The 69,820-nt window shown below is 45.6% G+C and overlaps 2 protein-coding genes and 1 pseudogene across 3 annotated transcripts; 2 read left to right on the forward strand and 1 right to left on the reverse strand.

The window, feature by feature from the left end:
• The first annotated feature begins 6,678 nt into the window (after positions 1-6,678).
• Positions 6,679-7,632, forward strand: LOC137537097 (oocyte zinc finger protein XlCOF19-like). Its single transcript, XM_068259237.1, has 2 exons — positions 6,679-6,826; positions 7,355-7,632. Exons 1-2 carry the CDS (start codon positions 6,679-6,681, stop codon positions 7,630-7,632), a joined length of 426 nt encoding a protein of 141 aa, XP_068115338.1.
• Positions 7,633-22,800: 15,168 nt separating this feature from the next.
• Positions 22,801-46,339, forward strand: LOC137535275 (zinc finger protein 665-like). Of its 2 annotated transcripts, none has more exons than XM_068257094.1 (8): positions 22,801-22,919; positions 23,370-23,555; positions 23,852-24,052; positions 24,179-24,313; positions 24,399-24,522; positions 24,884-24,981; positions 25,094-25,454; positions 43,578-46,339. In XM_068257094.1, exons 1-8 carry the CDS (start codon positions 22,824-22,826, stop codon positions 45,320-45,322), a joined length of 2,946 nt encoding a protein of 981 aa, XP_068113195.1. In that variant the 5' UTR covers positions 22,801-22,823; the 3' UTR covers positions 45,323-46,339. The 2 variants fall into 2 exon arrangements, with proteins under 2 accessions (XP_068113195.1, XP_068113196.1); XM_068257095.1 differs by having other exon boundaries at positions 23,418-23,555.
• On the reverse strand, positions 41,656-43,357 carry LOC137535831 (general transcription factor IIF subunit 2-like; annotated as a pseudogene).
• Positions 46,340-69,820: the final 23,481 nt, after the last annotated feature.

Consider the following 69,820-nt stretch of genomic DNA (forward strand, 5'->3'; position numbering starts at 1 on the left):
CCCAGCACACAGCAAGCACCGAGAATAAAGAAAACACTGAAAACATTGCGTCAAATGGCCAGCGCAAACTGCCACGCAAATGAAGAGCAGTGTGAACGAGGCATTAATGTGACTCTAACCTCAGTTCGTGTAGCCTGTGGGCTCTTTGCCCTCCCAGTTGGTTTTTAGGGAGTCCATAACAGCCCTGGAGCTGGACAAACTGAATGGATGGGTGTCTTTGGAACCAAGTCTTGTTCTGAATGATCTAGGTACCTGATGTGTATTTGGGTGCCCCACTGTATTATTCTTCCTATTACTTTTGGGGTCCCTATGTCCATTAAGTGTGTCTGTCTTTTTGTTTTTATTTTTGTTCTTATTGCTTTGTTTGTTCAGATGATTGGCATTTTTTTCTTGTATTCTCTTTTCCTGGAGCAACACGTTCTTTAGGAGAACGCTTTGAGGAACACAAGTGTAATGTTCTGGCAAAACGTGAAAATCACTGTGTATCCAGGCACTTCAAAGCCTATCATCATTCTCAAGTAGATTCCTTGCAGGTTATGGGGCTAGAAACCATATCGAGTGATTTCCCACCTGGTTTAGGATATAAAAAACATTGTGAACAGGAATCTGGCCCAGTGCACACCAAGGCGTTTTGTGAGCAGATTTCAGAGCGATTCTAGGCATGTTTAGAGAGATTTTCTAAACATGCCTAGCAGCATTTTTTGGAGTGTTTTTGTTTAGCAGATTACACATATTGTTACAGTAAAAGATGTTACTGAACAGCTTCTGTAACAAAATGCCTGGAAAACTGCTCTGATCTAGCGTTTTCCAGAGCGGTTTGAGCTTTTTCTATACTTTACATTGAGGCAGAAACGCTTCTGCAAACCGCAAAAGTGCTGCAGGACCAACGTTTGCGATTTGCTAAAGACCTCAAACCACCGTTGTGCAGCAGCCCATTAAAATGCATTAGCCAAGCGTTTTCCAAGGCAGATGCGGTTTGCGGATCGCTTCAAAAACCGCTCGGTGTACACTGGGCCCCTATTGGATTTTCAAGCTCAATTCTTTAACCCCTCAGGGCCTGAATGAGGAGTTGGAAGTCAGCACATACCTTTGAATTCCGCACCAACCATTCCACATTCCAACCTTACTCCTGTCTCCCCTCCCCCCCTTTTTGTATTATTATGTTGATTTGATGCAGTCATGCAGTCTGTTTTGATAGAGAATTGTACTGCCACACGCCCACCATCACTGATAGCGTTGTGTTGAGCAGCTGAAGTGTCACCACAGACAGCAGGAAATTAGCCTGGACAAACTCTAACACGGTAGTTATTAAAAGGTTGTTTGCCCAGTTATTGAAGGTATGGTAAGCTCTGGCTCAGACCCGCCCAAGTCTGCAGCATTCAAGCATGGATTAGCACCGGGTCATCCCCTCCTTACATGGGACATTATGCGATTGGGGACTTAAGATATACTATTGTTAGCCCAAGACTGGCATCATATGACAGGCCCTAACCATTTAATCTAGCAGTATGCGAATGGTAACTAGCATTTGCAATTGATCAACCTGGTGTAACTACCTTATGCACCATTACTGGGGTGAATATACATGCCAATAGAAATAAATTGCACATATGAGCATCTAGTGACTGGTTCCAGGCATTAAAGGGCAACTGAAGTAAGAGGAGGCTGCCATATTTATTTCCTTTTAAGCGATACCAGTTGCCTGGCTACCCTGCTAATCCTCTACCTCTAATACTTTCAGCCATAGACCCTGAACAAGCATGCTGCAGACCAGGTGTTTCTGACATTATTGTCAGATCTCAAAGATTAGCTGCATGCTTGTTTCTGGTGTTATCCAGACACTACTACATCCTAATAGACCAGCAGGGCTGCCAGGCAGTTGGTATTGTATAAAAGGAAATAAATATGGCAACCTCCATATATTTCTCACTTCAGTTGTCCTTTAAGTCCTGCAGTATCCGAGTGTCACTCGGCATTCGGAACCGATCTATCGGGCGCACCTATCTTATGTACTCCTGGGATGAATTTACATGTCAGCCTCCCAGTACTTCCAATGTGAGGAGATTTTCAAACACGTCAATGCTGAAATGCGAAATTATGAAATTTTAGATATGTTTTATTGCAAATGTTTTATCTATCTATCTATTTATATTTTATCTATTGGTTTTATGTGTGGCACAGGATTCAGCTGCAACTGTGGCTAGTGGTTGTAGAACAAAAGGACCTTGGGGCTGGTTCACACTGCGCGATTTTTCATCACTTTGCTGGTCGCTGGCAATCAGCGGGGCACTGCTGCTAATGTATCCCCAAGGATGCATTCGTGCTGCAGCATTTGCGATCAATCGCGGGTGCGATGCATGCAGCATTCTGGGGGCGATTGCGCTGTGATTCTTGTTATATTGGGTGGGAATCACAAGTGCAAGTCGCAGAGAATCGCAAGATTTTGCCAATGAATCGCAGACCCGGACGCAGTCGCGGGCAGGGCCGAGTGTGAATCAGCCCTGAGCCCTTGTTTATATTGCGTTCCGTTTGCGTGGCTGTCCATGTTGGGCATTTTTTGATGCGATTTTTCTTTCCATTTCCCAGCGATTACCCGCACCCTCTTTTTTTTTGTAAAAGCGATTCTCTAAGTGCTTTTGCAGAGCAATTGCGTTTTTTCACTTCCTGACGTCAGTCAAGAAGTGAACTCTTTGATCCAGAAAAGAATAAATACAATGGGCCTGATTCACAAAGCAGTGCTAACAGTTAGCACGCTGGTGAAAAGCCGTTTATCACGCCTAAACTCAGTTTAGGCATGATAAGTTTAGGTGTGATAAGTTTAGGTGTGATAAGTTTAGGCGTGATAAGTTTAAGCACCAACTGGGTTAGCAACGCAGTGCACAGCTGATCAAAAGTTTTGCGCTAGCAAAGTCTGGTGCACTTCACAAAGAGTTTAATGGCGCTGCTTTGCGTGCGGGACTTTGCATGCGATCTAAACTTATCTAAACTTATCATGCCTAAACTTATCATGCCTAAACTTAGCACACCTAAACTTATCACGCCTAAACTGTTTTTTCACCAGCGTGGTGCAATGGTTATCACGCCTAAAGTCTCTAACTGGGTTAGCACCGCTTTGTGAATCGAGCCCACTGTATTTATTCTTAAAAATGCGAACGCAATCGCTGCACAAAGCGATTTTGTGTGCGTTTGCGTTTTTCCTATACCTGCCATTGAGGCAAAATCGCCTCAAAAATGGCCCATGCAGCGCTTCTCTGAGTGGATCGGAAACCAACCGCTCAGATGTGAACTGTCTCATACAGATTCATGGTGTAATGCTGGGCATACACGGTGCAATTCTGCGCTGGAATCGAGCCGCTGGCTCGATGCCGGTGCTTCCCCGCTCATCCGCGAGGGCGCGGAATCGATCCGCCGCGGTGATCGGACAGGTTGAATATTATCAATCGAGCCATCAGCGGCTCGATTGATAACAACTATCGCGCCGTGTATGCCCAGCATTAGTGCTTTCAGGGCGATTTTGAAAAATTAGAAAAACGCCTCTAGTGTGAACGAGCCCTTATTATATAAAACCTTGAAGGCAGAGTATTCATCACCTATTGAGTTATAGCTCTGTAGGATTACCCAATTACTGCAGATAAGTGTTCAATTGTTTGTTTATTAATGAATGAGTGATTAGGGTGATGAGCATTATCTCACACTTCCTATTAGTGATCTTCTGATATGTACACAGCAATGATTGTTTGTAGTTTTGAATGTGATTTTAAATGCTAATTGGTTTCTGATGTAGAGAAATCACACATTATATATTGTTCTTTTGGACATGACTCTGGTCCCAGTTGGGTCTTATGCAAATTATAAACTTGCCAGAAATCACATGACCAGGCTAGTTCTGCCTGGACTCCAGACCTACCATGTACCCTTGTTGATGTCCCCCGCTGGCCATGGTCAACATCAGAGGAGTGGAACATTGAGCATGTGAGATATACTTGCAAATTTATGCGATCTTGTACGTGCATTTCTTTTGCAATTTGCAAACGGAATTAAAGGTATTGCACCATAGAGGCGCTCTCTTCTCTCTCCCTTTTTTTTCTAATGTCAGGGAGATGGAGATATTGTCAGATCTGACAAGATTAGTTGCATGCTAGTTTCTGATATTATTCAGACACTACTGCAGCCAAATATATTAGCAGGACAACTAGGCAACTGGTATTGTTTAATAGGAAACAAATATGACAGCCTCCATATTCTTCTCACTTCAGTTGTCCTTTAAAGCTGGGACTGAAAAGACCAGGTAATGTGAGAAGTAGGGGTGTGTTGTGGGTAATGTGCCTGCACAATGTGCCTGTAATAAGCTATAAACACACTATGTACACAGGGAATGTGAGAAGTAATAGGGGTGTGATGTGTGTAATGTGGCTGCACAGTGTGCCTGTAATGAGGTATAAACACACTATGTCCACAGGGAATGTGAGAAGTAATGGGGTGTGATGTGTGTAATGTGATTGCACAGTGTGCCTGTAATGAGTTATAAACACACTATGTACACAGGTAATATGAGAAGTAGGGGTGTGATGTGTAATGTGACTGCACAGTGTGCCTGTAATGTGGTATAAATACACTATGTACACAGGGAATGTGAGAAGTAATAGGGGTGTGATGTGTGTAATGTGACTGCACAGTGTGCCTGTAATGAGGTATAAACACACTATGTACACAGGGAATGTGAGAGGTAATAGGGATGTGATGTGTGTAATGTGGCTGCACAGTGTGCCTGTAATGAGGTATAAATACACTATGTACACAGGGAATGTGAGAAGTAATAGGGGTGTGATGTGTGTAATGTGACTGCACAGTGTGCCTGTAATGAGGTATAAACACACTATGTACACAGGGAATGTGAGAGGTAATAGGGATGTGATGTGTGTAATGTGGCTGCACAGTGTGCCTGTAATGAGGTATAAACACACTATGTACACAGGGAATGTGAGAAGTAATGGGGTGTGATGTGTGTAATGTGATTGCACAGTGTGCCTGTAATGAGTTATAAACACACTATGTACACAGGGAATGTGAGAAGTAATAGGGGTGTGATGTGTGTAATGTGACTGCACAGTGTTCCTGTAATGAGGTATAAATACACTGTACACAGGGAATGTGAGAAGTAATAGGGGTGTGGTGTGTAATGTGACTGCACAGGTGCCTGTAATGAGGTTTAAACACACTATAGGGAATGTGAGAAGTAATAGTGGTGTGATGTTTGTAATTTCATTGCATAGTGTGCCTGTAATGAGGTATAAATACACTATGTACACAGGGAATGTGAGAAGTAATAGGGGTGTGATGTGTGTAATGTGACTGCACACTGTGCCTGCAATGAGGTATACGCACACTATGTACACAGGGAATGTGAGAAGTAATAGGGGTGTGATGTGTAATGTGACTGCACAGTGTGCCTGTAATGAGGTATAAATACACTATGTACACAGGGAATGTGAGAAGTAATAGGGGTGTGATGTGTGTAATGTGACTGCACAGTGTGCCTGTAATGAGGTATAACCACACAATGCTCCTCCCCAAACACCACTCACCTCCCTACAGCTCCTCCCCAAACATCACTCATATACCTGCAGCTCCTCCCCAAACACCACTCACCTTCCTGCAGCTCCTCCCAAAACATCACTCACATTCCTGAAGCATCTCCCCAAACATCACTCACCTTCCTGCAGCTCCTCCCCAAACACCACTCACATTCCTGCAGCTCCTCCCCAAACACCACTCACATTCCTGCAGCTCCTCCCCAAACATCAGTCATATACCTGCAGCTCCTCCTTAAATACCACTTACCTTCCTGCAACTCCTCCCCAAACATCACTCATATTCCTGCAGCTCCTCCCCAAACATCACTCACATTCCTGCAGCTCCTCCCCAAACACCACTCCCCTTCCTGCAGCTCCTCCCCAAACATCACTCACCTTCCTGCAGCTCCTCCCAAAACATCATTCACATTCCTGCAGCTCCTCCCCAAGCATCACTCACATTCCTGCAGCTCCTATCCAAACATCACTCACATACCTGCAGCTCCTATCCAAATACCACTCACCTTCCTGCAGCTCCTCCCAAAACTTCACTCACCTTTCTGCAGCACCTCCCCAAACATCGCTCACATTCCTGCAGCTCCTCCCCAAACATCACTCACCTTTCTGCAGCTCCTATCCAAATACCACTCACCGTCCTGCAGCTCCTCCCCAAACATCACTTACATTTCTGTGGTCCTCTCCTTACTTATTGCTTCATACAACCTTTACTGTGCCTCATGGGCATATATTTGTTAGTGTCTATCATTAGAACTCACATGCTCAGCAAGGTGAATAGGATTCTGTGAGAGTCATGCGACTTTATTATGGTTCTCTCGCTAAACTTTTGTCAGACATGAGAGAACTCACACTGGTGAGAAGCCGTATTCATGTGCTGAGTGTGGGAAATGTTTTGCACAGAAATCAAACCTTGTCACACCTAAGAGATCACACACTGGTGAGAATCTAGATTCATGTTCTGAGTGTGGGAAATGTTTTACACAGAAATCACAACTTGCGTGTCTTAAGAGCTCTCACTGTGGTGAGATGCCCTATTCCTGTACTGAGTGTTGGAAAAGTTTTGTACATAGATCAACCCTTGTTGCACATGAGAGATCACACACAAAATGAGAAACCATATCCGTGTCCCCAGTGTGGGAAAGGATTTGGAAGTAAATGGCTGCTTGATATGCACAGCAGATCTCACACTGGTGAGAAGCCGTATTCATGTGCTGAGTGTGGGAAATGTTATGAGTGTATGGCAGGAGTTGGATAGTCTCCCTAGGTGCAGTGATCAGGCGTGATGTTATGCTGGGCAGCTCTGTATCCACTGTAGTACAAAGATAAGAAAAGAAAAAAGCGCTCTGTTATTATGTAAATATGACGTAGGGCCCTATCCAGGATAGGTCTCACCTCCTTAAATGTGGCTGTGCTTGGATAACAGCCTGTAGTAGCATTTGTCCCACTTGGTAGCCGGGGGCCAGGCTCTCAGGCTGCAGTGGTGGAGGGGGACATGCTTTCCTCTGGCAGCGGTGGTGATGATATGCCCAGCGTGTATTCCAGGCTTTCAGGGAGACCCCAGTGGGGAGCAGTACGCTCTACTCGCTAGCACAGACAGTGTGGACACTGTAAAACCTCAGGGAGCGATAGCTGCTGAATAAGAACGCTGCACTGCCGCTAGGTTGCTGGCAGCATATGCTATGGACAGCACAGAATCTTAGGTAAAGTAAATCACTTTTATTCACAGACAACGTTTCACAGAGGTCCTCCCTCCATTTCATCAGGTCTTCCGGATGAGAGCTCTCACTATTCCTGTACTGAGTGTGGGAAAAGTTTTGTACATAGATCAACCCTTGTTGCACATGAGAGATCACACACAAATGAGAAGCCATATCCGTGTCCCCAGTGTGGGAAAGGATTTGGGAGTAAATGGCTGCTTGATGTGCACAGCAGATCTCACACAGGTGAGAAACTCTATTCATGCTCTAATTGTGGGAAATGCTTTGGGAATAAATCAGTACTTGTCAGACATGAAAGATGTCATGTTTGTTGCAAGCTATAATGATGTTCTTAGTGTGGAAAATTATTAAAGTATAATCTCATTATAGTAATTTCTGATCTAGTAAACATTCGGCTATAGTAAACTAATGTCCAGGTCCCAGCCAAACCTCATAAGTATATGGAGGTAACGCCTTGTATAGTAAACTCTGATATAATAGAACTTCTGTTATAGTAAACCTGTTTTTTGGCCCCTGCGGTATTCTGTATCTGGCTATAGTGGAAAGTGGGCAGGATCATGCATTATATGTCAGTCAGAGACCCATGAGCTGTGGTCATGTGGCCAGGCTGACAGCAAATTGTAGCCTACTCGCTATCTGCACACTACTCTGGGCCTGCATGGATTACCTCATCCGGTGTGACCTATGCATCCTGTGTAAGCTGCTGCCTGATTACTGGGGGAGGTGCCTGTCATCTGTGACTTGCTTGTGCATGGCTACAATGCTACAGCACCATCCAGGCTGCACAGAAATGTGGACAGAGGAGCACACTATCAGTACTGTACCTGCATTAACTGGTGAGATCTATGCTTCCTGTGCAAGCTGTTGCATGATTATTGCATTAAAATCCCTGCATATTTAAACTGTGTCTTTTGATCTAGCTTAGACACTGTCTGAGCTCGCTTGCTGAAGCATTGAAAAGAAGAAATGATTCACAATTATTGACTGATTTAACCTACAGTACTACAGTATACTTTATGTACTTGAGTATTACCATTTCTAATATAGTAAACAATTTTTCCCTTTCCCTTGGAGTTTACTATAGAGGGATTCTACTGTATATAGGAAACACTCAGAACAACTGCTAGTTTCATATTTATCAGCAGAATGTGACATGCTCGGTTACAAAGACACATGGCGTACGGGGGGGGGGGGGGTGTCCGCCGAGCGCTAAGATGGCCGCATGATCTCGGAGGTTCCATGTCCCGATCTAGCAACTGGCGGCAAAAAAGCAATGTCCACCTCACCCCAACAAGCCTTCTACCTGCCGGAGGAGCCCATGGACCAGGAGGTCTCTAAAAAACGAAAGAAAGGGCACGGCCGTCTGCAGAAATTGACAGACTTTTTCCCCAACCACCGCCCGCAGCAGAACAAAGATGACGCCCAGCATCTCCACTCGAGCAACGCGGGCAGTGGACATTCTCCAGCGGCTCCCAACTCTAGCAGCGCTGACAGAATGGTCGCCCGCCAATCCTCCGAGGAGGATACAAACTCTTATCCCGGGACTCCATCAGCAAGAAGACCGGCTAAAACAAAACAGCGAACCTCTGCAGCTGAAAAGGTAGGAGCTGAGCTAACAGGCACTGACACACAAACCTCAGGGGATAACTTCACGGAGAGCTTCCCAGCCACTGACCAACAGACCTCCTAGATATACATAAGAGATCTCCTTCTCTCATTTAAAAAATCCCTACTTACTGAATTTCACAGCATAACTAACTGCCTACAATCCTCAATCAACACATTAAATGACAGAGTATCCTGTACAGAGGACAAGGTCGCAGACATTGTCACTCAGCACAACAACATGATTGATGCAGTTGATCAAAACACAGAAGATATTACTTGGATCAGAACCAAAGCTGCAGATATGGAGGATCGCAACAGGCATAATAATTTAAAATTTAGAGGGATTCCTGATACCATACCACAACAAGATCTTAGGAAATATGTCACAGATCTTCTGCAGCATGCTCTGCCACACCTATCAGCAATTGAACTTTGCATTGAAAGAATCCATAGATTACCTAAACCTGCTCATATCCCAGATCATCTCCCAAAGGATGTGATTGCAAACGGGCATAACAATAGACCCTGCAAGGGATGCCTCTGCAGGGGGGCCCAGAAGCCACAGGGGGCCCCGTGGGGGGAAAAGTTTGAGAGACTGACAACCAAGGGCATGGAAAAAAAACATATTCTGCTCTCGTACCATTGTTATATTGACTGCATGTGTCCACCACACAGATAAGGAATCATACACACTTTGGAATTTGTACACTGTCCCTGCTCCCTAGGGTTCGTAAAAAAACATCTGTCTCACACTGCAGCAACGTTCTGATGACTTCATGTACAACTTTACAAACAAAGGAGTCACAGGTTGAAAAAGAGTTGTAGACTGGTCCTTATTCAGCAATCCCTCGGAACAGATTCCTAGATTCTTATCACACACAGGCTAGTGACCTTATGGTGTCTGATTACGGACACAGTGGAGTGGGTAAGATTGATATCTGACTGTGTCTGCCTCACTGAGAGCTTGTTGTCTCATACTGAGTCCAAGATCCTATAATAACAGTATTAATCAGTGACATTCTGAATGTTTTGCCAAAGTTACAGTGAATACTATATCTTATGTTCAGCATGTCATTGTTGTCCCTCAACATGTGCTCTCATGTACTAAAATAATATGGCTGTGTGTGTATGTATGTACTGGGAGCAAAGCTGCGACGAGGGACTTGTCGGCTGCAAGGGGCTGGAGGAAGCCCCGGGTAAGTAGATCTGGGGGTCGCATAGATTGCCTGACATTTCCTTTAAAGAGACACTGAAGCGAAAAAAAAAATATGATATAGTGAATTGGTTGTGTACTATGAATAATTACTAGAAGATTAGCAGCAAAGAAAATATTCTCATACTTTTATTTTCAGGTATATAGTGTTTTTTCTAACATTGCATCATTCTATAATATGTGCAGATTACACAACACTCAGCATTCAAAATGAGTCTTTCAGAGCAGTCTGTGAAGTAATGACCTCTCCTCTAGCAGAGGAAAAGTAAATAGTCCAGGAACAGTTGAGATAATAAAAGTCAGATAACAGCCCTCTCCACGACTAACTTAGTCGGAGAGCTTAATGGCTTGTTTGCATGTAGATAACAACTGGAGTTTCTCAACTGTTCCTGTACTGGAAACAATTACACTGATGTATCTGATCTTAATGTTTTATTTCTTAGCTGTGCTACACATACAAATCATAATATCATCATTTTTTTTTCGCTTCAGTGTCTCTTTAAGTCTAAGTGTTTTTATCTGCATGGGGAAAACACATTGGTCCTCAGTTTTTCTGTGCAGAAAGTGAGAGAGGTGGGGTGGGGGGCCCCATCCAAAGTTTTGCAGGGGGGCCCATTGATGTCTAGTTACGTCCCTGATTGCAAACTTCCAGTTTTTCCACACCAAAGAGGAATTGCTGCAGTATGTGAAACAAAAAGGATCTTTGCCTGACCCCTACTCACACATAAAGCTTTTGCTGACTTATCCCAAGCTACTTTGCAACTCCGCAGATCCCTTACCCCAGTCACTAAAGCCCTCAGGGAAAACCATATCCCTTACAAATGGGGATTCACTACAAAACTGATCATTCATCATCTGGGGAAAACACATTTCATCAATACGGCTGGAGATGGCGTACTCTTGCTCAAAACCTGGCAGATAACTCCTACACCTCCTCTCCATCAGAGAGAGCCCCGTCGGAATGTAAACAAAATTACTCCGGATTGGCAAAAACAAGCCTAAGCAAGGGACATGGTCTCTTCTGACACTTTTTACATTTTTCTTTTCCTTTTGATTCCCTAGCGTTCTGGACAAACTTTTGAGGCCACCTTCTGCAGTGAAGCAGAAGAGCAGGGCCTGCTCCTTACATATTGCCTAATGGCATACCTGCTTATGATGTACCTTCTGCTTTTAGCAGCTTACTCTACCATCTTAGACATACTCCTTAGGCCGTCCTCCATAACACAGCGGAGGAAGAGGGCTGGTTCTTGTTATGATGTTCAGTGGCAAACCTGCCTATACTTTATATTTTGTTTTCTACTGATGTTCAATCTAATATCTATGTCCTCTGTCATAGAAATGTACTGTTATCCTACTTGCCTTGGTCTTATCGCTATTTGCAATTCTATGATAATTGCCTATTGTAATCGATATGCCTTCAGTGTTTTAAAGCTGCTTCTACACCACCTGTTATCTTATTTCAATGTCCCTTAAGCTAATGTCTATAAATGCACATGGTCTAAATATTCCCTACAAGAGACATGCCTTATGGAAAGAAGCCTTAACAGAGAGAGCTGATATCCTATTTGTAACAGGAGACACATTTCCAAGATGGCTGTTCTCTCCTGTGTCAACACAAATCCTACCCTCTTCAATTCTCTGGCACTTTCTCCAAGAAAAAAGGGGTGTGCTAATAGCCTTACACTCCTCACTAGCTGTTACCATCCATCACCAAGACATAGACAAACAAGGCCGTTATATTATCCTAATCTGTACAATCAACAACTTCAAGTGCACTTTAGTTAATTTATATGCCCCGAACCAAAACCAGAAAGCTTTCCTTCGTAAATTAATATCCAGGATCAACAAGGTTAAAACTGAAGCCCTAATATTAGGAGGTGATTTTAATTCCATAATCTCGCACTCTCTTGATACCTCACATAAAGTATATAGTAAAACATCTCCAATCTTTCCTATTATATTAGAAGAAGATCTACATGACCCTTGGAGATCATCTCATGGAGATGACCGTGACTTCACTTTTTTTTCACATGTTCACATGTCATACTCTCGTATCGATTTTTTTCTTAACTGATCGATACTCTCTCCAATGAGTTATTGAAACGACTATAAGATCTATATCTTGGTCTGACCATTCTCCTATATTTCTAATACTTAAAATTGATACTCCCCACCCTGATAGACCTCTATGGCATTTGAATAACTCCCTACTCAAATCCTCCAGAAACATAGAACACATTTCTGGGCACTTGACTGAATATTTCCTGTTTAACAGTCCAGACACGGGGGTAGCTGGAGAGGCTGCTATCTGAGCTGCCCACAAGGCAGTAATAAGGGGATCTTTTATTAAAATGGGAGCCCTTCACAAAAAGCAAAGAGAACATTAATTCAATATGCTCGTTAACCAGACTAAGAGCTTGGAAGCTCAAAATAAAGCCACTCAAACCCCACAAAATAAGAATGACCTTTTTAATCTTCGCCCACCAACTTAAAACCCTCTTGAGTACAGAATACGAATATAAACTCAAAAAACTTAAATTAACGCACTACCCACAAAGCAACAAAGCTAGCACCTTGCTAGCCAGAACTCTCAAACATAGACAAGCAAAGCAAAGAATAGTATCACTTATCCACCCCACTACCAAAAAACGTTATACCCAAAAGATATAGCCAATGCATTTAGCTCATACTACAGCTCACTATACAATTTGAACCAGGATCCAAACACAGACCAGCCTTCTAACCTCTTCATTAATCATTTCCTAGATAACTTGAACCTACCTAAACCCTTTCCTGAAGACTCCACTTACCTAAACAAACCCAAACAAATAGAGGAAGTTATCTCAGCTATTAAACAATCCAAATCCAATAAGTCCCCAGGCCCTATGGTTTCACCTGTAAGTATTTTAAATCCTTTTGCCAAATATTAGCGCCCAAGCTCACCTCCCTTTTCAACAAATTCATGGATACGGGAATCATGCCTGCTGAATACACTCAGGCAGTAATATCTGTCATCCCTAAACCTGGACAAGATATGAACAGCCCCTCCAGCTACCGCCCCATCTCGCTATTAAACAACAACACAAAATTATTTGCTTAAGTGCTAGCAAACCGCCTAATGCCTATCCTCCTTTCTCTGATTGCACCGGAACAAGTAGGATTTATTAAAGGGAGACAGGCATCCGCACCAGAAGAATGTTGAATGTTTTGAGATTTGCAGAATCTCGGTCGGGGGCCTTCTCTGTTTCTATCTTTGGATGCAGAGAAGGCCTTCGACAGAGTACAATGGGGATTTATGTCATCTGTCTTAACCAAGTTTGGCATAATAGGACCATTTAAAAAAGCTATATTGGCTCTTTATTCCTCTCCCTCGGCAACTGTAAACGTAGCAGGATTCTACTCTACCAAATTTAATATTAGCAACGGCACTCGCCAAGGCTGCCCCCTATCCCCTTTAGTCTTTTCCCTTACCAAAGAAACCCTAGCTGAGGCAATTAGGTCCAACTCACAAATTACAGGGATAAACATCAATGGGTTATCGCAAAAAATTGGACTATTTGCGGACGACATAATATTAACCTTAACCAACCCCATCCTCTCCCTTCATGCCTCATGGAAAACTATCCAAGACTTCTCCAAAATATTGTATTATAAGCTCAATGAAAGTAAATCCTTACTCCTAGGCCTCCATATAAACGAAAATAAGAAAACAGAGATTGCCCAACTTTTCCCCTTTCAATGGGCCACCAATTCTATTCCCTATCTAGGAATCAATCTTCCTGCCAAATCTGAGGAAATCTTCTCTCTAAATTATATCCCGCTCCTTAAACAAATCACTCTAGATTTTCAAAATATAGCTAAATTCGAGTTGTCTTGGATGGGAAGAATTTCGGCCTACAAAATGCAAGTATTACCAAAAATCCTATATATGTTTCGAACAATAAACATTCCACTACCTAAATCCTATTTCTCCAAACTACAGGCAATTGTCTCAGCTTTATCTGGAATAATAAGAAACACAGGATTTCCCATGACATATTAACCAATCCTACCTACCAAGGAGGCATAGGACTGCCTTGTGTGCAATCCTATTACTGGGCTTCTATTTTAGATCTATCAACAGCATGGTGGTCCTGTACACATAATAAATTATGGCTACAATTAGAAAACAGCTTACTAAAGCAAAATACCAGAGACATCATATTTCAGGCCTTACTAAAACTTCCAATGCCCCAATCAGATTACCCCACAATACAAGCGTCCATACTAGCCTGGACACACCTGCTATCTTCATCCCTACAACACAGCGATACCACAATCTTAACCACCCCCCTAAAAGCTCTCCTATCCATAATACCGGATATAAACATCAGTATCTGGCACACCTTAGGGATTTACAACCTCAACGACATATTAAATCAGGGGAAACTCTACTCTTTTCAAACGCTTCAGAAGAATTATAATCTCCCCCAAGACTAATTATTCTCCTACCACAGAATTTGTCATGCAATCAATCACCGAAAGATCTCCCTACCCCAACTACCTCAATCAATAGTTAGACCCATAAACTCTTCCTCCTCCCAATCTGGAGGTATCCGTATCTGGTACAAAACCCTATCTTGTCAGCTCAGTAAACAACTGAATACATACTGCCTGACTTGGTTGAATGACCTTTCTACACAAATACAACTACACCATTTAATAAAGGCATCTGACATCCGCAAATACTCCAAATGCATGGCACATTGGGAAAACTATCAAAAAATGTTACTTAAATGGCACTATACTTCCAGAAGGCTGGCTCTTTTCTCACCCTCCAACTCGGAACTCTGCTGGAGAAATTGCTCACATAAAGGCACTGTAACCCATATATTCTGGGACTGTCCAAAGATCCAGTCCTTCTGGGAATACATTACTAAAACAATTTAGTTAACATCCAAAACCCCTATTAAAATATCACTTAAATTAGCCTTACTGCATATAGGCCTAGATGAATTCCCTACCTGTTCTCGGCCAGGAATTTCCTTATTGTTAAATACAGCAAGGACCTTAATTGTCTCAAACTGGGGATTAGACACTCCTCCATCTTTCACCCGCCTTCAACAAAGTGTAGAATTTTAATCTGACTATGGAAATTAAATTGAAACCTATAACCAACCCACCTGCTACATCCCATGGTACTCCAATAACATGGCCACCTATTCCCTGAATAAATCTCAACACATTATCACATATTACTGAGCCTAGCTCCCAAAAGAAAGCATAAATCTCAAGACCACTATGTGCATGAAACTACTAGATATTATGATCAAAGATTTACCTGACCTAGGTTAATGTAGGTAAACCTAAATCATACAAGGTTATCGCTATTGAGGACAACTACCTTTTCCTTTCTTTTAGGTTCCGGGATGTTCCCACATGTTTTATATCTTAGACTCCTTATACATACTAATGTTCACCATATATTGGTTTAAGCTAAGTAATACACCTTCGATACCTATAACAAATATCTGTTAGATCCTTAGCATTCTCTTTAAGGGTATCCAGAATATATTGGAAGTTCACATATCATCTACACTTCGGTATATTATTATTGTAGAATAACTGTTGTACTTTAATACGCTGTTAAGTGTTATGAATATAAGATAATATATGTCTCTTCCTATGCATATCTTCTTGTATGTTCAAAAATTACACTAAAAATATATTGTAAAAAAAATAAATTAAAGAAAAAATGCTGTACTTGGCTGAGAAGAGAGAAGCCTCTGGATCCTATAGGGGCTTTCCACATTGCTGCTTGGAGACCCCCCCCCCCCAAAAAAAAAGATTTCTGACAAAGGCTTGTCAGAAATCTGAAGGGGGCTGCCCTCTTCTTCAAGTCTGGGAGTGGCTGTACTGCGCCTGCTCAGTGTAGCAGCACGGAGCCTTTCGTGCTGGTGCAGTACAGCCACTCCCATGCTTGAATTGGAAGACGGCCCCAATCAGTTTTTTGACAAGCCATTGCCAGAAATCTTTGGAGGGTCTGCGGACAGCAACGGGGTAGCAGAGGATGGAGTGTGGGAGGCCTCTGTAGGATCCAGAGGATTGCCTCTCCTTAGTTAAGTATTTCCTTTTTGACATTTTGACCACTGAGGAGTTTTCCTCTTCTGTAACAGAGCAATTTTCACCCATCAGCACTCCTCACTATCTGCAGGCATCCAGCAGCTCACAGCACTGCCTCCTTTCTTTCTCTACTACTGTTGACTTTAGATGTAGCAGCAGCGTGTGTACAGAGCATGGAGCAGCAGTGTGTGTACAGAGCATGGAGCAGCAGTGTGTGTACAGAGCATGGAGCAGCAGTGTGTGTACAGAGCATGGAGCAGCAGTGTGTGTACAGAGCATGGAGCAGCAGTGTGTGTACAGAGCATGGAGCAGCAGTGTGTGTACAGAGCATGGAACAGCAGTGTGTGTACAGAGCATGAAGCAGCAGTGTGTGTACAGAGCATGGAGCAGCAGCGTGTGTACAGAGCATGGAGCAGCAGCGTGTGTACAGAGCATGGAGCAGCAGCGTGTGTACAGAGCATGGAGCAGCAGCATGTGTACATAGCATGGAGCCCTGTGCCCTGCTGTGTGAATGCTTCACTTTCCCTTTCATTAGCAATGTCGGCTGTCCTCATTATTATCTGTATCCAACCTGCTCCTGATCGATCCTGTTGTCGGTGGGTCGGATGGGAAATTGCATTATGTGTACCCAGTATGATGTCTTACCATATTATTATTATACTGTATAGTGCGTGGCTGATGGAAACCTTTCAGGAATCCCCCCTTGAAAATCCTGGGTTTGCCCCTGCAGTGGTGCAGCTGCCAGCAGTAAAGATGTGACATACAATTCAGAATGTAAATCAGAGTGAGCCAGTTAGGAAAGATTTTACAATAAGCAAACACTGACTAAATAATAAATAAGCAATTATCTTCATTCTATTATTTAAAGAGAACCCGAGGTGGCATTGTATTACGTTAGTGGGGCACAGAGGCTGGTTGGGCACACTAACACCAGCCTCTGTTGCCCCATCGTGTGTCTCAAAGACCCCCCTGCTCGCCGCTATACTCCCCGCAGTGCTAGCGACACGCAGCGCGTCGCCAGCACAATGTTTACTCTAGCGCTGTCTGTCAGCGCCGCTCCTCCGCATCGCCGCTACCCGCCCTCGTCTCTTCCCTCCAATCAGCGGGAGGGAAGGGAGGAGGGCGGGTAGCGGCGATGCGGAGGAGGCGGCGGAGCAGCGCTGACAGACAGCGCTAGGGTAAACATTGTGCTGGCGACACGCTGCGTGTCGCCAGCACTGAGGGGGTATAGCGGCGAACAGGGGGTCTTTGAGACACACGATGGGGCAACAGAGGCTGGTGTTAGTGTGCCCAACCAGCCTCTGTGCCCCACTAACGTAATACAATGCCACCTCGGGTTCTCTTTAAGAACAGTTCCTCATTAAGGGATTAAGTGAACATCCCAGTCCAGACAATTTCTCCAGTGATTCTGCCTCTATCTCCCAGTCTGTTGTAAGAAACTGACACTTCCTGTTACTATGGAGCCACATCCATATGGCAGTTCTACATATCCTGCAACTGTATAAATAAAAATACAGTATAATGTGTCTGTAGATTAGGGTGTTTTGCAGTGACAGATGATGATAATAATAATAATAGTCGTAGTAAAAATAAAGGTTGAAGGAGTGCAGGTGATTCCAGAAATCGAGGCTGCAGTTAGCCTTTTCACCACAAGATGGTGATGTCACCTCTGCCAGGTGGAACGCACAGATAGGAAGTAATGAACCCATAGGCAGGAAGTGGTGTTACGCAATAGGAATTGGAGAGAACACGTGGTTGGAACTTAAGAGGTAATCGTATGATTTTTGTTATACCATCAAACAGCAGAATTACCCTGTTGGGCATTGTGCGGGATGTAGGATGGATGTGAGATTGAGCAGCATGTTTAGGTGTCTCTGTATGTGTGTTAGCGCCTGTTATAAATAAAGCTGGTTTTCAGTATAAACAGTAACACTTGTAGCACTATTCTGGGGGTCACAGTGCTTTGGAGCTGCAGCCACTATGGGGATATACAGCAGCCACATTGGAGAATCAGGGAGTCTTGCCCCATCCCTCCTTACAGATTAGCTGCTGCTGCAGCCAGGATATGAGCCCCAGTCTCCTGTGTCAGAGGAGATGACGTTATTCAGCCACTACTACTGTAGCACACGCAGGAGTGGGTTTAGTCTGTGGTGGGTGATATGATTGAATTCTAATCGACCTACATAATATTTTTTATTGAAGAAAAAAACTTGATCTTTAATCTATTCATCAGATCTCAATAAAAGTATTGCTATTATTATTATTTGTCCTGTGTGTTATGAAATTAAGTTTGTTGTCTGGCTGGTGTTTGGGATAGAATACATAGAATACTTCCTAACTGTCCCGATTCACCAGAAACTGTCCGGGGTTTGGAGGTATGGTACCGAGTCCTGCAACAGCCCCCTCTGTGCTAGCATGACCCCCACTTTCCCCATCCTCTGCTCCCCCAGACAGTCTAGCAGAGTGAATGTGCAATGAAAGTTCTCTCACCTCCTCTGGACTGCTGGACTCCAATGATGTGTATATCTCCATACATACTGGAGGATAATGGCAATGCTGGGGGACGCAGGAAAAACATGAATATACTGGGAAATAAATGGCATTACTTGAGTGGGGGACATTACATACTGGAGGATAATGGCAATGCTGGGGGAAACGGGGGGCATGGCGATACTGGGAATGGCATTACTGGGGTGGTGGACATTACATACTGGAGGATAATGGCAATGCTGGAGGACACAGGAAGGATTACTGGGGTGGGGTGATATTAATGTTTGCTACAGGAGAAAATTACTTACGTCCTTTTATGGTAAAAACAACTCGCAGGGTGAAGTGGTTAATGGAGAGGGGGCTTAATCAAACATTTTGCTATGCAGGCTTACTTAGACCGCTGCTAAGTTCTTGCCAGTTTGGCTTCACCCATGAACACCTATGCACTAATGTGTGGCCATGCCAACTTCTCAGCGCAGCAGGTATCAGTGCCATGGATCCTTCAAGGCCCTTTCACACTGAGGTGGTGCGGTAAATTCACTGCAGCCTAATGAAAGTCTATGGGGGAGTTCACACTCCCCACATTTCGGTACGCTGCACCAGAAGTGCCCTATCTAACGCGTGTCCATACCTACATCACCGTGTGGCTCCTGCGGCAATCTACATCGGCCCTGAAGTCATGTAAGTCTATGGTGTCTTTAAAAAACCCGCCGCAGGTTTCAGTGTTGCACATGTGCGGAAGTGAACTTTAACAATACGCTTCTGTGCACATCATCAAATGCCCAACAGGACGTGAGCAACACTTCCTGCTTGGCCGGATGCCAGACAGGGATTATGGCATACTAACATCCCTGAAGGCCTGTTTCTGGCAGTGTGGTGGCCTCAGGAGCCTAGCAATGCCCCTGATCCTATATCTGATAATGTCCCCACCAAGTAATGCCATTTCTTCCCCAGTATAGCCATGTCCTCCTTGTGTCCCCCAGCATTGCCATTATCCTCCAGTATGTAACAAAACCCCCACCCCGGTAAGACCATTTATTCCCCAGCATAGCCATGTCCCCCAGTGTACCCCAGCATTGCCATTATGCTCCAGTATGTAATGTCCCCACACCCCAGTAAAGCCATTTCTTTCCCAGTATAGCCATGTCCTCCCAATCTCCCTTCTCCCCTTTGCTTCTATGCTCCTTGAACAGCAGGTCCATTAAAATGTAACTAAATTCCTCAACACCAATTTCCTACTTGACCCCTTTCAATCTGGATTTTGACCTGCACACTCAACAGAAACAGCCCTTCCTAAGGGCTGAAGGCAAGTTACGCCGTCCTGCTCCTCCTGGGACCTCTCCTTGGCTTTTGATAGTCTCAAATCCCTATAGTCCTTTTGGCATCCATGATCTCACCTTGGAATCAATCTCTTCCTACCTCTCAAATTGCTTCTTCATGACCTCCTAATGGCTTCTTCCAACCCGCTCTCAGTGGGTGTCCCCATGGGCCCTATTTGGTTATCAATATACACTTTCTCAATTGGCAAAGTGATCTCATCTCTGGGCTTCAAATACCACCTTTATGCCGATGACACCCAGATCTAACTCCATACCCCTGATCTCTCCACCTCACCATGCAAAAGGTCCCCTCTTGCTGCCTCCTGACTCTCCACTATTTCTTAAGCTCAACCTAGGCAAAACTGAGCTCCTGATCCTCCAGCCCTGTGCTTCAGCACCCCTTCCAGATATTAATTTCACAATCAACAACATGACTGTCCACCCTGCCTACCAGGCCCACAGACTCTGCCTCCACATCCAAAACATCACCAGATCCTGCAATGTCCACCTTCGCAATATCTTTAAGATCCGCCCCTTCCTAACCCTGACCATACCAAGCTTCTCATCCACACCCTCATCATCTCCTATTTAGACTATTGCAATGCCCTTCTGTCAGGCTTCTCCTTGAACTGCATTGACTACGTTCAATCAGTCATGAATGCGTCAGCTAGACTCCTCAACTGTTCACACCATTCTGCTTCCACATCTCTCCCCTGCAAAGCTTTACACTGGCTCTCTATCTGCTTCAGAATCAGCTTCAAGATTCTGTGCCTGGCCTTCAAATCTGTGTACAAACCTTGCCCTGCCTACATCTCAGAGCTTGTTCATAGATATATTCCAAGCCGCCCCCTCCGGTTCTCCAGTGACCTTCACCTGGCTGCCTTGTGCATTTCCCACTCCCATGCATGCTTGTAGGACTTCTCAAGAGCTGCCCATACCCTATGGAACTCCCTCTCACCTCCTGTCAAAACTTACCTCTTAAAGTTGGCCTACCCACCCTCTACCATGCCATAACTCCCTCCACTGTACACCTATTCTATAGCCATACCTAGAGTGTCCCTACCCCCTTCCCTTAGATTGTAAGCTTTCCGCAGTGTTCTCCCTTCCTTAGTATATCCTACTTGATCATGTACCCTCATCACTTGCACCTTCCCAATGGACAGACTCAGACTTGAATTATAGATCTCTACACCCAGCTCCCAAGTCACATGATCATGTTTCATGTTTTTGTTCTGTAACCTTGTACTATGCTATATCTGCCTACCATTGTATGTATCCGTGTTTATTGTCCAGCCCTGCATAATGTGTTGGTGCTTTACAAATACAATAAACAATACAACATCCAGGTAAATTAACCCTCTCTACTGTGACCCCCTGCTGGACAATAGTGGGTACAACTTCTCTTCTCACAAAACTGTGTGGGCTCATCCCTACTCCTCTGTGTTTGGTCTCTGTGGTACATCTGTCATAACATAACAGACAGCTATGGCACCATACAGACGGAATGCCTAGAAAGAGGAGGACGGGTCGCATGTGTCCTCTGTGGAGGTACTTGACCCCTCAGCTGCATGGGCTGCCTCATTCTCCCCCTCTGCCATGTCACCCCAGGGATGATACATCTTACCCACGCCTTAAAACAGCCCTGCTTCCAATATTACAGTCATACCCTCATATCACCACGCCCCCTGCTATCAGAAGCTCCTCCCCTCTGTCTCCCCTAAGCTTCTATATGTAGATATCAGATGATAGTCCTATGGGTTACAGCTGCCAGTGTGGATTGGAGGAGCACTGTGCTGTATCCAGACATCCTAGTTAGGTAGCCCACTTTAGTTTCTGATGCACTATGGGGGAAAAAAAAATAACTGCACCTACATGTGTAACTACAGGTATGCATTAAAGGATACCTTAGCCCTAATTAAAAACTAAAAATGATGCCCTGTGTGTGATGGCGAGGTGCGCATAGGCTTACAGTATAACCATGTCCTCCCTGTGTCCCCCAGAATTGCCATTATCCTACAGTATATAATGTCGCCCAACCCAGTGCCATTTATTTCCCAGTATAGCCATGTCCCTCAGCAATACCATCATCCTCCAATATGTAATGTTCCCACCCCACTATTGCCATTTCTTTCCCAGTATAGCTATGTGTTGTGCCCCCCCCCCCCCCCGTGTCCCCCAGCATTGCCATTATCCTCAAGTATGTAATGTCCCCCCACCCCAGTAATGCCATTTCTTCCCCAGTATAGTAATTCCCCATGTCCACACTCCAGTTTTTTTACCTTCCCCCACCTCCTTGCAGAGTAGTAAGAGGAAGGATATATATTGGTTTGTAGATAGCTGTCACAGTGTGCTCCAGTCCTCTGCTCCCATTAGCCTCTCTGCCTTGTCTCTCCTCATATCCTCATCCATCTACCACTACCAGCACTGCTGTAACATCACAGGAATGGTAACAGTGGGAGGTGGATGTGAGGAGAGAAGGCCAGCTGGAGAGGAGGCAGAGAGAGGATAGGACTGCAGCACACTGTGAGTATAGTGCACCGTGCATGGCCCTACAATGACAGAAATGGATGCTGGCACAGGTATATTTATAGTAAAATATTGGTAATATTATGTTATCGATATTTAACTGTCAGCATTAAGCAGAGCCCAGGTCAACCAGTGTCCTCACAATATGTGCTGGGGGAGAGGGATCATGTATTGGTAGTTTTACCACTGACAGTTGTAAAGCCTAGATTATCCTTCACTTATCTATCAAAAGGCAGCAGCATCCTGTACAGATCACATGACCGCATCACTGAGGATGGATGAAGATCAGAGTCACATGACCAAGAGGATACTCAACTGTACCCTGGAAATCGTCTATCTGCTGACTGGAGAGGTGAGGAGGATTCTGGGAGGTCACACTTATCTCTATTAATAAAACACACACCTGAACAGATAGGTAAGGGTGATTCTGGGAGGTCACATGACATCACTCTTATCTCTATTCATGAAACACACCCCTGACTGAAGAGGTGAGGAGGATTCTGGGAGGTCACATTACATCCTTTATCTCTGTTTATAAAACACACTTGACCAGAAAGGTGAGGACGATTCTGGGAGGTCACATGACATCACTCTTATTTCTATCAAAACACACACTTGGTGAGGAGGATACTTGAATTTTATATACGTGTAGGATGAGAATCCTATTATTTTTCTGCTATGGAAAAATGCACAGCATTGAAAGTGTAAGCCAGCATGACGGTTTGTATATGGAAAACTACATGCAAAATGTAATATCCTTGTAGGAAAACAGCCTTAACTGTCATTTTCTCTCTTTTAATAGGGGTTTAAATTACCAAATATTGCATCTGTTGAACCATTAACTCCGCAGGACTCTCTGCACACACCATCTCCCATCCCAGTGTCCCCTTATTACTGCCTGATGCCATATTCCCTTACACCAGAGAGGAGGAAGAGGAAGAAGATTCTGGAAGTCATCAGGAACATGATGGAGCTGCTGACAGGAGAGGTGAGCAGTGCTGGGAATTATGGGACATTATGCAGTAACAGCAAGGGGTGTGTCTGGATGGTGACACTATCTATCTTCTATGTCAGAGGGTTCTGCCTCTGACACAGGAGACCTGGGTTCAAATCTCAGCTCTTCCTATTCAGTAAGCCAGCACCTATTCAGTAAGGTGTCCTTGGGCAAGAATCCCTAACACTGCTACTGTCTACTGAGGGCATGCTAGTGGCTGCCTCGCCAACAGGAGAAAAGCACTATACAAATACTGGCATGATTATTATTATTATTATTGTGTGTGTCAGGTTCCTATAAGGTGTCAGGATGTCACCATCTATTTCTCCATGGAGGAGTGGCAGTATATAGAAGGACACAAGGACCTCTACAAGGACGCCGTGATGGAGAATCAGACAAGCTTGAGTTTGGTCAAGATGGAACAAAAAATTGATTTTAATGAGACAATTTTGAACCTCACCTTGGATATCATCAACTTACTGACTGGAGAGGTGAGGAGGATTCTGGGAGATCACATTACATTTATATTCTCTCTTTTAATTAAACATGCCGATGACTAAAGAGGTGAGGAGGATCCTGGGAGGTCACATAACAATATTTTTGGTATTTCTTTACAGAGTTTTCCTTCAGTGAAGTCTGGTGATCATGTGACCATCACAGTGCCCTCACCTCACTTCCTAATTTCAGAGAATCAGAATAAGCAGAAGATTCTAGAAGTCATCAGGAAAATGATAGAGCTGCTGACAGGAGTGGTGAGCAGTGCTAAGAATTATGGGACATTATCCAGTAACAGCAAATGGTGTGTTTGTGTGGTGACCATATCACTGTGTGTGTCAGGTTCCTGTAAGGTGTCAGGACGTCACTGTCTGTTTCTCTATGGAGGAGTGGCAGTATATAGAAGGACACAAGGACCTCTACAAAGACGCCAAGATGGAGAATCAGCCGCCCCTCACATCACCAGGTAAGAGGAGACTTTCATCTCTTGTAAAGGAGAGAGCAGTACGGAGGGTCCACCTACTGTACATCCCCTCCCCATCATCTGATAATCACATAGAGACAATGTATGCAATCCAATTCACTTTCTCTTCATTTTCTTCTACTAGATAATTTTGTCTTCTGTTTAAAATAACGTTTGCACTTTGCAATTGAAAAAGTACCACAAAGTAGGTGAAAAGGTACTGTCAAGATATTTCTGAGTATTTTCTTGCTTGCTGGTGGCTTTAAAAGGCATTTTATATGTAATATGAAAATATCACCTAGGAGAAAACTAAGGAGAAAAAGTGAACTGATCGGGCCCAATTCAGTGTGTTTGTTTCCTACAGATGGGTCCAGTAACAGAAACCCACCACAGAGATGTACAGGTTCTCTTTATTCCCAGGATTGTCCACAGGAAGATCCCACCATCCTCCGCTATTATCAGGTAGGTGGGGCTGAAGGTCATCAGAGACACCAAACTCTGGGACATTCTTTCCTTTTGTTTATGCTCTTGTCTGTGTTCACATATTAAATTAACTCTAATTTTGTGCAATTAGGATGGAGAACTGAGACATGTGGATGTTGTTGTAAAAGAAGAAGAAGAGACGTATGTGAGGAGTGATCAGCAGCCTATAGAGAAGGGAGACATGATGAGGACATCTAAGGAGGAAGAAGAGACGTATGTGAGGAGTGATCAGCAGACTATGGAGGAGGGAGACATGAGGAGGACAAGTAAAGAGGAAGAAGAAGAGACGTATGTGAGGGGTGATCAGCAATCTATGGAGGAGGGGGACATGATGAGGACAAGTAAAGAGGAAGAAGAAGAGACGTATGTGAGGAGTGATCAGCATTCTATGGTGCAGGGTCACATGATGAGGACATCTAAGGAGGAAGACACTATTACAGGGATGAGCATTGGTGAGTGATAAATATTAGATATGCTATAAACTTATAAGAAATATGTCCCTGCTGGGCACAGTATAGATCACATGACACCAGTAAATGGGGGGAAGGGCTATGAGAATGTGAGAGATGTTGTTGGGGGGAGGGGAGAATGAAGTGAAAAGTAGCTGGAAAGTCCCTTTACTAAATCAACTATTAATTCTAAACTAAAAATTCAATTATGCTTTCATAAACAGAAGGTATTTGCAAGTATTCAAATTCCAATGAGCTTGAAGTTACCCCCATACTGCAGGTATTCCAGGCAGGGAGTGAATAGACAAATGACAGATCTGGCAAGAGTATTACTTACCATATCCCTAGTGTGGGCAACTGGTGTGATTTGGAGAACTTTGCCTGATCAAAGTGTGGTTGGAATCCACAGCAAAACATACGTGAGAAGTAATATGGATACCATGGGCTTGATTCACAAAGCGGTGCTAACTGTTAGCACGCCTGTGAAAACCCCCTTAGCACGTCTAAACAAGCTTTTCGCGCATAAAACTTTACGCGCGCAAAACTTTATGCGCGTAAGACTTTACGCGCGTACTGCACAGAGCACAGGGCGCACCGCGCGAAGTGCCCATTAAAGCCTATGGGACTTAGCGCGCGTAAAAACTTTGCGCGCGTAACACTTTACGCGCGCAAAGTTAGCGCACGATCTGATTGAGAAATCCGGTGCTAACCTACTTAGCACCCTGGTTAGCGCATCTAAAGACTTTAGACGTGCTAAGTAGGTTAGCACCGCTTTGTGAATCAAGCCCCATGTGTAAACCGGCTACAGTTACTATAATAATGCATTATATCAGGACAGTCAGTAAACCTGCAAATAATGCCCTCACTTCTCTGACAATCCAGACACACATCCAGAAACACTGAGGTACAAAACATCAGCAGCTTATTCATGTTATAGAATCATATCAAACAGCTGGGAGGAGTTTCTTGTGTTTGGCTTTGTTGATGTTGGCCAGATGCCCAACAGAGACTTTGACCAGGAGGGAGTGACACCCTCATAGCTGCAATAACCAGCAGTGTGTACAGATCGCTGCACAAATCACTAGAGCTGCCCAACAGAGACTCTGACCAGGAGGGAGTGACACCCTCATAGCTGCAATAGCCAGCAGTGTGTACAGATCGCTGCACAAATCACTAGAGCTGCCCAACAGAGACTCTGACCAGGAGGGAGTGACACCCTCATAGCTGCAATAACCAGCAGTGTGTACAGATCGCTGCACAAATCACTAGAGCTGCCCAACAGAGACTCTGACCAGGAGGGAGTGACACCCTCATAGCTGCAATAGCCAGCAGTGTGTACAGATCGCTGCACAAATCACTAGAGCTGCCCAACAGAGACTCTGACCAGGAGGGAGTGACACCCTCAGAGCTGCAATAACCAGCATTGTGTACAGATCGCTGCACAAATCACTAGAGCTGCCCAACAGAGACTCTGACCAGGAGGGAGTGACACCCTCATAGCTGCAATAACCAGCAGTGTGTACAGATCACTGCACAAATCACTAGAGCTGCCCAACAGAGACTCTGACCAGGAGGGAGTGACACCCTCATAGCTGCAATAGCCAGCAGTGTGTACAGATCGCTGCACAAATCACTAGAGCTGCCCAACAGAGACTCTGACCAGGAGGGAGTGACACCCCCAGAGCTGCAATAACCAGCAGTGTGGACAGATCGCTGCACAAATCACTAGAGCTGCCCAACAGAGACTCTGACCAGGAGGGAGTGACACCCTCATAGCTGCAATAACCAGCAGTGTGTACAGATCGCTGCACAAATCACTAGAGCTGCCCAACAGAGACTCTGACCAGGAGGGAGTGACACCCTCATAGCTGCAATACCCAGCAGTGTGTACAGATCGCTGCACAAATCACTAGAGCTGCCCAACAGAGACTCTGACCAGGAGGGAGTGACACCCTCATAGCTGCAATAACCAGCAGTGTGTACAGATCGCTGCACAAATCACTAGAGCTGCCCAACAGAGACTCTGACCAGGAGGGAGTGACACCCTCATAGCTGCAATAGCCAGCAGTGTGTACAGATTGCTGCACAAGTCACTAGAGCTGCCCAACAGAGACTCTGACCAGGAGGGAGTGACACCCTCATAGCTGCAATAGCCAGCAGTGTGTACAGATCGCTGCACAAATCACTAGAGCTGCCCAACAGAGACTCTGACCAGGCGGGAGTGACACCCTCATAGCTGCAATAACCAGCAGTGTGTACAGATCGCTGCACAGATCACTAGAGCTGCCCAAAAGAGACTCTGACCAGGAGGGAGTGACACCCTCAGAGCTGCAATAGCCAGCAGTGTGTACAGATCGCTGCACAAATCACTAGAGCTGCCCAACAGAGACTCTGACCAGGAGGGAGTGACACCCTCATAGCTGCAATAACCAGCAGTGTGTACAGATCGCTGCACAAATCACTAGAGCTGCCCAACAGAGACTCTGACCAGGAGGGAATGACACCCTCATAGCTGCAATAACCAGCAGTGTGTACAGATCGCTGCACAAATCACTAGAGCTGCCCAACAGAGACTCTGACCAGGCGGGAGTGACACCCTCAGAGCTGCAATAACCAGCAGTGTGTACAGATTGCTGCACAAATCACTAGAGCTGCCCAACAGAGACTCTGACCAGGCGGGAGTGACAGCCTCATAGCTGCAATAACCAGCAGTGTGTACAGATCGCTGCACAAATCACTAGAGCTGCCCAACAGAGACTCTGACCAGGAGGGAGTGACACCCTCATAGCTGCAATAACCAGCAGTGTGTACAGATTGCTGCACAAGTCACTAGAGCTGCCCAACAGAGACTCTGACCAGGAGGGAATGACACCCTCATAGCTGCAATAGCCAGCAGTGTGTACAGATCGCTGCACAAATCACTAGAGCTGCCCAACAGAGACTCTGACCAGGAGGGAGTGACACCCTCATAGCTGCAATAACCAGCAGTGTGTACAGATTGCTGCACAAGTCACTAGAGCTGCCCAACAGAGACTCTGACCAGGAGGGAATGACACCCTCAGAGCTGCAATAGCCAGCAGTGTGTACAGATCGCTGCACAAATCACTAGAGCTGCCCAACAGAGACTCTGACCAGGAGGGAGTGACACCCTCATAGCTGCAATAGCCAGCAGTGTGTACAGATTGCTGCACAAGTCACTAGAGCTGCCCAACAGAGACTCTGACCAGGAGGGAGTGACACCCTCATAGCTGCAATAGCCAGCAGTGTGTACAGATCGCTGCACAAATCACTAGAGCTGCCCAACAGAGACTCTGACCAGGCGGGAGTGACACCCTCATAGCTGCAATAACCAGCAGTGTGTACAGATCGCTGCACAAATCACTAGAGCTGCCCAACAGAGACTCTGACCAGGAGGGAGTGACACCCTCATAGCTGCAATAACCAGCAGTGTGTACAGATCGCTGCACAGATCACTAGAGCTGCCCAACAGAGACTCTGACCAGGAGGGAGTGACACCCTCAGAGCTGCAATAGCCAGCAGTGTGTACAGATCGCTGCACAAATCACTAGAGCTGCCCAACAGAGACTCTGACCAGGAGGGAGTGACACCCTCATAGCTGCAATAACCAGCAGTGTGTACAGATCGCTGCACAAATCACTAGAGCTGCCCAACAGAGACTCTGACCAGGAGGGAATGACACCCTCATAGCTGCAATAACCAGCAGTGTGTACAGATCGCTGCACAAATCACTAGAGCTGCCCAACAGAGACTCTGACCAGGCGGGAGTGACACCCTCAGAGCTGCAATAACCAGCAGTGTGTACAGATTGCTGCACAAATCACTAGAGCTGCCCAACAGAGACTCTGACCAGGCGGGAGTGACAGCCTCATAGCTGCAATAACCAGCAGTGTGTACAGATCGCTGCACAAATCACTAGAGCTGCCCAACAGAGACTCTGACCAGGAGGGAGTGACACCCTCATAGCTGCAATAACCAGCAGTGTGTACAGATTGCTGCACAAGTCACTAGAGCTGCCCAACAGAGACTCTGACCAGGAGGGAATGACACCCTCATAGCTGCAATAGCCAGCAGTGTGTACAGATCGCTGCACAAATCACTAGAGCTGCCCAACAGAGACTCTGACCAGGAGGGAGTGACACCCTCATAGCTGCAATAACCAGCAGTGTGTACAGATTGCTGCACAAGTCACTAGAGCTGCCCAACAGAGACTCTGACCAGGAGGGAATGACACCCTCAGAGCTGCAATAGCCAGCAGTGTGTACAGATCGCTGCACAAATCACTAGAGCTGCCCAACAGAGACTCTGACCAGGAGGGAGTGGCACCCTCATAGCTGCAATAACCAGCAGTGTGTACAGATCGCTGCACAAATCACTAGAGCTGCACAACAGAGACTCTGACCAGGAGGGAGTGACACCCTCATAGCTGCAATAGCCAGCAGTGTGTACATATCGCTGCACAAATCACTAGAGCTGCCCAACAGAGACTCTGACCAGGAGGGAGTGACACCCTCATAGCTGCAATAGCCAGCAGTGTGTACAGATCGCTGCACAGATCACTAGAGCTTCCCAACAGAGACTCTGACCAGGAGGGAGTGACACCCTCATAGCTGCAATAGCCAGCAGTGTGTACAGATCGCTGCACAAATCACTAGAGCTGCCCAACAGAGACTCTGACCAGGAGGGAGTGACACCCTCATAGCTGCAATAGCCAGCAGTGTGTACAGATCGCTGCACAAATCACTAGAGCTGCCCAACAGAGACTCTGACCAGGAGGGAGTGGCACCCTCAGAGCTGCAATAACCAGCAGTGTGTACAGATCGCTGCACAAATCACTAGAGCTGCCCAACAGAGACTCTGACTAGGCGGGAGTGACACCCTCATAGCTGCAATAACCAGCAGTGTGTACAGATCACTGCACAAATCACTAGAGCTGCCCAACAGAGACTCTGACCAGGAGGGAGTGACACCTTCATAGCTGCAATAACCAGCAGTGTGTACAGATCGCTGCACAAATCACTAGAGCTGCCCAACAGAGACTCTGACCAGGAGGGAGTGACACCCTCATAGCTGCAATAACCAGCAGTGTGTACAGATTGCTGCACAAATCACTAGAGCTGCCCAACAGACACTCTGACCAGGAGGCAGTGACACCCTCATAGCTGCAATAACCAGCAGTGTGTACAGATTGCTGCACAAATCACTAGAGCTGCCCAACATAGACTCTGACCAGGAGGGAGTGACACCCTCATAGCTGCAATAGCCAGCAGTGTGTACAGATCGCTGCACAAATCACTAGAGCTGCCCAACAGAGACTCTGACCAGGAGGGAGCGACACCCTCATAGCTGCAATAACCAGCAGTGTGTACAGATCGCTGCACAAATCACTAGAGCTGCCAACAGAGACTCTGACCAGGAGGCAGTGACACCCTCAGAGCTGCAATAACCAGCAGTGTGTACAGATCGCTGCACAGATCACTAGAGCTGCCCACCAGAGACTCTGACCAGGAGGGAGTGACACCCTCATAGCTGCAATAGCCAGCAGTGTGTACAGATTGCTGCACAGATCACTAGAGCTGCCCAACAGAGACTCTGACCAGGAGGGAGTGGCACCCTCATAGCTGCAATAACCAGCAGTGTGTACAGATCGCTGCACAAATCACTAGAGCTGCCCACCAGAGACTCTGACCAGGAGGGAGTGACACCCTCAGAGCTGCAATAACCAGCAGTGTGTACAGATCGCTGCACAAATCACTAGAGCTGCCCAACAGAGACTCTGACCAGGAGGGAGTGACACCCTCATAGCTGCAATAACCAGCAGTGTGTACAGATCGCTGCACAAATCACTAGAGCTGCCCAACAGAGACTCTGACCAGGAGGGAGTGACACCCTCATAGCTGCAATAACCAGCAGTGTGTACAGATTGCTGCACAAGTCACTAGAGCTGCCCAACAGAGACTCTGACCAGGAGGGAGTGGCACCCTCATAGCTGCAATAGCCAGCAGTGTGTACAGATCGCTGCACAAATCACTAGAGCTGCCCAACAGAGACTCTGACCAGGAGGGAGTGGCACCCTCATAGCTGCAATAACCAGCAGTGTGTACAGATCGCTGCACAAATCACTAGAGCTGCCCAACAGAGGCTCTGACCAGGAGGGAGTGACACCCTCATAGCTGCAATAGCCAGCAGTGTGTACAGATCGCTGCACAGATCACTAGAGCTGCCCAACAGAGACTCTGACCAGGAGGGAGTGACACCCTCATAGCTGCAATAGCCAGCAGTGTGTACAGATCACTGCACAAATCACTAGAGCTGCCCAACAGAGGCTCTGACCAGGAGGGAGTGACACCCTCAGAGCTGCAATAACCAGCAGTGTGTACAGATCGCTGCACAAATCACTAGAGCTGCCCAACAGAGACTCTGACCAGGAGGGAGTGACACCCTCATAGCTGCAATAACCAGCAGTGTGTACAGATCGCTGCACAAATCACTAGAGCTGCCCAACAGAGGCTCTGACCAGGAGGGAGTGACACCCTCATAGCTGCAATAGCCAGCAGTGTGTACAGATCGCTGCACAGATCACTAGAGCCGCCCAACAGAGACTCTGACCAGGAGGGAGTGGCACCCTCAGAGCTGCAATAACCAGCAGTGTGTACAGATCGCTGCACAAATCACTAGAGCTGCCCAACAGAGACTCTGACCAGGAGGCAGTGACACCCTCAGAGCTGCAATAGCCAGCAGTGTGTACAGATCGCTGCACAAATCACTAGAGTCGCCCAATGAATGGCTACTCTCTTCAAGTTGATGCAAATGTAGTTCCAACTTGTGTACAGCTTGAAGTTGGAGCAATGGATGCAGCTGTAGCAATTCTAGTCTGGAGAAACATTACAAGCACACGTGTCTCAGTTGGGGAAAATGGATCATCCTATTGCTTAAATATGTTTATAAATGAGTATGAGGTGGTCTCTGGACCCCTCTTAATGGAAATGGAGCTCTAATCACAGCCCCCCCCCCTCCCCCATGCTGGGCTTTCAGGAGAAGGGAGGGGCTGTTGTAGGCTCAGGGGGGTTACAGGATTGGGAATCAGAGGTATTATGGAGATATAAAACCACTAATATTCTTGTAACTGGCTACAAGGAACCAAAAGGCTAACGATGCAAAGCACAATTTCCCCTCCCTGATACAGAGGTTATTTCTCAGTGTTGTGTCCAGGACAGCGACCCCTGACAGATAAGCCTTCCACAGTTCTATGGACAGAATAAAGCTCTGAATATTAATAAGCCCCCTACACATAAAATCCCAGGACAGGAAGTCCCTGTCAGCTGTGTTCCTGTCCATGGGACGGCTAGGAGGCTGGCTGTGTCACTCTCAGGTTAGATAGCTGGGGTATCGGCTGCAGTGTCCCCCTGGGTCTGTGTCCAGCCAGGAGGGATCAGCATGTGACAGGAAGTTCCTGTCAGTTATGTTCCTGTCCATGGGACGGCTAGGAGGCTGGCTGTGTCACTCTCCGGTCAGATAGCTGGGATGTCGGTTGCAGTGTCCCCCTGGGTCTGTGTCCAGCCAGGAGGGGGCTTGTTGCTATTTGGATGATGCATGTGGGGGCTTTCTGAGGGTAGGCTGGGATTCGGCTCCACCAGTCAGCTGACGTTATGTTCCTGACCTTCCCCCAAAACATATGACTGCAGTTTCTGAATGTAAAGTGAGAGCAGCGTGGAGCTGTATGGATGCCAGGGAGCACCGGGCTTGGCACCGATGTAAGGCAATGAGGTGGGCTACATTGTGTGAGGAAAGGGGGGAGGTAGTGGTATGGGAAGTCTGCAGTAGGTGGTTGACTTATTCAATGGCAGTAGGAGTGAAGGAGGTGAGGGGAGGATAGGGTGGTGGAGGAGCTGAATGGGAGGTCGTGGGAGGTGAAGATTGAAGATTGGATATTTCCTAACAGGTGGAGACAATATTGTTGGTGAAGTGAGTGGCTAAATCTGTGGCAGAGAGGGTGGAAACGGAGGGTTGGGGGGGGTTTAAGCAGGGAGTTGAAAGTGGCAAAAAGACGCCGGGGGTTGGAAGCTTGTTCTCCGATGAGCTTGGTAAAGTATTCCTGCTTCGCATTAGCGAGGGCAGTGTGGAACTGCAGCAGGTTTGCCTTGTACTGTAGGAAATCCTGGTTAAGTCGTGTTTTCCTCCATTTCCGTTCAGTGGCGCGTATGGGTAGTACACCAGGGCTGTAATAAGCTGATACTGGTCACTGTACATTACTTTACGCAGATTGGTTGCAGTAGGGGTGATTCTGTGTTACAGGCTTGTAATAAGCTGATAATGGTCACTGTACATTACTGTATATAGATTGGTCACAGTAGGGGGTGACTTAGTGTTACCGGCCTGTAATAAGCTGATAATGGTCACTGTACATTACTATACACAGATTGGTCACAGTAGGGGTGACTTAGTGTTACCGGCCTGTAATAAGCTGATAATGGTCACTGTACATTACTGTACACAGATTGGTCACAGTAGGGGTGACTTAGTGTTACCGGCCTGTAATAAGCTGATAATGGTCACTGCACATTACTGTACACAGATTGGTCACTGTAGGGGTGACTTAGTGTTACCGGCCTGTAATAAGCTGATAATGGTCACTGTACATTACTACACACAGATTGGTCACTGTAGGGGTGACTTAGTGTTACCGGCCTGTAATAAGCTGATAATGGTCACTGTACATTACTACACACAGATTGTTCGCAGTAGGGCTGACTTAGTGTTACCGGCCGGTAATAAGCTGATAATGGTCAATGTACATTACTGTACACAGATTGACCACAGTTAGGGATAGGCTGTTTTGGCAGAACGTCATCTAGTGTGTGTACATAGCTGCAGTGGTAACAGGATATGATATAATAGGATCTGTCTGGGGTCTCCCCTACCTGCAGAGTTGTAATCATTAATCAGCTCTCACCCGCAATGGTATGTGCATTTGCAACACCTATCCACTTATATATGTAACTAAGTTTTGCCTGGTTGAACATATGTTTTAAGTTTGGAGATAAATAAAGCAGGATTTGAAGCAGTGCCAGTTCCTCTCTACTTCCTACATGCATCACTAAATAATAATAATTTAAGAGAAACTTCAGTCTAAACAAACATACTGTCACTAAGTTCCATCAGTTATGTTAATTAAAATAGATGGGTAATATGATCTCTTACCCACCCTGTTTTAAAAGAACGGGCAAATGTTTGTGATCTCATGGGGGCAGCTATCTTTTCGGTTGAAAGGAAGTGACAGGGAGCATAAGACACAGTTCCAACAGTCCTGTGTCCTGATCACCCCTCCTAGCTGCGTGCGCTAGGCTTCAAATCTCAAATTCAAAATAAAAACAAAAAACAAATTTGCGCCAAAACAGCAGAACGAGAACAACAACATCAGAAATCCCATCATGCTTTTCACAGCATCAGGGAACAATGTTTAAATTGGTAACCTCCTGCGCCTCGACAGTAATTACTGTTCACCACAAATAATTATATACTGTATAACATTTATTAAAATTGTAACTTAAAACAAATTTGTCACTGTTTTGCTTGTCAATATTACAGGTCATTCTAAAAAAATTGCATATTGTGATAAAGTTCATTATTTTCTGTAATGTACTGATAAACATTAGACTTTCATATATTTTAGATTCAAATACACACAACTGAAGTAGTTCAAGTTTTCTATTGTTTTAATATTGATGATTTTGGCATACAGCTCATGAAAACCCAAATTTCCCATCTCAAAAAATTAGCATATTTCATCCGACCAATAAAAGAAAAGTGTTTTTAAAACAAAAAAAGTCAACCTTCAAATAATTATGTTCAGTTATGCACTCAATACTTGGTCGGGAATCCTTTTGCAGAAATGACTGCTTCAATGCGGCGTGGCATGGAGGCAATCAGCCTGTGGCACTGCTCAGGTGTTATGGAGGCCCAGGATGCTTCGATAGCGGCCTTAAGCTCATCCAGAGTGTTGGGTCTTGCGTCTCTCAACTTTCTCTTCACAATATCCCACAGATTCTCTATGGGGTTCAGGTCAGGAGAGTTGGCAGGCCAATTGAGCACAGTAATACCATGGTCAGTAAACCATTTACCAGTGGTTTTGGCACTGTGAGCAGGTGCCAGGTCGTGCTGAAAAATGAAATCTTCATCTCCATAAAGCTTTTCAGCAGATGGAAGCATGAAGTGCTCCAAAATCTCCTGATGGCTAGCTGCATTGACCCTGCCCTTGATAAAACACAGTGGACCAACACCAGCAGCTGACATGGCACCCAGACCATCACTGACTGTGGGTACTTGACACTGGACTTCAGGCATTTTGGCATTTCCCTCTCCCCAGTCTTCCTCCAGACTCTGGCACCTTGATTTCCAAATGACATGCAAAAGTTGCTTTCATCCGAAAAAAGTACTTTGGACCACTGAGCAACAGTCCAGTGCTGCTGACCTGCCCAGGTCAGGCACTTCTGCCGCTGTTTCTGGTTCAAAAGTGGCTTGACCTGGGGAATGCGGCACCTGTAGCCCATTTCCTGCACATGCCTGTACACGGTGGCTCTGGATGTTTCTACTCCAGACTCAGCCCACTGCTTCCACAGGTCCCCCAAGGTCTGGAATCGGTCCTTCTCCACAATCTTCCTCAGGGTCCGGTCACCTCTTCTCGTTGTGCAGCGTATTCTGCCACACTTTCTCCTTCCCACAGACTTCCCACTGAGGTGCCTTGATACAGCACTCTGGGAACAGCCTATTTGCTCAGAAATTTCTTTCTGTGTCTTACCTTCCTGCTTGAGGGTGTCAGTGATGGCCTTCTGGACAGCAGTCAGGTCGGCAGTCTTACCCATGATTGCGGTTTTGAGTAATGAACCAGGCTGGGAGCTTTTAAAAGCCTCAGGAATCTTTTGCAGGTGTTTAGAGTTGATTAGTTAATTCAGATGATTAGGTTAATAGCTTGTTTAGAGAAACTTTTCATGATATGCTAATTTTTTGAGATAGGAAGTTTCGGTTTTCATGAGCTGTATGCCAAAATCACCAGTATTAAAACAAGAAAAAGGCTTGAACTACTTCAGTTGTGTGTAATGAATCTAAAATATATGAAAGTCTAATGTTTATCAGTACATTACAGAAAATAATGAACTTTATCACACTATGCTAATTTTTTCAGAAGGACCTGTACTTTCTGATGGCACCAACACACATCTCACTGCTTCCACATTTACCCATTCACACACCTACACTAGTCTATTGTTCTGTTCAAAAGCCAGCTCCAAAAAGATAAATCAATCCCTATATGCACAGACAACAGTTCCCCTGAGGTGTAATCAGGCAATAGTGCTGGAAGTCCGTCTCTTGACAACGCTGCAGTGACAGTATAAAAATCATACAAAAAATATTCCTGATTGTAAAAAGTGCAGATGCATTAATCTCCCATAGATAACCATTTCACTACTCCAATGGTTTGATTCACCGCTTTACACAGTCCCATCCGGGTTTCTCATTTAGCAAACTTGCAGTTCCAGCTTTATATATAGAGTCTATGGGCATGTTTCACAAAGCGGCGCTAAGTGTTAGCGCCGCTGTGAAAAGCCTTTAGTGCCCCTTAAGTAGCTCTGCGCGCACTAACGGCTGCGCAGAGCTACTTCGCACACAGGACCATACCACCCACATCGCGCGCGGTGCGGCGGGACAGTAATAGTGCACGGTGCGATTTTATTGTCGCACCCGCTGCCCTGTACGAAAACGGCGCATAGGGTACCTCCGAAACGGCTCATCAATTACTGTCCCGCCGCGCTGCGCGCGATGTGGGTGGTCCTGTGCACGAAGTAGCTCTGCGCGGCCGTTAGTGGGAACAATAGGAGAAAGTGAACCCACATTGCTCTACAAGCATACATTACACTGTCTACAGACTAAAGCTCACTCTAAATTATAAAGCTTAGCTTTTAATTGTATGCTTAAAAAGTCAAAGGGCTACTAAAGTGCTAGTGCAGAGACAACACATTGTGTAACGACTCTGGGAGTCAAAAGGGATAGTAAGGGCAAACCATGGGACATACAGGATGTAGTAGCACCTTTATCTCCCTTTAATAAGGGAACTCCAGAACTAGCAATGAAAAATGCAAAGGTCACAGGGGTAAGGTAAGCTGGGTGGATGTTAAAAATCCACAGGAAGGGGAGAAACAGCACACCCACAGAAGCGCAAGCCCACCTCCCAACACCGTACTGGTTATAGCCACATAAAATCACATCAACAAATTCCCAACATGGACATGTTTCACCCTAAAAAGGGCTTCCTCAGGTTGTAAAACGTCAATAAAGGCTGAATTGCACTCTCCACTCTGTCAGATGCTTCCTACAATATACAAAAATACATGCTCCACATAGCGTGTAGAGATGTTGCGCACCTCCAATTTGTGGTTCGCGAACTTCCGCAAAAAATTTGCGAACCGGTGAACTTTGCAAACTGCCATAGACTTCAATGGACAGGTGAACTTCAAACACTTCAAACATTAATTCTGGCCACAAAAGTGATGGAAAAGATGTTTCAAGGGGTCTAACACCTGGAGGGGGGCATGGCGGAGTGGGATACATGCCAAAAGTCCCGGGGAAAAATCCGGATTTGACGCACAGCAGCGTTATAATTCCTAAAAGGCAGAAATCACAATGCATTGCTAAATTGGAGGCATAAAGTGCATTAAAACATCTTGCGTGTGTATACATCAGTCAGGTAGTGTAATTAATGTACTGCTTCACACTGACAGACCAAACTCACTGTGTAACGCACCGCAAACAGCTGTTTCTGTAGTGATGGCCATGCTGGACTGGTGTGCACAATGGCAAGAGTGCAGACGATGGCGGTTTTCAAGCCCATATGGTCGCCGGGCTGACGTATCTTAGTGATAGAACAACAGTGACTGTCCAGCTGATCGAATTTGGTCTGTCCACAATGAAGCAACGACCTTATTATCTTGGGTGTGCCCCCCAACACACTCAGCCGGCGGTCATTGCTTCATTGTGATCCGCAAGCCCCTTCACTGCAGCAAGGTAATGATCACAAAGGGGAATTGGCACATGTACATGCCTTTTGTTTTGTTGTTGCAGCCGCAGTGCAGCCAGAAAAATTAGGCAGACATGTACACGCACCAGAAAAAAATATTATTTTTTTTGTTAGCGGCTGCTGCTAGCAGCGGCCTTAAAAATTCAGGAATCCACCTGGAATCCTGGACCCTGTTGGCGGTGGCGGAGAAGGCAGTCAAGCGGCCTGCAGGCAGAGATACTGTGTGGGGACCGACTTAGTGGGGCAGGCAGTCACAAGGTGTGCAGGCAGAGATGCTGTGTATGGGGACTGACTTAGTCTTCGGGCAGGCCTGACCGTGCATTGCAGACCTGGCATCCATGGTCAGATGGACCCTTGACCCAACGCTGTGTGCCAGAGATGACACCACCACTTACCTTTCAGCATCACAGTACAGTTTGGATATCGCCTTTTTTGAGAAATAATTGCAGCCTGGTATCTTCCACTGCGGTGTGTGGATTTGCTTTTCTGTGCTGCTTTTCCTCAGGTGGTCATCCCATTGCAGTTTGTGCTTTGTCATCATGTGCCTTCGTAAGGAAGTTGTCCCTTGGTTTTTCCACGGCTCAATTTTCAGAGGCAGAGAGTACAGATGGCATTGCTCTTATCTGAGGCAGACACACAAAAAATTTTCCACACCGCTGAGCCCTGGGATGATGGCACTTTGATGGATGCTGACTGAGTGTTAAGTGGGGTGCCACAATCAGAGCAGGAGGAGGAAGATATGTCACAGTTCCGTGCGGAAGCTGAGGAAGATGAGGTGTTCTGTGTTAAATAGTCAACGCGTGCCTTCTGAACACTGTACTTTGATCCAGGGCTGAACGAAATCATGACAGCACGATCTCGAACAGACTTACCAGGTGGTCTGCCTCTGGCTCTGCCTCTGCCTGTTGTTTTGTCCATATTGGGGGGGGGGGGGATAAAGTGAAAGGTATGCACTGACTTGACTAATACAATGTGCAGTTACACAGGTGCAGTGAAAAGGTTGCAGTTAGTGTTGCTGGTATAACAATGTGCGGTAGCACAGGTGCAGTGAAAAGGTTGCAGTGACTGCTGTGCAGGTATTACAATGTGCGGTCACACAGGTGCAGTGAAAAGGTTGCAGTGACTGCAGGTATTAACAATGTGCGATCACAGGTGCACTTACAGGTATGCACAGACTGGTATTACACAATACAATGTGCAGTTGCCTGTCACACACACCGGTCCAGTGCCAGTGAAAGGTATACACTGAATGTGCTGGGCCTGACACAGTATAGCAATTAGCAAGGGCCAGCTGCGACAGACAGGGCTGTATATATGCAGTGTCAGTGGCCCACACACAAAAAAAAAAACATCAGAAGAACATTAGTTCTCAAAAGAGCTGTTTTGGGGTACTTTAGCAACAAATATGAGCAAAGAGCAAGCTAACAAGACCTAACTAAGCTTTTCCTATTTCTGCAGCAGATTCCTCTCCCTTCTCTCACTACAGCAGCAGACAGAGTGAGATCATGGCCGACGCTGCTGCTTTTTACAAGGTGGGGGTGGGATTGGGGCTCCAGGAGGGAGTGCAGCCTGATTGGCTGCCATGTGTCTGCTCACTGTGATGTAGAGCAGGGGTCCCCAACCACCGGGCCGCGGCCCACTGCCGGTCCGTGGGCAGTTTCCAGCTGTGCCGCGGCGGGTCTGGCCTCTCGCCCCTCCTCCCCCCGCGGCCGCCGCTCCTGTCACCTTATGAGCTGGCGGCCGCTTCCTGTCACAGATTCCCCGTAGCTGCTCTCCTCTGTGTAGCATCTCCTATTACAGCAGCGCTTCCTGTGCGGCTGCTGTAAGGAGGGAAAGAGGCGGGGCAGCGGCTTCCTGTAGTGGCGATCGCCGTTACCATGGGAACCGCTGCCCCTCCTCCTTCCCTCCTTACAGCAGCCGTGCGACGCGCTGCTGTAAATTGAAGATGCTGCACGGAGGAGAGCGGCTACGGGAATCTGCGACAGGAAGCGGCCGCCAGCTCATAAGGTAACAGGATTGGCGGCCGCGGGGGGAGTGGTTTACACTGGGGCACTATACTAGCTATACTGGGGCACATGGGGCACTATACTAGCTATACTGGAGCACATGGAGCACTATACTAGCTATACTGGGGCACACTGGGCACTATACTAGCTATCATGGGGCACTATACTAGCTATCCTGGGGCACACTGGGCACTATATTAGCTATACTGGGGCACACTTGGCACTATACTAGCTATCCTGGGGCACTATACTAGCTTTACTGGGGCACACTGGGCACTATACTAGCTATACTGGGGCACACTGGGCACTATACTAGCTATCATGGGGCACTATACTAGCTATCCTGGGGCAAACTGGGCACTATATTAGCTATACTGGGGCACACTTGGCACTATACTAGCTATCCTGGGGCACTATACTAGCTATACTGGGGTACACTGGGCACTATACTAGCTATACTGGGGCACACTGGGCACTATACTAGCTATCCTGGGGCACTATACTAGCTATACTGGGGCACACTGGGCACTATACTAGCTATCCTGGGGCACTATACTAGCTATACTGGGGCAACTATACTTGGTCACCTTGACACTAATTATACTGGTATACTGGGGCACTATACTAGCTGTACCGGGGTAACTAGACTCCCTATACTGGGGCAACTGTGCTTGCTGTGCCGCCGCGCATACCTAGCCCCCCCGGCCCCCCCCCCCCCCCCCCCCCCCCCCGGGCCTCAGAGAAAATTTTGGTCGATTACCGGTCCCCGGCCGAAAAAGGTTGGGGACCCCTGATGTAGAGGGTCAAAGTCTAGCCCAATGATGTAGTATAGGGGGTGGGGTCCAACCCGCATAAATTTTGCGGCTTGCTGCGAACGCGAACCCCTTAAGTTTGCATGAACATCTCTAATAGCAGGACCCCTTAAGTTTGCATGAACATCTCTAATAGCAGGACACAGCATATCCACAAAGCACCCGTGTTCCAATGATAATAGTGCAGCACACGTGACCAAACACTTCCACAATTGCTCGCTCACCAGATGTTGGCCACCTCAGGCATCAGGTGTAACTATTGCATTAGTCAAAAACCCAACTGGCACTCTTTGTCTTCAATTTCCTTTTAATATTGCAGTAAAATGATGCTGGTGATCAGCTACTGGCTTGTAATTAGTGGCTATAGCTTTCTCAATTTGCTGTGACTGTCTTTTTGGTTTTGAAGATTCTTCATTTTGTCGTCTCTTCGTCTGCATATAGTGCTCACTGGCTGCTGGTCTGTATTCAGCTCGCTGTACCACAATACCTTCAATAGCAAGTTTTTCACTTTTTCTAATTTGTTTTCAGACTGACCTGACAGGCCTTCTGTAAATACAGTTAGCGTCTGTCCTCCCATGCTCTGTAACTGAAAAGGATGTTCCCTGGGTGCAGAAACAAAGGTTTTGGCTGGTTTTCCTCCAATATTGTGAATGTTGGCAAGCTCTTCATTTAACGTAAATTACACCTCTGTCTTTCCTTGATTTTTGACAATCCTGAGCTTCCCCACTTCACCCCTTCCTGTGGCCTTCGCCCATTGCTGTGCCCAGTACTTCAGAAGCTACACCAGCCACACGCCTGTGTTCTGCTTGTTCTTGCAAGCAGAACACAGGCGTGTGGCTGGTGAAGTGCTTTTTTGTGGTGCCCAAATGTATGCACCTGCTTAATTTTGTTTAAACAATTATTGCGCACTTTCTGTAAATCCTATAAACTTAACTTCTCAAATATCACTGTGTGTGTCTTTCCTATACGATATAATTAACTGACATTTTTTATGGTAGCAAGCAACGATTTATACAGGAAAATCATGACAATTAACAAGGTTGCCCAAACTTTGTCATCCCACTGTATGTATATATATAGTACTGTATGTATAGGTATAGTACTGTATTAGCTAGGCCTATTTTTAACATTGAGTCTCAAGCAACCAGAAAGCACACTTATCCAGCATCAGCCAATCCCCGTCAGCACCAGATAACCGAGACTTTACTGTAGTTGGCAGCAGAAGTGTCTGAATCACACCAGAAACAAGCATGCAGCTAATCTGACAATAATGCCAGAAACATCTGATATGCTGCATGCTTGTTCAGGGGCTATGGTGAAATGTATTAGAGGCAGAGGATCAGCAGGACAGCCCGGCAACTGGTATTGTTTACAGGAAAATAAATGTGGCAGCCTCCATATCCCTCTCACTTCAGTTGTCCTTTAAATAGTCAAGAAACCATGAAAGACAGCTTGAGGTAAGGTTTACTGCAGGAAAGCTCAAAGGGCCATTAGCTCTGCTCTGTTTCATAGTTTTAAATGCAGAGTGTAGTGTGTAAACTGCAAATGTGACAGAATGATTCAATGTTATGGGAAAAAAGCTATATAACAGAAAATCAAAATGAGACTCTTTTCTTTGCTGCGAATGTTCTATTCATTATCCGTACTTCACATGCAGATCATTATATCATAAGTTAATCTTTCACTTCCGGTTTGCTTTAATGACAGCTGAAAGCTACAGCCTGTTGGGTTTCCAGTTGGCTGCCACGTGTATTTTAGTGGCATTGGCTGCATGTTGTATCAGCCTGCGCTCCGGGTAGTTCTGGGGGGTTTATGGCCTAAGAGTAGGACTTTCAGGTCTTTGATGAAGGCCCTATGGAAGATCTCAGAAATCATATGAACAATTCTGTCCCACATTGGGGAGACCTGGGGGCAGTGCCACCAAACAAGTGCCAGATGACCTGCGGTCTGCAGTCCCTGAAGCATAGAGATGATCCCGAATGCCCCATGAGATACCATCTATGGGTAACTTATTAAGCATACAGTTAGAAGCTCTGTTGTATAATTTAGAGTGGGCTTTAGTTTCTAGAATGTGTGAATTATTTGGCAAAATTATTATCTCAACACATTGCATAAACTTTGTATGGGATTCTCAGCAGCTCACTGACCATCCCTAATGATAATTGTTCCTCCCCTCAGAATTCTCTAACAGGAAGTGATGATGTTTCTCTATTTGCAGCGCGGAGTCCCGGCATCAGGAACCTCTCAGAGACTCGTCTCTCTGTATCCACACACTGTACAACGGATGATGATGTCATTGGACAAGAGTCTCCAGCAGATACCCTGGTTACCCCAAATATTCCCCCAGACTCCCATCACCTGTCTAACATCAAGGGGCCTCCTAACCAGTACAGCTCTCCCCCTGCTGGATGGTCTTATTCCTGTTCCACATGTGGGAAATGTTTTGTGTGGAAATCAGATTTTGTCATTCATGAGCGATCTCACACTGGTGAAAAGCCCTATTCATGTGCTGAGTGTGGGAAAAGGTTTGGGCATAAATTAACTCTTATTAGCCATGTGAAATCTCACACTAGCAAGAAGCCCTATTCATGTGCTGAGTGTGGGAAATGTTTTGAGCAAAGATCAACTCTTATCAGCCATGAGAGATCTCATACTGGTAAGAAGCCTTATTCATGTTCTGAGTGTGGGAAATGTTTTGTTCTAAAATGTAATCTTGTCAAGCATGAGAAATCTCACACTGGTGAGAAGCCCTACTCCTGTGCTGAGTGTGGGAAATGTTTTGGGCAGAAAGGAAACCTTGTTGTACATGAGAGATCGCACTCTGGTGAGAAGCCCTATTCCTGTGCTGAGTGTGGAAAATGTTTTGGGCAGAAAGGAAACCTTGTTGTTCATGAGAGATCGCACACTGGTGAGAAGCCCTATTCCTGTGCTGAGTGTGGGAAATGTTTTGGAAGTAAAGCATACCTTATTAGCCATGAGATATCTCACACTGCTGAGAAGCCCTATTCATGTGCTGAGTGTGGGAAATGTTTTGGACAGAAAGGACAATTTATTATTCATGAGAGATCTCACACTGGCGAGAAGCCCTATTCCTGTGCTGAGTGTGGGAAATGTTTTGGAAGTAAAGCATATCTTATCAGTCATGAGAGATCTCACACTGGTGAGAAGCCCTATTCCTGTGCTGAGTGTGGGAAATGTTTTGGAAGTAAAGCATATCTTATCAGTCATGAGAAATTGCACACTGGTGAGAAGCCCTACTCCTGTGCTGAGTGTGGGAAATGTTTTGGAAGTAAAGCAAATCTTATCCGCCATGAGATATATCACACTGGTGAGAAGCCCTATTCATGTGCTGAGTGTGGAAAATGTTTTGGACAGAAAGGAAGCCTTATTATTCATGAGAGATCTCACGCTGGCAAGAAGCCCTATTCATGTGCTGAGTGTGGGAAATGTTTTGGTCATAAAGCAAACCTTGTCGTACATGAGAGATGTCACACTGGTGAGAAGCCCTATTCATGTGCTGAGTGTGGCAAATGTTTTGGGGATAAATCAGGTCTTATCAGTCATGAGAGATCTCACACTGGTGAGAAGCCCTATGCCTGTGCTGAGTGTGGGAAATGTTTTAGACGTAAAGCATATCTTATCAGCCATGAGATATCTCACACTGGTGAGAAGCCCTATTCATGTGCTGAGTGTGGGAAATGTTTTGGTCGTAAAGGAAACCTTATTATTCATGAGAGATCTCACACTGGTGAGAAGCCCTATTCATGTGCTGAGTGTGGGAAATGTTTTGGACAGAAAGGACACCTTATTATTCATGAGAGATCTCACACTGGCGAGAAGCCCTATTCCTGTGCTGAGTGTGGGAAATGTTTTGGGGCTAAATTAAATCTTATCAGCCATGAGAGATCTCACACTGGTGAAAAGCCTTCTTCACGTGCTAAAAGTGGAAAATGTTTTGTTTAGAAATCACTGCCTGTGAGACATTTGTGCTGAGTGTAGGAAATGTGTTGACCGTAAGTGTTCTATTTCAATGTTTCTTTTATTTCTTGCTAAGCGCACAGGGCAGCATTTTTACACAGAATTCTGAGGCCTCTTATTTGCTACTCAGTGCATTTGATTGTTAAAGTTCCCGAGCTGCCATTGTGAGATAAACATGAGTACATGTAGTACTAAGCTTAGTTAGAACTTGTCTTTAATTTTCATATTTTCTCTGTTACAAGGGTTAAAAGACTAGGTGCTTTATCTATGACAATAAGTTAAGATCTACAGTTGCATGCAGCCACGGCTGTACTAAGAAAATAAATGCCAAAACACTTTTATCTGCCTGAACAAACACTCCTGATAACGAGAGTGCTTACAAAAATAACCGTTTTTGTTGGGAGCCAATAGCACCAAATTTTACATAACACTCGAAATTGTGCACCGCAGACATGTCAGTATTTACAGCCATTAATGTGAAAATAAGAAGGTGAAACTCCAGGAAAGTTCTTTATACTGTTGTTATTTACCTTCTGTGAGTGGCAGATGTGGGGATATTAGAAGCTCCCATTCATCCAGACTGTACTGAGGAGAGAAGATTTCCATCTCTGTCTCTCTGTCTGTTTTATATCCAGGAAACATGAAGAGATTTGAGCTGAATGCACAACGTCCAGTATAATAAGATTCTGAGATTCTGATGCATCTCCAAGCATCTCTACTTTGACTAAAGCTGTTAATAAAGTTATTCCTCTGGATAATTTGCTAATTAATGGGCCGTCTAAGCAAATGTGACAGAATGTGGGATAGATTTAAGTATATATACATATATATATATATATATACACAGCACCTATTCAGTAAGGAGTTCTTTGGGCGAGACTCCCTAACACTGCTACTGCCTACTGAGTGCGCTCTTGTGCCTGCCTCGCAAGCGCTTTGAGTCCGACAGGAGAAAGGCGCTATACAAAAAAAGGAATTATTATTATTATTATTATTATATATGTGTGTGTGTGTGTGTGTATATATATATATGTATATATATATATATATATATATATATATATATATATATATATATATATATATATATATATATATATATATGAGTATGTTCTGTACATAGTGTGTGTGATGGAGAGACTCGTTGATTGTACTATATATTGTTACCACAGTGTGAAATATTTTGTTCCTCTGCAAGTAATGTAAGATGTACTTGTAACAGCAGAACCATGAGTATCGCAATTGAGATTGAACATGGATTGTTGGTTGTAATTCAATCTGAGATTGATTGTGTAGGACACTTAGAGGTTTTATGCCAGAGAGAAAGCTTTATTCTAAATGACAGTTGTTTTTTCTTCCCTTCTCTGATATCTGCTCTTTACATACCAAAGGGCAGGTGCTGGAAGTCTCTGGGATAGTTCACACCTGGCTTAGCATGTAAGTGTAGAACAAAAGGCAAAGTAGAAAGAGGAAGATTCCAGACACAGGGGGACAACTTCTTGTCTCAAACGCCAGGTGCTGCTGAGCTGTGCTCACTGGATCTAAAATGAAGCAATTTCATAATTGCTCTCTTTCAAGCTAAACCATATCTCCAGTCCCAATAAAAAATATATGGCTGAATTCCCAGCACTGAGCCCGTCATGTGGGAATCTTGCACGACTGCGTGAAATACAGACAAATCCTGGTTATAAAATATTAGGTTAATATTTCATGCTAGGAAAATGATGTTTAGTATGAAAATGTTGCAGATTTTTCATGGGTCCGGAATATGCTATTACTGTATGCTGGCAGGGAGGGGCGGGGCTCCCAATCCCGCCTTTCACGCAGATTCTTGAAAAGGACAGGCCTGGCAGCCATCTTTAATCTCCCAATTTCCATCAAACAGACAAATTCCAAAAGAGCCCATGGAGAGATAGCTTGCTTAAGTTGGGACTATTAGACAAAGAACTTTCGCTTGGACTTCCACAGCTAAAGGACTCGGACATCTCCAGTTTCTTAAGTATTAACTTCTTCATTTTCCCTTTTATCTCAGTACTGTTTGCTACTGATTTTCATATCTGTTATTCATAACAATTATTCTGTAGATATTAATTTTGTTGTATTTGTTAAATAAACTACAAAAAGTTATTTACTTGGCTGTTTACCTGGTTTGAGTACTGCAGAATGATCCTTGCTTCCTGAAGAGACACTACCCAGAAAATCCGAAGACCTAATAAAAGTTGCTTAGGTGATACCTTTAATGACTAACTGGATCCACTTCTGAAACATGCCTGAAGAAGAAACTTAAAGTTTCGAAAGCTTACAAAGAAATCTTGTACAGTTAGTCATTTAAGGTATCGCCTAAACAACTTGTATTGTTATGTCTTCGGATTCTCTCCATGACTATTACCGGACAACATGCAACTGACTACCCAGAAACTTTACTGTTTCAGTGAGAATAGGTTGTGTTAAGCTTATTCTTTCCACTGGCTTAGAATAGTGAGAAGGGACATTTCCCTTTATAACTGAGAGATGGCAGCTTACCCATAATATTGTACATAGCAAGTTATTGCTGATTTCACGTGTTTCCTGGCCTGTTTGCCCAATTTTAGCTACTTTGTCACATCAGTTGCATCCACGATATTGGATGGCCTGTGGGCTGAAGCAGATTGGAGGCACTAAGTGGTCCAGCCAGTAGGGGGCGTGTTATAGTATTATTAAGTGCATCTGTAAAATTTACTGTAATAAAAGAATTGCATTTTTATAATCATGCCATTGTAAGCTCAGTGTTTCTAGCTGGAGCACTCTGTAACATTGCAAGTCTGTAGTCTGCCACTAGTGATGGTCAGTGACGTGCAATTCATTCTCTGTTGATGTAAAATACAGTAAATTTTCATGTAAATGTATGCAGCTTAAAAAATGGACCAATCAAATGAAGTGGGATATGATTGGTCCATTTTCAAATGACATATATTTGCATAATCCTGCAGCAGCTTGGACAGACACAGGCTTGTTCCCATCCCAACAGGGTGACTTCCCTTCACCTCCATCCACTCCACAAGATTCTGCCACAAATACCAGATGCCATTGCCGACCTTCACACTCCCCGGACTGCAGAGCTGAGTCACAGGAGCCGGAAGCAGCAGGTAGCAGGGATACCCTTCAGTATGGCCACTGTGATGGGTGACACTGCAGGGGGATGGGATGCTGCCCTTCTGTAGGTATAGAATGCGTACATACTGAAACAATAAAACCGTGCGCCTGACATTTGGGCACTGCTGTAATGTGAATTACAGTTATAGCGACGCTCAGAAGGAAATTTGGGTGCTCGCAAAAGACAGAGCCCAAATTACGAGAAAAAAAAAAAAACCTTCAATTCCGCTTCCGGCAATACCTGGTGACCAAAATGCATCTTACCCCTGAGTCCATGGCAGCCCAGAGGGACCAGGAAAATTGGTTTGCTATATCAGAAGTTTACTATATCAGAAATTGTCCTACAAATGGCCCAGCATGCCCTGGTACATTATCTGCTACAAAGGACCAACGCTGTCCTCCCAGTGGAAGCAGAGTACAAGCACTTGCACATTTGGTACCCAACAAGGTTAAGTATACTATATGGCTGCATAGCCAGGCTGGACAAATCGCTGGTACAGTATCCAGGGCTCTTTAAAAATTGCAGCTGTCACTGAATAGAGGTAGCTACTCGCTTCCTGTGAGTGGCTCCGATACTTCCATGGGTGGAACTTGCAGCTTGTGTCCTACAAAACTGCAGCTCACACCTGAGTCAGTCATGAAGCCTCTCTTCAAAATGCAGCCAATCATAACAAGCCACTCGCATCCGCTTTTGTTTACATTAACATTATTCCTCATTTCCCCAGGCTGCTGATTTGTACAGTACTGTATATCCAGCGGCGGTGTCATTCTTCTTGTCTTACAAATGTTATCAGGCGTCCATTCTCCTGCAACCAGTCTGAAGAGAGCAGCTGATCATGGGTTTCTCGCTGACCTGTGACGCATGCCCCGCCCACTGACATATGACGCATGCCCCGCCCGCTGACATGTGATGCATGCCCCGCCCACTGACATGTGACGCACGCACCACCCACTGACATGTGACGCACGCACCACCCACTGTTTACTATATCCATAGTCACATAGGGGCCCAAAAAATGTTCACTATAACAGAAGTTTTATTATATCTAGGTGTACTAAACCAGGTGTTGCTCCCATAGACTTACAGTATAATGGAGATTGGCCGGGACCTGGGGAAGTAGTTTACTATACCAGAATGTTTACTATATCAGAGTTTATAATAATGAGATTATACTGTAGTAATTAACGCCAACGGGAGATTCGCAATAGCAGGGTGAGCCAATTTTTGGCTCCACCCTGCTCCCAAATTTCCCGGCACCCTTTTTTCATGTATGCGCACACATACTGCTAAATGTCTTCTGTATGATCTTATATGACCCTGGCTATCCTCCAGCTGCAGTCACACATGTCAGCAGCCTTCCCCATCATCTGGCTGCCCTCACACTGAAGATGCAGCAACTGCAGTCATAGCGCCTCTACATCACACATACATCACAACCCCCTCAATATGATCAGATAGGATCTTGGATATAAAGCCCTACAGTGTGGAGTTCCACCACCCCAAAGCTGTACATGCAAAAATAGGCATCAATGGGTAATTTATATAGCAGAATATCAGTAATGTTACCTGCAGATAGGGCCATAAACATTTAGAGGGAGACAACTTTTTATACTATTGTTTCTGTACAGAACCACAATGCAGTTTAAATGAAACCACTCAGATGCAGTTGCAGACTTTCAGCTTTTAAAACAACACCTTCATTTCAGGGGCTCAAAGGCAACTGGACAAATGTAGTAACCGGAAATAAAAGGTTCATATATAATGCTTGGTTGAAAACGTATTGCTGGCAATGACAGCCTGAAGTATAGAACTCATGGACATCACAGGATGCTGGGTTTCCTCCTTAATGCTCTGCCAGTCCTTTACTGCAGCGGCTTTCAGTTGCAATTTATTTGTGGGCCTTTCTGTCTGAAGTTTAGCCTTCAACAAGTGAAATTCATGCGTAACCACCTTACAACCACCTAATGCCGATGGGCAGTCGCAAGGTGGGTCCCCCAGGACCGCCTAACGCAATTTGGCATTACATCCTGGGGGGGTGTTTGGCAGGGGATTGCGGGCGCACATCCCCACTTGAACAGTCAGCCAGCTGCAATCGCCGCTAGCAGACTGAATAGAAAAGAAACGGCCGTATCTGCAGTGCTGTACTGGGGACAGCCGTGACACTCAGCTGTCCCCTGGAGAGGCTCCAAACGCGATCCCCTCTCATAGGCTGATGTCTATGAGAGAGGATCGCTGGGATTGGCTGTCGGAGGAAGGGAGGGACAATGAATGAAAAATAGATTAATTTATTAAAAATAAAACATAAATGTATTTAAAAAATGAAGCCTGCAGCAGCGATCAGAGCCTGCCAACAGAAAGCTCTGTTGGTGGGCAAAAAGGGGGGATTCATTTGGGTGCTCTGCAGCAAGCTCTTTAAGTTGCAGAGCACTGAATTGTAAAAAATAGCCTGGTCCCTGGGAGGGGGGTTTAAGCCAATGGTTAACCTCCTGAGCGTTCTGGACGCCGGAGGGTGCCGCTCAGGCCCTGCTGGGCCGATTTACTCCAAATAAAAAGGAGCTAACGCAGTCGGCACTTTGTCAGCCGCGTGTGCTACATGATCGCAGCGCGGCGATGCGCTGCGTGCAGTGGTGAAAGAGGGTCCCCCAGCCGCCCGAGCCCAGCGCAGCCGGACCAAACAGTTCCGGCAAGCTCTAAGGGCTGGATCGGAGGTGGCTGACGTCCATGACGTCACTCCGCTCATCGCGGCCCTTCTTGTTACTTCTGATCGCCGGAGGCGATCAGAAGTACGGATTAGGAGCGCCCTCTAGTGGGCTTTCATGCAGCCAACTTTCAGTTGGCTGCATGAAATAGTTTTTTAAAAAACATGAAATAGTTTTTTAAATAAAAAAAAACCGTCCGGTCGCCAGCCTGGCGATCTTAATAGAACGCCAGGCAGGTTAAAGAGAGCCTGTACTGTTCAATTTGTACAATAAAAAATATATCAATCGAGCCACTGTGATCTCCTGGATCCCTCTTTGCCGTTTCCGCCGCTCCCGCCACAATCCTGGCTTTTAATCACCAGTTTTAGGCAGTGTTTGCAAACAAAAAACATGGCCGCTAACCAGGAAGTGATGTTTGTGTATGTACTATATATATATATATATATATATATATATATTATTATTATTGTCCACAAATGAAGAATGGAGGAGCACCCATATAAAAAGGAAAAAGGCTGTGTGCCAAAGCCTGAGGTCCCAGTACCATAGGGACCCTAAATCCAGTCCACGACAAAAGGCTGGCACCACAAATCAAAGTTCAGCTCTTTATTGGTAAGTCATCTAAAAATGACAAAGAAGGTCAAAAGCAGATAAAAATGGCAATAGCCGCTATTGCCATTTTTATCTGCTTTTGACCTTCTTTGTCATTTTTAGATGACTTACCAATAAAGAGCTGAACTTTGATTTGTGGTGCCAGCCTTTTGTCGTGGACTATATATTATTATTATTATTAATTTATAAAGCGCCAACATATTCCATGGCGCTGTACAATGTAAGAAAACAAACAAGGGATACATAATGATATACATCAAATATGAACACTAATACAAAATACATAATACAGCACTGCTGATTACAATTTGATTTAACATGATGACTAAAATGTGTAAATGTCTAACAGAGTGCAAGCAATTAAATTAATAACATTCCATGACACAAAAGGGTGAGGTCCTGCCCTTGCAAGCTTACAATCTATATATATATATATATATATATATATATATATATATATATATATATATATATCATGTTACAGGATACTACAGGTTTTATTACATGCACTCCACTTACTTATCTGCACTCCAGTCTGGGATTCTCACAGTTTCCCTCAGCCTGAGAAGTAAACAAAGCACACAGAGCCTGCAGGAGGCATGAGTAACTTGTATTCAACAGAGGCAGCCCATTCCTCCCTGGGTCGACAAAGCTTGACAAAGAAAAGAAGATTAGATATATTACAGAGACAGTGCAACTAGGAAAGGCTGCAGTAATCCAGACCACATTAGAACAGGTATAGGAACTTATAGGATAAACAAAATAAGGCTGAAAATGTTGTTACAGAGTCTCTTTAATTGGGTTAAGATCAGGTGACTGACTTGGCCATTCAAGAATGTTCCACTTCTTTAAACTCAGGGGTTTATGACAGTTCCCGATCGGGTCCATGTCTCGGCTGTAGAACCCGGGTTTAAGTTGTGCAAAAAATAGTGCCTATATTGTCTCAAAACAGTTTTACAAAAATATGAAGCTATAAGTAAAGTGCTTTCTGATGCAATAGATAAATCTGTTCTGTATTAATGAAGGTGCCACTGCTAAGAAAAAGTCTCAAGAAAACCCAATATCAGAAAATGTACAAAACCGTGGTATTTTCACAACTGTAATACACTAATTGTGATTTGTGGGGCTACAAATTCCAAAATGGTTCAACATGGATCGCAAATGGCAACCATATGTATTCTGTGCACAGGCAGGAGGAAGTGGCAGAATACTTAGCCCAGGTTAATTAGAGGTGTAACTGGCAGGGGCATGACAATAACCGCTGCGCCCACTGGGGGGCCTGGGGGCTTTTGAAGGGGGCTGTGGGGGCCACTCCTCCTCCCTCTCCTTATGCATGCATGCAGAGTAGCACAGGTAGTGGAGTAATGTTTACCTGCTTCAGTACTGTGAGTCTCCTCCATGTATCACAGCCACACACTTTCTGCTGCCATTCGCTGGCTCCCGATCACATGACCAATGCGAATAGCAGCAGAGAGTGTGTGGCTGTGATGCATGGAGAACAGCAGCACTGTAGCAAGTACTGTAAACACTATTCTGATTCCTGCATAATTCTGCATACGTATTGGGGCAAGGTGTGTGTGTGTGTGTGTGTGTGGGGGGGGGGGGGGCAGATTGGTTACAGCAGGGAGAAGTTTGGATTATAGGGGTCACATGACAATTTTGAAGTGGTGCCTTATGGGCTGCTGTTACGCCCCTGGTAATTGGAGAGACCGTGGGGTGTCCGCAGCATACAGGGGTTGATACAGGGAAGTTCTGTGTTCCATTTATTGTATTGATATATAATTGCTTACGTTATTATGCAGGCGGGGGTTGCATGTTTTTGCTTTTTACGTGTTTTTAACCCCTTTTTTTTGCTGTATATTCATGGAATAAAAATAAAACAATATACTTTTGACATTCAATGGAGGCTTCTTAGTGTAATGGTTAAAGTGAACCTGAGGTGAGAGGGATATGGAGGCTGCCATATTTATTTCCTTTTAAACAATACTAGTTGCCTGGCAGTTCTGCTGATCTATTTGGCTGCAGTAGTGCCTGAATCACACCAGAAACAAGCATGCAGCTAATCTTGTCAGTTCTGACAATATTGTCAGAAACCCCCAACCTGCTGCATGCTTGTTCAGGGTCTATGGTTGAAAATATTAGAAGCAGAGGACCAGCGGGGCAGCCAGGACACTGGTATTGCCAAAAAGGAAATAAATATGGCAGCCTGCAGAAGGATGTGGATTTTTCCTTTTAAAATCATACTAGTTGCCTGACTCTCCTGCTGATCCTGTGTCTCTAATACTTTCAGCCACTGCCCCTCAACAAGCATGCAGATCAGGTGCTCTGACTGAAATCAGACTGGATTAGCTGTATGCTTATTTCAGGTGAGTGATTCAACCACTACTGCAGCCAAAGAGATCAGCAGGGCTGCCAGACAACTGGTATTGTTTAAAAGGAAACATCCATATCCCTCTCAGTTTAGGTTCCCTTTAAGGGCTCTGCCTCTGACACAGGCGACCCAGGTCTGAATCTCAGTTTCCTTCTGTTCCTGGACCTATTCAGTACAGAAACCTTGGGCAAGACTCCCTAACACTGCTACTACCTAGAGCAGGCCCTAGTGGCTGCAGCTCTGGCGCTTTGAGTCCATCAAGGGAAAAGCGTAATATAAATGTTTTGTTGTCTGGAACTCATTTCCTCTTTTTCTTGGGGCAATGCTGTGTACTGTTTGTTGAGGGGGTCTTAGCACACTGGCTTATAAATAGCTGGTGCAGATTTTGTTTTTTATTTATTTATTTATTTATTTATTTTTGTGTGCAAACACCTGTATTGCTTTGGCTGTATGTTTTAGGTCATTGTCCATCTGTAGCATGACACAATGATGCATTGACTGCATTTAGCTGGATTTGAGCAGACAGCATATCTATGAACACCTCAGAACTCATTCGACTGCTTCTGTCCTGCATGACATCATCAATAAACACTAGTGTCCCAGTACACACAATGAGATTTTCTGGCAGATTTATGATGGGTACACACCATGCGTTTTCCTGCTCTATCCGCGGGTCGATCGGGATCAATTCGATTATTTCCGATGTGCTTGATTCGGGCTTCGATTATTCCTGCCATCGATTTGCATGGTAAGTATGCAAAGAGCTTTTCTAAGTGCTTTGTGGTTTTAAAAGCTCTTGCTAATGTAATGCTATGTGTGTGTTCACACTGGAGCGATGTGATTTTGTAAAAATCCCCCATAGCATTGTATTAGCAAGAGCTTTTAAAATCTCTAGCATCTGAAAAGCTCTTGTAGTGTGAACATGTCCTTAAGGTGCCCATACATCTAGCGATGATGGGCAGATTCAGCCAAGAGACAAATATCTCTCTCTTGATCAAATCTGATTAGAGAGAGATTTTTCAACTGCCCATACACCGCAAGCCAATTCCCAATCAATTTCAGCATGAAATCTCTCAGGAATCGTCCGAGCTCGCCACTGTGTGTGTGTGTGTGTGTCTGTATGTATGTAAATAATGTATATGTGCTGTAATGGGAATTTATACATTATCTGTCCTGTGTCGCGGTGTCCATCCATCTTCCACCTCTCTTCAGTTAGCCGCATACACGCTGCCATTACAGCCAACTTGGTGTGCAGCTGATGAAAGTGATGCTGGAATGGAGAGTGAAGTGAATCACCAAGCCTCGTTCCCTGCACCAAACTCTGCAAAGGGTGGAGGGAGAATCACTACAGGAACTGTATGGGGAGGGGGCACTAGACACCAGGGAACACTATAGGGGAGGGAGGCCATTAGATACCAGGGAGTTGTATAGGGAAAGGGCCATTGGACACCAGGGAACTGTATAGGGGAGGGGACACTAGACACCAGGGAACTGTTTGGGGAGGGGACACTAGACACCAGGTAACAGTATACGGGAGGGAGGCTATTAGATACAAGGGAGTTGTATAGGGAAAGGGCCATTGGACACCAGGGAACTGTATAGGGGAGGGGTGCACTAGACACCAGGGAACTGTATAGGGGAGGGAGGCTATTAGATACAAGGGAGTTGTATAGGTAAAGGGCCATTGGACACCAGGGGACTGTATAGGGGAGTCAAGGGACACACTAGACACCAGGGAACTGTATGAGGGAGGCGGGGCACTAGACACCAAGGAACTATATAGAGGAGGGAGGGGTCACTAGACATCAGGGATCTGCATTGGAGAGGGAGAAGTGCACTAGGCACCAGGGCATTGTATAGGGGAGGGAGGGGGCACTAGACACCAGGGAATGGTACTAAGAAGAGGAGGGGGGCCTCTAGACAACAGGGAGGACCACTGCTTATTGGTGTAAAATGCGGCTCAAATACTGTATATTTTGAGTTTGTGCTGTCTAATTGTGTGTTTTTTCTTTTTATTTCTTCCAAGCCAAGTTTTATTATTAAGGCAAATACACAAAGAGAACAAATAGTACAAACATAACAGCAACAATTGCTGCAAAATCAAAAGAGATGAAAGCAAACATTAAACTCATCTCAAAAAGGAAGAGGGGGAGGGGAGAGTGAAGAGGTCAATTCCACCACCAACAATGCAGTATTATTAGAAACACAGCTCAACAAAATACACTTCTGATTTTGGGGGAAGGAGAGCCAGGCTGGCCAAACCTTATCATACTTCAATAAGGTGGCTGTCACAGTCAGTTGCCTCGGAGCAGTGCTTTTCAGCACTGCTAGATTTGGGCGCAGGCGGTGCCCCCATAGACTATAACAGTAATCACAACTGAGCGATGCTCAGTGACTAACGTCGGCGCCATCAGAAGACGGAGCCGAGGTTGCTTAAAAAACACAATACGCGATTGCTGGAGGCCGAATTATACAGTGGGTCGCAAAAGTATTCGGCCCCCTTGAAGTTTTCCACATTTTGTCACATTACTGCCACAAACATGCATCAATTTTACTGGAATTCCATGTGAAAGACCAATACAAAGTGGTGTACATGTGCGAAGTGGATCGAAAATCATACATTATTCCAAACATTTTTTACAAATAAATAATTGAAAAGTGGGGTGTGCGTAATTATTCGGCCCCCTGAGTCAGTACTTTGTAGAACCACCTTTTTCTGCAATTACAGCTGCCAGTCTTTTAGGGTATGTCTCTACCAGCTTTGCACATCTAGAGACTGAAATCCTTGCCCATTCTTCTTTGCAAAACAGCTCCAGCTCAGTCAGATTAGATGGACAGCGTTTGTGAACAGCAGTATTCAGATCTTGCCACAGATTCTCGATTGGATTTAGATCTGGACTTTGACTGGGCCATTCTAACACATAGATATGTTTTGTTTTAAACCATTCCATTGTTGCCCTGGCTTTATGTTTAGGGTCATTGTCCTGCTGGAAGGTGAACCTCCGACCCAGTCTCAAGTCTTTTGCAGTCTCCAAGAGGTTTTCTTCCAAGTTTGCCCTGTATTTGGCTCCATCCATATTCCCATCAACTCTGACCAGCTTCCCTGTCCCTGCTGAAGAGATGCACCCCCCGAGCATGATGCTGCCACCCCCATATTTGACAGTGGGGATGGGGTGTTCAGAGTGATGTGCAGTGTTAGTTTTCTGCCACACGTAGTGTTTTGCATTTTGGCCAAAAAGTTCAATTTTGGTCTCATCAGACCAGAGCACCTTCTTCCACATGTTTGCTGTGTCCCCCACATGGCTTGTGGCAATCTGCAAACGGGACTTCTTATGCTTTCTGTTAACAATGCCTTTCTTCTTGCCACTCTTCCATAAAGGCCAACTTTGTACAGTGCATGACTAATAGTTGTCCTATGGACAGAGTCTCCCACCTAAGCTGTAGATCTCTGCAGCTCGTCCAGAGTCACCATGGGCCTCTTGACTGCATTTTTGATCAGCGCTCTCCTTGTTTGGCCTGTGAGTTTAGGTGGATGGCCTTGTCTTGGTAGGTTTACAGTTGTGCCATACTCCTTCCATTTCTGAATGATCGCTTGAACAGTGCTCTATGGGATGTTCAAAGCTTTGGAAATCTTTTTGTAGCTGAAGCCTGCTTTAAATTTCTCAATAATTTGATCTCTGACCTGTCTTGTGTGTTCTTTGGACTTCACGGTGTTGTTGCTCCCAATATTCTCTTAGACAACCTCTGAGGCCCTCACAGAGCAGCTGTATTTGTACTGACATTAGATTACACACAGGTGCACTCTATTTAGTCATTAGCCCTCATCAGGCAATGTCTATAGGCAACTGACTGCACTCAGATCAAAGGGGGGCGAATAATTATGCACACACCACTTTGCAGTTATTGATTTTTAAAAAAATATTTGGAATCATGTATGATTTTCGTTCCACTTCTCATGTGTACAACACTTTGTGTTGGTCTTTCATGTGGAATTCCAATAAAATTGATTCATGTTTGTGGCAGTAATATGACAAAATGTGGAAACCTTCAAGGAGGCCGAATATTTTTGCAACCCACTGTATAATTCCCCCACTATCCATGGCGGCCTGGAGGGGGAATAGTAATTAAATTGGCCCGGACTTGTGCAGAAGCAGGATCAGCCATATACCGGTTGTATCCTGCGCCCAAGTCTACCGGCGCCGATTTCAAATGTATGCAGTTGCCAGTGCAGACCCGGCGGCTGGCACATACGGATCTCCGCGGGCATCCTGCAGCATACCGTTGGTCCCTGAGTTGTGGTGCCCTGGCGGTGTTTTTTCATGCGTGCTTTGCGTGGCGGCATAGGCCTTGGTGCCGGAAGGTGTAGGGTTTTATGTGTAGGGCAAGTGTGTGTGTGGACAGGCATACGCATGTACATGTCTATGCGTAAGTAAGTTTGCGTACGGCATTACGCTGTTTTTGCTCCCGGCCTATATCAGTCTGCAGAGAGACTTTGCTTAGGGCTGTTGTATTGCAGATTGTGGTGATTGCTCTCCCATGTCTTGATCCAGTATCTGCCGTGTTCCTGACCTTTGCCTGTATGAGTGCCCGTCTGGTTGCCGACCTTTGCCTGCTCCGACTACCAGCTTTCTTGCCGACCTCTGCCTGTCTGACTACCCAATTCACTGCCAACTTTTGCCCTGGATGACTTCCCGCTCTGATACCAGGCCTCAGGCTGCTGCTGATCCAAGATGAATACAGATCGCTCTCTGCAAGTGTCTAGAGGAGCCAGACTTCCACTTCCTCTGCAGGAACTTTTGTACAGCAGCAGACCTCTGAGCAACATTGCCTTGATAAAGGGGTCCTACGTGGCTATGAAACGTTGACCATTTTATTTTACATGGAACTAATGAAGATTACCTTTGGATGTGCCACCTCTTTTCTTTGTTGGACATTCATATATGCCAGCCGCTGAGTCTGTACAAGTAACTGACCATGACAGTGGCCTTACACAGCTCTCCAAAGAGGCAGTACCATATTCATTGCTGCTGAGCGGAGGGGAGATGGCGCCGTGAGGCTGCCTTGGCTCACAGGGCTCTGTGATTTTTCTGTTTTTTGGAGTTTCCAGTAGTTTTTTTTAGTTGTTATCTTTTCTTTTGTTTGTAGTTTTGTGGCAGTTTTTAGTTTAGTTTTTAGTTTAGCAGTATTGTTCCTGTCTATTCATCAGCCAGCGGGTCCTGGCTGAGCACCCGCATGTGGCCCCGACCTCCCAAGTAGCTCACCTTCAGCAGCGATGTCGCCGCAGCTCTGTGCACGGAGCCTGAGCCCTGTCCCAACCAGTAACGGGAACAAGGTCAGCCGCAACTGCAGGAGGAGCAGACCTGCTGACCACAAGGTACATCTCAGCTGGGCACACTGACGCCGGGAGTGAGCCGGCTCCTCCACCGCTGGCTCCTGCGCTTCCCATGTGTCCCCTGTGCCCCGGCCACTCTGCCACCGCCAGGTATGAGCCAGCCTGCCCTGCTCCCTCCTCCACTGCCAGTCGTGGTCTCTTCTCTTTTTTGTTGCCCACGTGCCTTCTCTCTGCGGCCACTATACCGCCGACTGACGCGAGCTGACCCGACCTGCTCCGCCTCCAACACCGCTCCAGCACCATTGGTGAGCTGTTGTCGTCAGGAGACAAGTCCTGCTATCCGGGGCAGACCTACAGACAGTGGCAGCGGAGCACTGCTCCATCCACCCATCCGGGACGCTGCAGCCATCAGGTGAGGACCCTGCGTTGCTGGAAATGTACTGTACTCTAATGTGTTATGTGCAGCATTGGTTGTCTGCTCTGTACTTACTGGGACTGGCTGCTCTGTATCCACTGCCTACCTAACAACTGTGCCTACCTACTGCCTACCTGCTGCCCTTCTCCTCTGCCATGAGTGCTGCTCATGCACTGTACTGCTGCGTGGTCACTATATGGACTGTGTTGTATTGCCACTAACACAAGGTCATAATAAGGACTGGTTTTTGCACTGTTACCACCCATGGTCACTGACTTTGCACTGTACTGCTGCATGGTCACTATATGGACTGTTGAAAATTGCGCAAAAGGTGGATCAACGCATCACCAGGCCGCCTCCGAATGGCCTCCATCAGAGATGCGCTGAGCCCCCCAGAAACTGCAAATGCACCTTGAACCCAAACAGAAGCTCTGCATATACACCAAAAGCAAGGCTGTTAAGTGGGAGCAGCTGACCAAAAATAAATTAAATTAGTACATGGCAAGGAAATGAACAGCGCTACTTAAAAACAGATAAGTGCCTACCTGCAAGAGAGTGCAAGCTCCACTTGTGGGATAAAATACACAGGCTATGCATTTACATAGGTTAGGATTTAGTTAGTGTTAGGTCCCCTCCCATCAAGGATTACTTCACCGCAGTGGGAGGGACGAGTACTTAACAAGTTGCATGCAAGCTGTTACAGGAAACCAACATCCTTCAGTGGTAGACAGGTCATGTGTATGCTAGGTGTGTATTTTATCCCACAAGTGGGGCTTGCACTCTCTTGCAGGTAGACACTTATCTGTTTTTAAGTAGCGCTGTTCATTTCCTTGCCATGTAACTCCCAGCATGCAACTCCGAGCAACGAGCTCGCTGAGAGCCTCAGCTGTCAGTAATCTTGCGCTTACCAGCTCAGTTGCTGTTTCCTCCGCTGGTAGCGCATCTGGGGCTTCTGGTGCGGCCGGCCGCCAGTGGCAGGGATGATGTCAGCAGCGTGCCTGCAGGAATCCGGCCGCATGATACTCAGAGACTGTAAAAGAGGGTGGACGCACGGGCTGTCAGCCTCGCTCCTCTTACGCATGGCTCCACCTCCGGTTTCTGATTGGTCAAGCAGTTTGGGGGCGTGTTCTCCTGCTTACCCGGGCTATTTAAGCTCTGTTCTGACACTTGCTCACTGTCTGCTCTAGCTAACACTTCACAGTGAAGGCTTCAGACCTTAGTCAGATCCATGTGTGCTTTGAACCGGCAGGACCCCGGGGATTTCACACTAGCGCAGGATAAATATATAGAGTATTGTGATTATGGTATTGACCTCTGCCTGATTATTTACTCTGATTTTGCCTAACGATTCTGTACCTCTGCCTATCTGATCTGTTGCCGACCTCTGCCTGTATACTCACCCTGATCTTGCCTGCCGATTTTGTACCTTATCTGTCAGATCTGTTACCGACCCGAATTGTTGACCACTCTGTTTATCTGTATCAGTGACAGTACTGCCTTCTACTGTCATTGTCTGCAGACTATTTCCCTGTTGGGAATGTCTGATACTTGTCTGTCTGCTAGTGCTCTCACACTAGCAGATAGTTACATCAGCAACTTCTATTGCAGATTTAAGAACCAGGCAGTGCCCACAGGACCCCCAGTGTCTCCTGCCCCATCCTCTGACCCAGACGTCCCACTTCTAGGCCTCCCACCTCTGGCTGTGAAAGAGGATGTTCTGCGGCACCTGTCAAGGTTAAATACAAGGAAAGCCTCAGGCCTGGATGGCTTGTCACCATCCTGTCTGAAAACATGCAGATGGCAGCTTGCTCTCTTTCTCTCCTTCATCTTCAATAAATCAATTCAGGTTGGCAAAGTCTCTGCTTGCTTCAAGAGGTCCACTATTATTCCTGTCCCTAAAAAACAAGGAGTTTCTGACCTCAACAACTTCAGGCCAGTGGCTCTCACATCTGTCATCATAAATACCTTTGAAAGCATGGTCCTGCCTCTTCTAAAACTATTCACTGGGCTCATGCTGGACCCTTTTCAGTTTGCGTACAGAGCAAACAGGTCCACTGATGACGCCATAAACATCTGCCTGGAACTTGTCAATGATCACCTAGATAGGCCAGGCTCATACGCTAGGATCCTTCTACTTGACTTAAGCTCTGCGTTTAACACCATCAGCCCCCAAATTCTTCAAGAGAACCTTGCTACCCTCAAGGTCCACCCTACGCTTGTGGATCACGGACTTCCTAAGTAACAGATCCCAGGCCGTTAAGCTGAACACTATCACCTCGCAACCAAGAACCACCAACACAGGGGCCCCTCAAGGATGTGTACGGTTGCTGTTCCTGTTCTCCCTTTATACAAACAACTGCAGGTCCACGGCGAACTCTTCAAAGTTATCAAGTTTGCTGATGACACCACTATAGTGGGCCTCATCTCTGGGAATGATGAGCAGAAGTACCGCCACCAGGTTGACAGAATTTGCCAGTGGTGTATGGAGAATGGCCTAGTCCTCAACACTGGAAAAACCGTTGAGCTGATTGTTGGCTTTAGATGGCACGCTCCCACCCCACCTCCAATTTGCATTGATGGCACGGAAGTTGAAATTGTCCCCTGTGCGTGCCTCCTAGGAACTACTATTTCCAGGGACCTGACTTGGAAAGCCAACATGACCTCCACCCAGAAAACACCGCCACGATTGAATCTGTCCTCTGCTCCACCATCTTGGTCTGGTACGCCGGCTCCTCTGCCATTGTCATTGGGAAACCTCTTCCCTCCCTGGATCAACTTTTTAAACTCCAGACTGCGCTCCAGAGCGCTGAGGATCATCAAGGACCCATCTCACACCAGCTTCTGCTTCTTCAGCTAGTTTCCCTCGGGCTGGAGATTCCGGTCCATCTACACCAGGACCACAAGACACAGGAACAGCTTCTTCCCTTCAGCTGTCAACTCTTTCAACTCTATGGACTCTCCTCACACTTGATGAAACTAGCGGTCAACTCAGTGTTTTTGTTATGCTTATCTGCTGTATTCTTTATAAATTGTCTGTATTGTATGTTCAGTTTTTCACACTAGCCCTGTACCTGCAAAAACCAATTCCGGGCATGACCCAGTCGTGCTTGGCGAAATAAAAGATTCTGATTCTAATTCACTCAGTGCACAAGGTAACAGTGGCAGCAATGCCAAATCTGCTCAATACCTTACAAGAGATAATTGCTTCAATTATTTACCATTCATGGAGTCAGGGAAGACACTGAGTAGGCATAGTTAAGGCGCGTACACACGCCAGACTTTTTCAAACTACGGGTCGTCCGTTCTGCCGACAGTTCCAACGTAAGTATAGGCTGTTGAAAGACTGATGAGACCGATTTTGACTGATCCGCGGGCAGGTCTGACGACCGGTAGTTAGAAAAAGTCTGGTGTGCAAATGCCCCTTTAGGATCACAAAATAGTGGGAAACCCATATGATCATGCAAGAATTTGACCACTTGCTCCTAGTACAGGTTAAAGTGCAGTGAGCACCATCTACATAAAAATGTTGAAAATGAGGGGCAGCCGTAAATCAACTTACCGACGGGCGCTGCGCCCCATCTCCAAGAAGGCGGCCATGGCCCAGCTTTCCCATCCGCACTTCAAAGGGGCCGCCTGTTCATGTCCCTGGTGTGTGCTGGGAGATGTGTATTCCTGGCCACTATGCATGCCAGGAGATGCAGCGTGCCACCCCCAGTGCATGCTAGGAGAAGCAGTATGCCCGCCCACTAGTGCATGCTGGGAGAGGCAGCGTGCGCGCCCCCTAGTGCATGCCAGGAGAGGCAGCGTGCCTGCCCCCTAGTGCATGCTGGGAGAGGCAGCATGCCCGCCCCCTTGTGTACTCCAGATGTGTGTTCCTGGCCACTATGCATGCTGGGAGATGCAGTGCGCCCACCCCCTAGTGCATGCTGGGAGATGCAGCGCGCCCACCCCCTAGTGCATGCTGGGAGAGGCAGCTTGCCTGCCCTCTAGTGTATGCTGGAGGATGTGTGTTCCTAGCCACTATGCATGTAAGGAGATGCAGCGCGCCCGCCCCTAGTGAATGCAAAGAGTTGAACTCTTTAAAGGGAACCCGAGGTGAGAGGGATGTGGAGACTGCTCTATTTATTTACTTGTAAACCATGCCAGTTGCCTGGCAGCCATGTTTATCTTCTGACAAGAGTCAGAACCCTGGAACAAACATGTGGCTAATGCAGTAAAACCTGAGTCAGAGTACCTGATCTGCTGCATGCTTGTTCAGGGTCTATGGCTAAAAGTATTAGAGACACAGGATCAGGAGGACTACCAGGCAACTGGTATTGTTTAAAAAGGATATAAATATGGTAGTCTCCATATCCCTCTCACCTCGGGTTCCCTTTAACCTCTTTACATCTCCCTAATGGTAGTGATTACATGTCTCAGCATGCACTACGGGCCGGCATGCTACAGCTCTTAGGTAACAATTTTGGGACTGATGCTGTACAGAGGCATCACTAGCCGTCAGGCAAACAATGTGTTCTTTTGCTATGGAGGAGGGGGGGGGGGGTGGTTGATGAACGGCACACAATGGAGTGATTTCCTGAGTATGCAGCACTGAGGGTGGTAGCCGTTGACAGCAGGCCTTGGGCGTTAAAAGCACAAGGCCTGTCTGCCTGTTAGTGAAGGAATTAATATGTTATGCAAATAAACAGCAATCTAACCCAAAGTCTGCTTTGTATACATAGTCCTATAGAAAGTCTGAAACCTGTCTATAATAGCGTTCGGTGATTGGGGTCAAAGATTGATGCAATAACCTGAGGTGACTAAAATTGGTTAATAGAGGCGCCAAAATAGGATAAGATGGGTTAAAAACCGTTTAAAAAGGAGGGGGTGGGTGGATCCACTACCCTCACTAAAAATGACCAGGCTAAACGAGCCGTAGATAATGCAAGAAGATATTTATTAGTCTCCAAATACAGTGCAACGCGTTTCACGGGCAAACATCCCGCTTCATCAGGCAATTGAGGTAGGAGAACACAAGTGTGGGTCAATAAAAAGCTAGAGAGCCTCTGTTCTCCTACCTCAATTGCCTGATGAAGCGGGATGTTTGCCCGTGAAACGCGTTGCACTGTATTTGGAGACTAATAAATATCTTCTTGCATTATCTACGGCTCGTTTAGCCTGGTCATTTTTAGTGAGGGTAGTGGATCCACCCACTCCCTCCTTTTTAAACGGTTTTTAACCCATCTTATCCTAATTTTGGCGCCTCTATTAACCAATTTTAGTCATATCTTGTCCACCCTGGGTGGAGGGGTGTATCCCCAATTTTTCTTTCTATAGAGAGCGACTTTTTATACTTGAGTGGGGTCAGGTAAAAATTCTCCCCACCTGCTATTACAGTGGTCGCCTGCGTGGTGACCCACACTTGTGAGTATATTCTTATTCATATACCTTTTCCACATTGGTCGTACATACTACACCAGATTTGGCTCTCGGTTTTTTTCCTGTCTTTCAAGCAATAACCTGAGGTGCCTCCCTTTGTCTAGATATTTTTGCCAGCAATGAGCCTCATTGATCACCCATGTCATAACAGAATTTTCCAGTTTGCTTTTTTATTCAATGTATTCCCGTTCAGTAGCTGAATCAGGGGTAGAAGGAAGCCAAATCTGCTTCCCCCGAGCCATCTGCAGCTTGCTTTTCACAGGCTGCAGAATTGGATTTTATTCTCCTGATCTCTTTACAGAAAAAACGTTTAGTGCCGGTGCACACCAAAAAGCGCTAGCATAATTGCAAACGCTCAGTGCTTTTTGAAGTGATTTTTTTTCTAGACAATTCTAGGCATGTGCCTAGCAATTTTCTAATCATGCCTAGAGACTTTTGGAGCTTTTTGGTGATGGTGCACACCAAGAGCGCTTCTGAGCGCTTTTAAAAACACCAGCGCTTCGAAAGGCGCTTGGCTAATGTATTTGAATGGGATGGAGCACACCAGAGCAATGTGATTTCCTCCCAAACACAAATGTGGGTCCTGCTGCATTTCTGCGGCGATTCAGCCTAAATGTTAAATATAGGAAAGTGGAAAATCGCTCTGAAAAGTGCTAGATCAGAGTGATTTTCCAAGCGTTTTTGTTACAGAAGCTCTACAGCTCTAGTGTAACAAAAAGTAAAAAACGCTACACCAAAACACTCCAAAAATCACTAGGCATGCTTAGAAAATCACTAGGCACATGCCTGGAAAAATCACTTCAAAAAGCAATGAGCATTTGAGATTACGCCTTGCGCTTTTTGGTGTGCACTGTCCCTTAGATCCATTTTTGCTGAACACCACACAGAAGCTAAATGGGCAAATACCTCCTGATCCTCAGAATAAGATTGTATATGCGGAGCCTCAGGTAAATTTGCTGACATTTTACATAGGCAGAACGCAGTACGTTTCCATAAGTCCGCCCTTGGTGGGAATGATCGAAGAAACGTAAGTTTGAATGGCGAGTAATCAGAAAGGATTGCCGGGAGATAAGAGGCCATTTCACAGTTTGTGAGCATCACATTACTGCAGTGTCGGACTGGGAGGTGGAAAAACTGAGGAAATCCACCTGCTGGCCAAGCAGCAGTAACCCTGTGTTATCACTCCCAATAGAAACCTGCAGCAAGTCTTCACTGTGAGCAGCAACACCTGATTACTGCTGCTTGGCCAGCAAGTGGATTTCCTTAGGTTCTCCAGCTCACAGTCTGAGGCCCAGTGCACACCAAAACCGCTAGCAGATCGTCAAAACGCTAGCGGTTTTTGGAGCTGATTTCAGAGCGATTCTAGGCATGTCTAGAGACGTTTTCTAAACATGCCTAGCGTTTTTATGTAGCAGATTACCAATATTGTTACAGTAAAAGCTGTTACTGAACAGCTTCTGTAACAAAAACGCCTGGAAAACCGCTCTGATGTAGCGTTTTCCACAGCGGTTTGCGTTTTTCCTATACTTTACATTGAGGCAGAAACGCTTCTGCTAACAGCAAACTTGCAGCAAGACCCATGTTCGCAGTTTGCTAAAAACCTCAAACTGCTGGTGTGCACCATCCCATTGAAATACATTACCCAAGCGTTTTCACTGGCGGATGCGGTTGGCGGATCGCTCCTAAAACCGCTCGGTGTGCACTGGGCCTGACACTGCATTAATGATCATAATATAGTCAATGCATGCGTGTGTGTGGCAGAGTAGCAGGAAAACAGAGGTACATCAGGGTACTTACTGTGCCACGCCTACTCCACAATTTCCACTAGGCTATCACATTTCGCTTATGTCTGTCCTGTATGCAAATTTTTGTGGTTTTATGCAAATTTTAATGCGTATTTTCATATGGGTCTAAAATTACATGAGAAACAGATGCGTGGTGCAGAAATCTGCAGCATGTAATCCATAGTTTATTTTCTGCATCGCATTGCATACAAAAATTTGCCTTCAATGGAAATTCCTTCATTAACAGAGGATCAGCAGGGTAGCCAGGCAACTAGTATTGCTTATAAGGAAATATATATGGCAGCCTCCATATTGCTCTCACTTCAGTTGTTCTTTAACTGTAATTTAGTCTGGGATGTCAGAGTCCCAAGCCCAGTAGATTTTATCTACATGTGGATACAGAGTATAATTAAAATGCCCCAGCCAGATGGAGGAGATATGCAGACATGTAGCCAGGATAAAAAAACCTTCTGGACAATAACAAATAAAAGGAGGGGGATATACTGTATATATACAGTATATCAATATGAACCAACTGAAAATGGACGCATTTAGTGATTAATGAAATGCTATGTGATTGAGTAGTATAAGTGGAATAAATATACCAACCTAACCAGGGCCTATGCAGGCTTATAGTAATGTACTGTCCAGGTGTGTCTCCAGCAGGGCCAGCACCTCAAATGATGCTTCTTTTAGAGGGAAACGCGTTGATTGTGGCCAACTCACTACTCATTGTGTTCTTTGAGAGAAATAATGCTGATTATGTTCTTGGGTGGGCATATGCTGCTGAATAACATGCTTTGGGAGGACATGCTGCATAGTTATTGTGTGGGAGGGCTTTCTCTTTATATAAAATTAAGAAGTGATTATTGTGGAAAATATCAATGTTGCCATGTCTCATGTTGGTGTAGTATAGTATTTAGGTCTGTATGCTTTCATCAAGGAGAGGAGGCACACCGCTGGTAGTTATGTACATTTGGCTCCACTAACAGTTTTTCATGACTACTCCCATGTTTGCAGTGACACGCTCTGCATCCCATACAGTATGTACAAAGATGGCATGGATAAAGGTTTTACAAGGGTGTTTTTTTATGTCCTTTTTTTCCTGGTTCCAAAATTTGGAAGGTCTGTATGCTAAGAAACTCCTATGGCAGAGAGTTTATCAGCAACTTATGTGATGTACACATGCTGGAAATTCCACTGTGAAACTGGAAGTATCAGGAGGATGGGGTACAGCATAGAGCCAAACATCTGGATAAGTTGACACCCACTGCCGCGGCCCCCCTCATGGACACATGTGGGTGCTGTTTGCAATTTGGGGAAACCATGCTCACTCAGCCCTACCACAGTGTAAATTTTCCTGGCAAGTCTGTTTGCGCAGGAGGAGAGTGAATTCCGTAGGGGTGACAGTTGGTTCCATCAGAGTATAGGGGCCCATACACTTACATGATTTCCCGCCGATATACAGCAGATTTGATCACTGTGATCGAATCTGCTGTGAAATCGATGCCCAAACGCTGACCGAACAATCAACTTCCATCCGAAATCTATCGTTCCCATCGATCTGTCTGTGCGAAAGATTTTGCCCGATCGCCGGCGGGTCGGGAGTGCGCCGATAGCGGCGTTCGAATGTCTGACGACTGACGCTAGCGGCAATACATTACCTGTTCTGCCGGCGCGTGTCCCCGCTGTCCCTTCTACGCGCTGGGCTCCAGCTGGCTTCACTTACTTCCTGTCGGGGGAAGTTTAAGCAGTAGAGTGCCTTCTACTGTTTAAACTTTCCCCAACAGGAAGTAAAGTGAAGCTGGAGCCCAGAGGAGAAAAGAGACAGCGGAGACCGGGGGACTCGCGCCGGCCGGATCAGGTAATGTATGCAGGGGAGGGGGAGGAGGGGGGGCGGCGGCAGCTCCACAGAATGTGAATCGGTTTCATAATGAAATCGATTCAAAATCTGTTTGCAGTGTAGGCAGCCAATAGATCCCTCTTTGATCAGATTTGATCATAGAGGGATCTATCTGCTGGCTGATCTGGTGGTAATAGACCAGTGTATGACAGCCTTATGCCAATACACCAGTGCAGGCTTGAGCAATGTGGTAGCACATAATACCGCATGCTGAACCTGATACCACAAGGGAGGAGCCCTACATGTTTCGCCAGCATTTCCTGGTTTCCTTAGGAGGTGTGGCTGCTAACAATCACTGACATACATAGGAACAACACAGAAGCCCAACCACAGCACAACTTTATGAGATCAAATACAAAAACTTTTATTGGTACATCCAAAAGACAGATAAGGCAGCTGATGCATTTCAGGCACACGGGTCTTTAGTCATAGCTCCCTGAATACAAAACAGATAATTACATATATGCTAAAGTCAACTCCCATTCAGGGCAGAACCAGACACCTGAGGTTTTACAAAAAGCTGAGCCGGAGTACTCACTACATATATAAAACCAGTATATAATATATCAGTATACAAGGTTAAGATTCCACTTTGCATTCAAGTTGTCTGGTACTCTTGTACCAAGGTGGAAAACCCATTGGCCTCAATGCTGGTACCTATGTGCAGTAAAAAAAAAAAAGTGTCGGTAAAATACTTTAAGGTTGATTCACTAAGAGAAATAGTGTGAGTAACCTTCTGCTACTTGTGCTATTTCATCAGCGTGCCTTAATTGCGCACTAGTGGCCGCGTAGCACGCATAATTGACCCCAGTGACA

The sequence above is a fragment of the Hyperolius riggenbachi genome, chromosome 10 (assembly GCF_040937935.1).
Source record: "Hyperolius riggenbachi isolate aHypRig1 chromosome 10, aHypRig1.pri, whole genome shotgun sequence".
Lineage (NCBI taxonomy): Eukaryota > Metazoa > Chordata > Amphibia > Anura > Hyperoliidae > Hyperolius > Hyperolius riggenbachi.

Bases quoted from the DNA above. Each gene is read 5' to 3' on its own strand.
- LOC137537097 (XM_068259237.1), top strand. From the start codon at position 6,679: ATGAGAGATCACACACAAAATGAGAAACCATATCCGTGTCCCCAGTGT. The intron at 6,827-7,354 runs GTATGGCAGGAG...CCATTTCATCAG, and splicing joins GTGTGGGAAATGTTATGAGT to GTCTTCCGGATGAGAGCTCT.
- LOC137535275 (XM_068257094.1), top strand. From the start codon at position 22,824: ATGACCGCATCACTGAGGATGGATGAAGATCAGAGTCACATGACCAAG. The intron at 24,982-25,093 runs GTAGGTGGGGCT...TTGTGCAATTAG, and splicing joins CCATCCTCCGCTATTATCAG to GATGGAGAACTGAGACATGT. The intron at 25,455-43,577 runs GTGAGTGATAAA...CTCTATTTGCAG, and splicing joins TATTACAGGGATGAGCATTG to CGCGGAGTCCCGGCATCAGG.